At 40.2% G+C, this 72089-nt stretch overlaps 1 protein-coding gene and 2 long non-coding RNA genes across 3 annotated transcripts; all 3 read left to right on the top strand.

Annotated features, from left to right (window-relative positions):
- The first annotated feature begins 13765 nt into the window (after window positions 1-13765).
- Window positions 13766-19060, top strand: LOC104250179 (uncharacterized). The gene is made up of 4 exons (XM_009806750.2): window positions 13766-14437; window positions 16173-16322; window positions 16418-17104; window positions 17702-19060. The coding sequence occupies exons 1-4, from the start codon at window positions 14099-14101 to the stop codon at window positions 18797-18799; spliced, it is 2274 nt and encodes a 757-aa protein (XP_009805052.1). The 5' UTR covers window positions 13766-14098; the 3' UTR covers window positions 18800-19060.
- Window positions 19061-20712: 1652 nt separating this feature from the next.
- LOC138877052 (uncharacterized) lies at window positions 20713-29072 on the top strand. Its single transcript, XR_011402365.1, has 2 exons — window positions 20713-21462; window positions 27804-29072. It is a non-coding gene; the product is annotated as an uncharacterized lncRNA (long non-coding RNA).
- A 1084-nt stretch (window positions 29073-30156) lies between these two features.
- Window positions 30157-43996, top strand: LOC138877053 (uncharacterized). Its single transcript, XR_011402366.1, has 2 exons — window positions 30157-30885; window positions 43740-43996. It is a non-coding gene; the product is annotated as an uncharacterized lncRNA (long non-coding RNA).
- Window positions 43997-72089: the final 28093 nt, after the last annotated feature.

Genomic DNA, 72089 nt, shown 5'->3' with positions numbered 1-72089 from the left:
GTAATCACAGTAATATACTCAATGCACTCTCCCGAGGTACACTAGCTAGCTCTAATTAACACGGTTCACTTTAGATTGCACTCAAGGCTTCGTTATCCTTAATCCCGCCTTTAAACCCGCAGTTATAGATCCCTCTTATACTTTGGGAGTGGTGTTGTTCAACAATAACTTAAATATGCACTCTCTCCCGAGTTATGCACACTAAATAGGCACAGCTAATTGAGGATCCTGTCAATTAACTACAACATACACAAAGTTGAACAAATAAAGATTGAGACTAGCAATTTGTATTCACATAAACAAGAAGTTCATCCCCCAATAGGTTCCATCAAAACCTTAGACAAAGGATTTAGCTACTCATAACTATGGGTAAACAAACTAAAACAATATTCACCATAAAACTTGTAAGAAAAATAAAGAAAAGAAGAAAGATGTTTTGGGTGATCTCTCACAATTGTTCTTCTTGCCAAAATACTCTCCAAAACAATACATGTCTCTCTTGGGTGGAGTCTAGTGTTTAAAATAGGGTTTTGGGCTAAAATCCCGTGTTTTGCACTTTAATCCCTGAAGTTCTCCGCCTCTGCCGCGGTTCTGCCGCGGTCGGTCAAACCGCGGCCAAACATGCTCTCTGATTCTCAGTTTGTCTGCATCCATATTCTACCGCGGTTCTGCCGCGGTCGCGATGGAACCGCGGCAGTCCTCTTTCAGTTCTGACTTGAGCTGTTTCGAGTGGTTTACTTGACGGAATTTTTATGATCGGCCTCTTTTTCTCCATATTTGATCCCAAAAGTACTCCATAGCCTTCTCTGGTCATATAAAACTTGCAAAGCATGAAAAACACTACTAAGAGCATTTTGTTATCACTTTTATCATCCAAACTATACAAGAAGGTGGTTATTTAGGGCCTAATTATAGTTAAATTCACCTATTATCAACACCCCACACTAAACCTTTGCTCGTCCTCGAGCAAGTTAAACCACACTTCTAGGCCTGATCATTCGATGCATTACCCACTTTATGAAGGAATAACCTAAGCAGTGCAACAGTCACGCCTCAGATGAAGACTCTAACACCATGACACACTCATGCTCACTCTAGTTACTCTAACAGAGGTGAAAACTCACTTTTTCTTCCTAAGTCACATGCCCTCACATCATAATTCTGAGAGAAGTTCCACACACATAAAATTCAAGCAACAAGGAACCAAAGATAGGAAGAATTCACTCATTCTCAGCAAAGAGCATTCACATGCCACACAGACACACCATAGGCTTACCCCTAGTGTAGTACTCTACTAATCGAGCTATTCAGTCAAAGAACAAGAGGTCTTTATTTGGTTGTAATGTAGGCTAAGGGACGGGTAGGATATATTTGGATATAGTGACTAACCTCCCTAAGCACTTTTACTACACACTTCCTTTTATTTCAATTTCCACGCTCAGCCCACTCGTTCTTCCACATTTTAGTTCATAGGGACCCCCACTTTTCTTTAGGTGCAACTGTTTTTTTTTGTTTTTTTTGAGACTTTTACAAATCCATTGCACCATTCAAGTATTTCTTTCCTGATTTCCCTTTTTCCTACTTCCTTACCACCCCACACTTTGACTTTTGTATGTTCTTTAGTAATTCAAGTGCTTCTAGGAGGTACAGGTTCAAACAATCAAACTATTCAAACACAGGGATATAGGTCATTATAGGGTTATCAAAGAACAGGCTTCAGGCTCAAAGGGGTTAACTATGGCAATATATACAGGTGGATTCACAAATATACAGGCTACACAAAGAAATGCCTCAATCATCTCTAAAACCAAACAACTTCTATTTCGCTTTGCAAACACACAGGCCAAGTTCTAGGTATCACATGCAAGCACAGAATACAAGTAATAGCTCACACACACTTGGCATGTAACTCATTCCGAATCAGTTTATCAACACACTCATACGAGCGTTCAAGCAAGATAGGATGTGCAAAATTAAGGCATAGATTTACGAGTCTACAAACGAGCCTAGACGTCGCACCCTTATGTTCGCTTTTGTTATTCTCAGGTGTGTACATCAAGGGTTGCATTCTAGCCTTCACCCATTTTGGTCCTAAAACTACAAACGAAAAATCTACCTAACACGGTTCAAGAAAAGCCCTTGGAAAAGAACCGTGGTCAAAAGAAAAACAAAGGGAAAATTACTACACTACCTAAAAAGGAAAAAAGAAAATAAAATAAAGAAACTATATGGACTACTTCCCTCAAGAGTACTGTCCAAGTGGTCCGTCCTCAGGAAGAGTCCTCTATAATTTTTTATTTTCTTTATATATTTTTTTTTAAATCCGACTTTGACCCTCAAGAGACCTGTCGACAAGTGTCCGTCGTTGGGCCAAGTCAGTTACTTCTAATGTGAGTACAGTCAATTATACACAACAACACCAATCAAATACTACAACATACACCATGTCTATATACACTACAATACATTACCCGAGCAAGTCTCCCACCCCACACTTAAAAATTATGGCATGTCCCCATGTCATATCAAAAATAACGAGCAGAAGGGTAGGAAGACTTCCCTGATCCTCAATCAGAGTCGGAGACAATGCTGGGGTCCACATGGCAGGCTCTCCCCAAAGCACGGAACCAGGACATGAACCGACTCTCAGACCTGGCTTGTCGCTGAGACATGGCATCCATACGCGTGTGTAGGCCCTCCACCGAGGTGCAAAGATCCGCGACCTCATCCTCCATAGTACACAACATAGGCTGGGTGGACTGTGATCTGGATAAGCCTGCCCCAGCATGGGGGCGCCGAGAGGGTCCGACACTGTCATAGGATCTCCTAGATGGTGCCATGGGAACCGGGTCATCATCCTCATCATCGATCTGAATGGTGGTGCGGGTACTCCTGCCCACTCTGATGCCCGAAGCTCTGAAAGCTACTTTAGGGGGCAACTCTCCATCAGTAGGATGGGTGGGGACATTCTTCAGCAGGCACAATGTAGTCACCAGGGAGGGGAAGTAGAATCCCTTTGACCTCAGCCGGGACCGTATGATCATTTCATCACCAATAAGTCTTGTCGCATCAAAATCTTTCTTTGTGACGAAGTACCACATCAAGAGGGCTCTTTGGAAGTTCACGTCAGTCGTGTTGCCTGAGGGCAAGAACCGGCTGCAAATGACAGTGAGCCAACACTTAGCCAAATGGGTGAATGAATTGGAGTTCAGGGTGATATGGTCATGTATCCCGATTGGTTGCTCCCCTGTGCAGAGTGCATCAGTCATAATATCCCAAGTAACTCCTGGTGTGTCCTAGTAATAGTCGACGTCACCAGTAAACCGGGGCAGCCGCAGCACCTGTTGAATAGTGTCAACTGAGGCATCTACCAATTTACCCCGCACAGTCACCTCCCGCAATGTATGTGATGGGCAGTTCGCGTAGAACTCTCTTACAAGCATCCTGTTTACCGTTTTAGGTTCATCAAATAAGAACTCCATTTCCCTCCGCTGGATTTCCTCATACATCTCCTCCTTTTCTGCACGGAGGGCCGCCCTGTCAATCGGAATCTCAGGGATGAAGCTCTTTGAGGCTTTGGCATGAAAGTCGTCCTCTGCCAATTCTGATTCGAACCTTGAGGCATCATATGTAGGCTGTTGGGACGTGCCTGCCGATCTCTTTTGCTTCTTATGAGCCATATGACCTGCAAAGAATACAAGAGAACCATCAAAGATATCCTACATGGGCCATCCGGATGGTTACTCAGACTTCACCACCCGATGGAATCAAAAAATAACCCCCATTTATTCCATTCATACACTATGCCAAACCCCCAACTAATGAGGTGTTCCAGGTTACAACCTCCACAATGGCCCCACAATTTTCTTACAAATCCTGGCATACAACACCCCACACTTACTCCCTCAAGTGATTCACGTTAAATATAACACCACCATTCACCAAATACAACACCACCACAACCTAGGATAGGCACATAATGCCTCAAAATAGCACCACAAGCCCCAAATATTCGGCCAAAAAGGGCCCTCCACCAAACTACACCGCAAAAATTATTTCTAGGCCTCCAAATCATCTAAACAACCACCACAATCGAAGTATAAGAAAAATCCAACCATTTTAGCACCAAACAAATCCACAAGAAGCAAATACAACAATAACAATAGAGAAGAAGCAAAAATTGAAAGAAAATCTACACTATTCCTGCCTAGGGTTTAACTAAACTAGTTTAGACTATATTACACTAATTAGAAGAGGAAATAGAATCAAAAAGAAGAGAACACTTACTTGATGAAGGTTGGAAGGGGTGGGTGGTGGTGAGAGGGGGTGTGGAGAAGATAACAATGGATGTTTTTGGGGGTGAGGGAGGGATTTAAGAGAGAAAGAGAAGAGAGGATTTGGGTTTTATTTTGGGGAGGGGGGTCGTTTGGATTCTGAATAGGGAGGGGGCATAATTGTTTTGGGGTGGGTGAAGGATTAGGTGAATTAGAAAAAAGGGGGGTGAATTAAAAAAAAAATTCTGCATACCTGGGCCCGACGGGGTCTGCCACGATTCTGCCGCGGTCGCGGTTGAACCGTGGTAGACGAAGTTCAGAGAGGGGTTCCCACCGCGGTTTGATCACGGTCGCGGTGGAAATGCGGTGAACGAAGTTCAGAGGGGGTCTCTAACCGCGGTTTGACCGCGGTAGCGGTGGAACCGCGGTCTGGGCAGTTGTCTGATTTTTTTATTTTTTTATTTTTTTATATAATGTGTTACACTTACAACAATTTCGTGGGTTGCCTCCCACGCAGCGCCTGATTTAACGTCGCGGCACGACGCAGGATGAGCGCATTTAAGGCTCGCTCGACCTCTGTGGGTCAGTCAGGTGCAGCTCAGACACTTCCTTTTTCACGCTCATGCCCACATATGGCTTCAATCTCTAACCATTGAATCTGAATGTACGAGAGTCATTCTCTATGGCAATCTCAATAGCTCCTGAAGGGAAAACTTCAACTACTCGAAATAGTCCAGACCATCGTGACTTAAGTTTACCTGGGAACAGACGTAGTCTTGAGTTGTATAGCAATACCATGTCCCCGGGTTTGAAGTTTCTCTTAATAATGTTCTGGTCGTGCAGCCTCTTCATTCTCTCCTTGTACAATTTTGTGCTCTCAAAAGCAAGATATCTGAACTCCTCGAGCTCATGCAATTCAGTGACTCTTGACGTGCCCGCAGCTTCCATGTCTAAGTTCAGCTGTTTCAATGCCCACCACGCTTTATGTTCAAGTTCCACTGGCAGGTGGCAGGCCTTCCCAAATACCAACTTGTATGGTGACATACCAATTGGAGTTTTGAAGGCAGTTCTGTAAGCCCAGAGTGCATCATCTAGCTTCCTCGCCCAATCAGTTCTTGTGGCATTCACAGTTTTGGTTAACACACTCTTGATTTCTCTGTTGGACACTTCAACCTGTCCACTAATTTGCGGGTGGTAAGGAGTAGCCACCTTGTGGCGCACATCGTACTTAGCAAGCAACTTTTCAAAGGCCCTGTTGCAGAAATGAGTGCCTTCATCACTGATAATTGCTCGTGGTGTCCCAAAGCGGGTGAATATGTTCTTCTTTAGAAATCCCACCACCACTTTTGCATCATTGGTGGGTAGCGCCGCAGCTTCCACCCATTTGGACACATAGTCTACAGCAACAATAATGTACTTATTTCCATAGGAGCTGACAAAGGGACCCATGAAGTCAATCCCCTAGACGTCAAACACTTCCACCTCTTGAATTGGGTTCATGGGTATCTCATGGCGTCGGGAAATTTTCCCGGTCTGCTGACATTCATTGCAGCCCTTCACCCATAGGTGCGCATCTTTAAACACTGTCGGCCATAAGAATCCAGCCTCTAGCACCTTTGCTGTCCTAACCCCTCCAAAGTGTCCACCATACGCGGATGCGTGACAAGCCTGCAAAACAGAAAATTGCTCTATCTCGGGGACGCATCTCCGGATCATATTATCAAGGCATATTCTATACAGATAAGGTTCATCCCAGTAATACTGGCGGCTTTCACGAAAAAATCTTTTCCTTTGGACCGATGAAAGGTTGTGAGGAACTATACCACTGGCCAGGTAATTAGCAAAGTCTGCATACCATAGCGCTTCCTGATGAGTGGTGGCGAGCAGTTGCTCGTCTGGAAAAGTTTCCAGTATTTCCTTAACCTCGACTACATTTTCAGCTCCCTCAAGTCGTGATAGATGATCAGCGACTTGATTCTCAATGCCCTTACGGTCACGAATCTCAAGATCGAACTCTTGCAATAGCAACATCCAACGAATCAGGCATGGCTTAGATTCTTTCTTTTCTATTAAGTACCTGAGAGTTGCATGGTCAGTATATACAATTACCTTGGACCCTATCAGGTAGGATCGGAACTTGTCAAACACGAACACTACAGCCAACATCTCCTTTTCAGTCATAGTGTAGTTCAACTAGGCTCCACTCAGCGTTCTACTAGCATAGTAGATTGGGTGCATCAGTTTGTCTTTCCGCTGGCCCAGCACTGCTCCTACTGCATAGTCACTAGCATCACACATTAGTTCGAACGGTTGCTCCCAGTTGGGGGAAACAATGATGGGTGCTGTGACCAGTCTCTTTTTCAACTCCTCAAATGCTACCCTGCAATCATCAAAAAACAAAAATGGGTGATCTTTTTCTAACAACTTACAGAGGGGGTTGGCAATTTTGGAGAAGTCTTTTATGAACCTCCGGTAAAAACCGGCATGTCCAAGGAAGCTTCTGATGGTTTTGACTGAAGTTGGTGGAGGCAGCTTTGCTATTACATCAACTTTCGCGCGATCCACCTCTATTCCCTTGCTTGACACCCGGTGCCCCAAGACTATGCCTTCGTGTACCATGAAATGGCACTTCTCCCAGTTCAAAACCAAGTTAGTCTCGATGCACCGTTTCAACACACGCGTCAGATTTATCAGGCACTCATCAAATGAATTCCCCACCATTGAGAAGTCATCCATGAACACCTCCATTATGTCCTCAACCATATCAGTGAATATGGCCATCATGCACCGTTGGAATGTGGCAGGTGCATTGCATAGGCCAAAGGGCATCCGTCTAAAGGCATAAATGCCATACGGGCATGTGAAGGAGGTCTTCTCTCTGTCCTCTGGTGCAATGGAGATCTGATTGTATCCTGAGTACCCATCTAGAAAACAGAAGTGTGACCTCCCTGCCAATCTGTCCAACATCTGATCAATGAAGGGAAGTGGGAAGTGGTCTTTCCGAGTGGCTCGATTCAACTTTCAATAGTCCATACAAATTCTCTAGCCTGTGATGGTTCTTGTTAAGATCAATTCATTGTTGTCATTTGTCACAACCGTCATGCCACCCTTTTAGGAACACATTGCACTGGGCTCACCCAGCTGCTGTCAGAGATTGGGAAAATAATTCCCGCATCCAACCACTTTATCACCTCCTTCTTCACCACTTCCTTCATGTTGGGGTTCAGCCTCCTCTAATGTTCCCTGGAAGGTTTGTGCCCCTCTTCTAGTAGAATCTTGTGCATGCAGTAGGCGGGGCTGATCCCCCTGATGTCTGCCATGGTCCACCCTATGGCAGTTTTGCACTCCTTTAATACCTGTAAAAGTTTTTGAACCTGCACATCTAACAAACTAGATGAGATAATAACAGGTAATGTGGAGTCAGGTCCCAGAAATTCATACCTGAGGTGGGATGGCAATGGCTTTAACTCCAGCTTTGGTGGTTCTTCAATGGATGGCTTAGCTGGAGGAGTTTCTCTCTTTTCTAAGTGCAAGGGCTCAAACTCTAGATTTCTCTCCCAGAACTCTCTACCTTCCAATGCCAACACCCATTCCGCCAAATCCTCACCATTCACTTCATCCAAGTTCATCAAACATGCAGCAAGGGGGTCTTCAATTGTCAACACATCATCATCAGACTCTACAATTACATCCACGACATCAATAAGAGAGTAATTGGCGAACTCGCTTGGTCGCCATAGACTTCTGCACATTGAACGTTATTTCCTCATCATTGAGTCTCATTTTGAGCTCCCCAGTCTCACAGTCAATCAGAGCTCTCCCCGTGGACAAGAATGGTCTTCCTAAGATTATAGGAATCTCTTCATCCACTTTGCAATCCAAGATCACAAAATCTGCAGGGAATACAAATTTCCCCACCTGAATAAGCACATCATCAAGGATACCGAATGGACACTTCACAGTCTTGTCGGCCAACTACAACAACATGTAGGTGGGTCTAGCTCTCCTAATGCCCAACCTCTTATAGATAGCCAGGGGCATAAGATTAATGCTGGCCCCTAAATCACAGAGCTCCTTAGCAAAGGCAAAATTCCCAATAGTGCATGGAATTGTAAAGCTACCTGGATCAGACAGCTTTTCAGCAATAGGTCTCGTCACCACTGCACTACAGGTCTGAGTAAGTGTAACCGTAGCCAAGTCTTGAAAATCAAATTTCCGGGACATCAAGTCCTTCATCATTTTTGCGTACCCAGGCATCTCCTTTAAAGCTTCAATCAGTAGAATATTTACCTGGATTTGTTTGAGCATTTCAAAGAACTTTTTATACTGCTCCTCCTTTTGATGTTTGGCCAGCCTCTGTGGAAAGGGTGCAGGAGGTTTCTTCTTCCCAATCACTTGGGACTTCTCTTTATCAGATTCTATTTCAACTACTGGCTCTTCAACTGGCTCAGCTACTTTCTCGGTCTCCTGCTGAATGTTCTTTTCTTCCTGAGCAGGTTGGACTGTCACTTCTATCAGTATCGTAGACTCATCCAGCTCAATGGGCACTGGAATGAATGTCTCAGCCTGTATATTTTCTCGGGCTCTCTCTTGTTCTACATCTAGATCCCTGCCATTATGGAGACTCACTGCCATCAGCTGCTTTGGGCCCTGATCTTTTGGATTAATCTGGGTGTCTGCAGGTAATGTCCCCTGAGGATGATTGTTCAGAGACATTGAAATTTGGCCCAATTGCACTTCAATATTTTTGATTGCTGCGTCATGTGCATCTACTCTTTCATTTATTTTTGCATTGGACCAAATAACCTGCTGCATCATTGCTTCAAGTATCGTGAACCCACCTTCTTGCCTTCCACCATGCTGTTGTTGAGGTGGGGGATACCCTTGCTGTTGATTATTGTACCCCTGTGGCCTTGGATAAGGTGCCATATTGTTGGGAGGTCTCATACCTCCCATGTTTCCAGCGTTGTACTGTGGCTGAGGTGGTCTGTATGGCTGCTGAGTTTTCTGACCCCAGTTCTGATTGCCATGTCTCTGGCCTCCATAATTTGACACATAGTTCATGTCTTCAGGGTGCTGATGATGATGATCATGTTCTGCATTCCAAGGATTACCAACTGGCTGAATAATGCAAGATGTGCACAAGCCCCCATTGGTAGTATCTACAATGTGCACTTGCTGTTTCTGCCCTGATTCTTCCACCTTTTTGGTGAGTATGCTCATCTGTGTCAAAAGGGTCGCCACATTTTCAGCCATGGAATTTGATGGGTCAAAAGGCACTGAGTGTACCACTGGAGTGATAGGTGCATTCCTCGTCGTCCACCCCGAATTCTGAGCCATTTTGTCAAGCAGACTCTGACCTTCTCTCCAAGTTTTGCTCAAAAATGCCCCACCAGCTGAGGCATCTACAATGTTCTTCATGCTATCTGACAGTCCCATGTAAAACCGTTGTCCCAACATCTGATCTAGAATACCATGGTGTGGACATATAACCAACATTCCTTTAAACCGGCTCCATGTCTCATGCAGTGTCTCCATTGGTTTTTGTTTAAAGCTCACGATCTCATCAATTTGTTGAGCTGTTTTGTTGGGCGGGTGGAACTTGATGTGAAATTGCTTGACTAACTCATCCCAAGTTTCTATAGAGTTTATGGGGAGTGAGTTTAGCCAGACCTGAGCAGCTTCTGTCGCCGAGAATGGAAATAATAACAGTCTGATTGCTTCTAGAGTTACGTTGGGTTGCCTTTGAGTTTTGCAAATCGACAGGAAGTTCTTCAAGTGCTGCTGAGGATCTTCAGCTGGTGTCCCAGAAAATAGTCCATTGTTTTGCAGCAAGTGCAGCATGTTGTTCGTGATCTGGAACGATTCAGCTTGTATCGCGGGCACAACAATGGCAGTGGCCAGATTGTCAGCTGTGGGTTGTGCCCAGTCATATAGTGCAGCCTCAGACACATGAGGTGCCATATCTCTGACGTTTTCGTTGACGTTGTCTACGTCACCCATGTCAATTTCGAGTTTGTGTGTTTAATGAGGTTGTTGAAGTCTTTTGTTGGCACGGTCCAATATCCAGAATGTTTTCTCGGGGTCTGAGAGTCCTTCAAGTAATTCTCCAGTCCTCGTAGAGTTTCTAGGCATACACCTGTGCAACCACGTCAACAATCGTCAAAATTTTCAATCAAAACTTGGTGTAGAGAAAACTGACTACACTAAGAATTTTTGTATTTCTATCAATGGTAATTGATAATTACGTTAACTCCCCGGCAACGGCGCCAAAATTTGATCACGCCCAACTATGCCTTATAAAAAGGACAATGCGGACGTTGCAAATATAACCTGAGTATTCTGCCCAGAGTCGAATCCACAGAGAATTAACCTATCAATCACTATCTTTAGACCTACTAAACTCTTGAGAACCAATTTCCCCAAACGTTTGAATCATAATTGATGGTGTCTTCAATAACTAAAATTGCAATTAAATAAACAGCTGTAAACTAAGGATGCTAAGGTTGTAAACAATAATGAGAAAACGCTAAGGTAATGACTTCCCCTATTGATGGAATCCCTTCTGTTTATGCTTCATACAAATTGACCAACACCTCTCTATTAACCATGAACGTTCATCTTACCGTAAATCTCTCCCGAGTAATCACAGTAATATACTCAATGCACTCTCCCGAGGTACACTAGCTAGCTTTAATTAACACGGTTCACTTTAGATTGCACTCAAGGCTTCGTTATCCCTAATCCCGCCTTTAAACCCGCAGTTATAGATCCCTCTTATACTTTGGGAGTGGTGTTGTTCAACAATAACCTAAATATGCACTCTCTCCCGAGTTATGCACACTAAATAGGCACAGCTAATTGAGGATCCTGTCAATTAACTACAACATACACAAAGTTGAACAAATAAAGATTGAGACTAGCAATTTGTATTCACATAAACAAGAAGTTCATCCCCCAATAGGTTCCATCAAAACCTTAGACAAAGGATTTAGCTACTCATAACTATGGGTAAACAAACTAAAACAATATTCATCATAAAACTTGCAAGAAAAATAAAGAAAAGAAGAAAGATGTTTTGGGTGATCTCTCACAATTGTTCTTCTAGCCAAAATACTCTCTAAAACAATACATGCCTCTCTTGGGTGGAGTCTAGTGTTTAAAATAGGGTTTTGAGCTAAAAATCCCGTGTTTTGCACTTTAATCCCTGACGTTCTCCGCCTCCGCCGCGGTTCTGCCGCGGTCGCGGTCAAACCGCGGCCAAACATGCTCTCTGATTCTCACTTTGTCTGCAGCCATATTCTACCGCGGTTCTGCCACGGTCGCGGTGGAACCGCGACAGTCCTCTTTCAGTTCTGACTTGAGCTGTTTCGCGTGGTTTACTTGACGGAATTTTTACGATCGGCCTCTTTTTCTCCATATTTGATCCCAAAAGTACTCCATAGCCTTCTCTGGTCATATAAAACCTGCAAAGCATGAAAAACACTACTAAGAGCATTTTGTTATCACTTTTATCATCCAAACTATACAAGAAGGTGGTTATTTAGGGCTTAATTATAGTTAAATTCACCTATTATCAATAACCTATGCTACACTATGCTGTCATGTTCGACCGAGTAAACCTTTCTTTTGGTCGAACAATACATTATATATATATATAGACAAATCCCCTATATGTTTTCAAGATATATTTTTTATATAGAAATCTTATCAAATGATCTGAATTAATTGAAAACTCAATCTCTATTCACGTCTGGTATCGCTTTTCAGCAGTGTATATGTATTGAATAAGAATCGTACACGTCCAATGCATGCCAATGGTTTAATCAAGTATATTAGTATGTGTTTGTGTCTATCCTTCAGTTATTATAAATGAAATATTACCTGACGTATATTTTACGATCAAAGATAATTAAAGATTTACAAGTAGACTTTCCATGATAACGTGCAGATTCTCCTTTCAACAATTATTATAGTTTGATAAATTACTAATTAAAGGGTGTTGCATGCATTTCGCATGGTGACATACCAAATGCATGTTCATCTTTGAATTCGTCATCTTCATCTTAAATTTTATTTAAGCAAATTAAAAATGAGTAATAAGGAGCTAAATATAATAAGTGTAAAATATATGTGGTCTAGAAGCTAATTAACTTTTGAAGTAATTAGTTGTGATAATTATTATTTTGAAGTTTCAACCCTTCCATTTCGCAAAAATTAGCTTTTCAGAAGGACGTTGAAACTTTATAAATAATAACTCATTAATTATTATTTGTAGATATATAGAAAAATCTATTTACAAATACTAATAATAATAATAATAATAACAATAATATATATGTTTCAAAAAGTCATAGTGTTACTTTTAATCTATTTCCCCAATAGCCTAACAAATATTTATTTTATTTTATTATCTCAAATGACATTGATGAACATAAATTCACAACATTACTTTTTATATTTTGGAGAAACATAACATAATTGTTTATAACTAATTAAGCAACTTTACAACATGCCAACAATTACGGAAAATACTTACTCCCATGCGATATATACATGGATTAAATATGTAAGTAAGCGTTTTTCCCTACAACTATATTTTGCTATTTTCAAAAAATAAAACACTATGGTACGCAAGAAAATAGTTACTCTTTTGCATGTACCTAATGGCTAACGATCATCAAAAAGTAAGCATTAATTTTCTATTTAAACACTAAACGAGTAAATTGTTTTCCCTACAACTGTTAGTTTCTAAACAGTATCAAATTAACTAAATTTACACATTGATTTTTGCATACCATGTCAAACATAGTTATTTCTTTGCATGTACGTAACAAAGCTTAATGAGTAAGGCCTAATTTTTCTCTTTATGCACATTAACTTCTAGATTGCAAATTTGTCATTTGAACCACTTAATCAATATGCCACATTTAGTTACAAATTTGTGTTCACATAAGTTTTATCACCAAACAATATCACTTTGTCCTCTTATTTTCTGATATATGACCTAGAAACAATCATGGTAAATATCATCTTAATGCAGCAAAACTTATGAAGTAAGAAAATAATAAATTCATTATTTATGGTATGATGGATAAAATCTTTTTATATGTAATTAGAGAGTATTTTTTTAATAGGTCTTATATCACACAAATTTAAATTAATCAGAATCCCGGATGCCAAAAATTGAATAGGAAACCAAAAATGAAGTAGTGAATATTATAAAAAGAAACTTAAAAAATAAGAAAAGGAAATATGAGGCAAAGCACCAAGAATTTCCAAGTTTTGAACCAACCTAATCCTTGATCATCTTGACCATCAAAAAAGGTAGAATGCAAGTCAACTTGCTTGTTCCCACGCCGTTATATTCGGCAAATCACAATCAACACTTTCACCGACCCACTCACCCCCCCCCTTCTAACCACCCGCCCCCACGACCACATCCGGGGTTGTTGTTTTATCCTCACAACACAAGAACCCAAAACACAAATCACACACTTTGAAAACCTCGGTTTAACCTCCCCTAGTCTTTGCGCTCTCTCTCTCTCTCTCTCTCTTTCTCTCACACACACACACCAACAAAGACATATTTGTATATTTGTTGAGGTACCCTGAAAAACTTAACGGCATATTCTTCTCTCTATTTTCTAGGAAAATCCTCAGAGAAAATTTGAAAGAATTCAATCTTTTCCTCTCTAAAGCCAAACCCATTTTCATTTTTCCCCCAAAAAAGAAAACCCATGTAGTCCTCACGGATCTTTCAAAAAAATCCAAGAGTTTCTTGAAAAGGTTGTTGGAATAACCAAATCTTTTTGCCATTTGAAATGGTGGTGAAGATGATGAAGTGGCGTCCATGGCCGCCTCTTATATCCAAGAAATTTGAGGTGAAGCTTCTTGTAAGCAGGCTTGAAAATCTGGTGGCTTCCTCCGCCGTGGGCGGCGGCGGCGGCGTGGCGGTGGAGATCAGGTGGAAAGGGCCACCAAAGATAGCTGCTTTTAGAAAGACAGTGAAGAGGAACTGCACTAAAGAAGAAGAGGTGAAAGATGGAGAAGACGGTGCCGTTTTGGTGGAGTGGGATGAAGAGTTTGAGGGGCTCTGTAATCTTTCTGGCTACAAGGACAATGTGTTTCATCCCTGGGAAATCGCCTTCACTGTGCTCAATGTGAGACCCTCTCTCTTTCTTTTTTGTTCTTGCAATTATCATATTCAGTGTCTTGCCTTATGTATTAATTTCTTGAAAATGTTACTATTTACTTAGATTCTTTAATTAGTAAGTATTTCTTTTTCTTGTTCTCTTTATCTTTTGGATTATGACTGGTAGAATTTATGTTTGGAGTTGGTGTTTGGTGTTTTATATGTAATCAAAGGAGAAGAGGAAAATGATATGTTCTATTGCAAATGAGTTTTCGTTGTCATTTCTTGCCATATTGTTTATTATTTGTTTTTCAGTATTCATGGTTACAGATGGATTGACAACCCTGTAGAAATAAATGTCTATGTGATATAACCAATTTTGGACTAATTGTTTGTAGAAAACTGTGCCTATGTCTGATATTTTATTTTGAAATTGTTTCGAAGGCTCTACCACGCGATATCTTGATAATTTCTTGGGAAATATCTTATTCTGCATTTCACTTTGAATCGAGTTCAGTGGTTATTGTGTATGTTTTCTGTCAAAAAGATAGATCGTGGTGGTTATGTTTACATTACCTGAGATGGTAACCAGCAAGTTGAGGAATATTTCTATAGAATTTGTCGTTTATGAAGCCACCATGTATTGAGATTTATGGTGTTGTTTCCAATTAGGCAGTAGATGCTGCGGATCTCATTTTGGTCGTGTTTCACCCATTGCTTAAGCTAAATTTCCTTTTCCCTTCGGTTATCTTAATGATTCGTTTGGTGGATTTGTCACTTTGCATCTGTTGGTTGCCTTTTTTTTCCAGTGCTGAACATATCTGCCTCTTTTGGTTACCTTCTTATTGGGTGGGACTTGCATAGAGTAGATTTTGTTTGCTTGGATTCTGTAGTGCCTTCTTTTAAACATGATAGTAAGGTTATGTTGTAAGGCTGGAAACACGTTATGTAGTTCTTTCTGTCCTTTTTATTAGTCTAGTCTAATAGATAGCTTGTCTTCTATTAATGGTTAAAAGAAAATCTAAAAAACTTTGTCAGTGCATTTGTTTGGAGCGACGTTTGTTTTGTCAAGTAGATCTCCTAATGTGATCTATAGAACACTTGCAGAATTAAACAGTAATCCATTTAATGAAACTTGTGGGATTTTGGAGATTGAACTAAGATGAAGATAAAGGACAGCTTTTGTTTCTTCTGGATCGTTTGCTACTTATAAGTGAAAGTATGATACCAATATAGACACTAACCAGCAGTTATGTTTATTTATATTGAAATATATGGTGTCTCACATTGGATACTAGATGCATCTGGCATTATAAAAATATTGGAACTACCCCACCTAATGCGTTGGCTACGTTATTGTCCTAAGGATTTATGCAGATCTTGAACTACTGCACAGTGCACTTGCCCCCCCCCCCCAGAAAGGTTCTTTCATACTTCTAACAGAAGGGGTTTTTTCCGTTCGTTTCAATGAAAACGAGTTTTGACTCTTAAGGATATGGTTTGGATACTCAAACTTCTTTCAAATTTATGTAAGTATTTCATTTTCTTAATCCGTGAACTGATCTATGGTTCAATTTTTGGGGTTTAGTTTGTCGTAAGGTTCACATTCCTTATCATGTTCTTCAATTTATATTATTTGATTTTCACAGGTAGTTTTGCTGGTTAAAGATGGAGATTTTTTTGTGTACTTTAGATTCTTATGGCTAGCATAACCAACTTTTTCTTTAGTTATTCGCTGAGTGCTGATTCTTTATCTGCTCCAGGGTATGAATGCTAAGAATAAGGCACCTGTTCTAGGTACAGCTGTCTTAAATGTTGCTGAATTTGCTGCCAAGACAGAGGAGAAAGAATTTAAACTAAACATTCCTCTGGCAGTTCCAGGGGGTGCTTCTGAGACTCGGCCCACACTTTGTGTATGTTCCTCTGAGTTTTTAGCATGTTATTCTTACTGCTACCGTCCTCAAAGACCTATTGCCCATACTTGATTCGATCTCTACATATCATGCAGATATCACTTAGCTTGTTCGAACTAAGAGCTGCACAAGAGTTGACAGAGTTGGTTCAGAGGCCACTGGCTCCTGTTCAATCTCCAACACGGTCTGGTGAAAATCCACCGACAGAAAAAGATGAGCTTTCTGCACTTAAAGCTGGCCTCAGAAAGGTTAAAATATTTACAGAATATGTATCAACCCGGAGAGCAAAGAAAGCCTGTCGAGAAGAAGAGGGTAGTGAAGGGAGATGCTCAGCTAGGAGCGAAGAGGGGGAGTATGCTTATCCTTTTGATTCTGACTCCCATGATGAATATGAAGAAGGAGAGTCGGATGAGGGAAAGGAGGATCCTACTGTTAGGAAGTCATTTAGTTATGGTCCATTGGCTTATGCGAATTGTGCTGGAGTTTCTTTTCATTCTACTACAAGCGACAATACTGCGGGTGAGGATTGGGTTTACTTTAGCAACCGCAGATCAGATGTGGGCTGCTCGCAAATGGACGACCAGATCACTTGTGCTTCTGATCCTGTAGTTCTGCAGAATTCAAAGCGTAGTATCCTGCCTTGGAGGAAGAGGAAGCTGAGCTTTAGATCTCCTAAATCCAAGGGGGAACCGTTGTTGAAGAAGGATTATGGAGAAGAAGGTGGAGATGATATTGACTTTGATCGTCGGCAGCTCAGTTCTGACGAATCTTTGTCATTTGGGGTAAGATCCGTAGTCTCTTTTTCGCCAGATGCTCCACCTCGTAATTTTGTGCTGTACTTGGAACCCAAAAGCCTCATTTTGGATTCATATTATACTTTAATTGTGTTGCCCATACTACTTGGACTTTTGCATAAAGCATCCTTGCTTGATAATGACATGTAGAAAGGTAGGCATAATGCTTTTTTCTAGTAATATATCTAGTTAAAGTTGAAGCTGAAGCACTGATTCATGAAGAACACTTTAGTATATCTGGTCACCACAAGCTACATTGTTGTTTCAAATAAATTAGAGTATTTAGTGTTCATAACCTATTACTTAGACAGTAATTTTCTTACCTTATACATCTAATGAGTCAATGTTGATGCTCGACGCTGTCTCAAATTATCTAATGTATTGCTATTGGCCATTTCATTATTTTTTTGTAAGTACCAATTCGCCATTTTGTTATCTGCAAAATCTTTTTATGTGTCATTCATTATACAACAGTTATTCACTTGTTCATTGATGCCTGAAGCTTAATACTTTGACACACTGTTCATTCTTGTGACATCACTGTGATTATTCTGGAGATAGGTAAATTTTGATATTGTATTGCAGTGGCACAAGGCAGAGGAAGACTCGACTGCAAATCGATCTTCAGTATCTGAGTTTGGTGATGATAATTTTGCTGTTGGTTCTTGGGAACAGAGAGAGATAGTAAGTCGAGATGGACACATGAAGCTTCAAACTCAGGTATTCTTTGCATCCATTGACCAACGAAGTGAGCGAGCTGCTGGAGAAAGTGCATGCACAGCCCTTGTTGCTGTGCTTGCTGATTGGTTGCAGAACAACCGTGATCTCATGCCCATTAAGTCACAGTTTGATAGCTTAATTAGAGAAGGTTCATTAGAGTGGAGGAAACTTTGTGAGAATGAAACATACAGGGAGCGGTTCCCTGACAAGCACTTTGATCTGGAGACGGTCCTTCAAGCCAAAATTCGGTCAATATCTGTTGTGCCAGGGAAGTCATTTGTTGGATTTTTCCACCCTGATGGAATGGATGAGGGAGGATTTGATTTTTTGCATGGTGCTATGTCCTTTGACAATATTTGGGATGAAATTAGCCATGCTGGATTAGAGTATGCTTCTGTTGGTGAACCACAAATCTATATTGTCAGTTGGAACGACCATTTTTTTGTCCTGAAGGTTGAAGCAGAAGCTTATTACATCATTGACACCTTAGGTGAGAGACTCTATGAGGGCTGCGATCAAGCTTATATACTGAAGTTTGACAAGGATACAAACATATATAAACAGCCAAGCACTACTCATTCAACAGAAGAAAAGCCAGCTGCCGATCAGCAAATCATTGCTGCAACAGTGGAGCCAAAACCTTGCGATGCTCCTCATACAAACTCCAAAGCTGGTTCTCCAGACAGTGAAGCAGTGAACAAATCAGATGAAGCAGTGAAGGCTGGAAGTGCAGAAGAAATTCTCTGTCAAGGTAAAGAGTCATGCAAAGAATACATCAAGAGTTTTTTGGCTGCAATACCAATCAGGGAACTGCAGGCCGATATCAAGAAAGGTTTGATAACATCACCTCTTCATCATCGGCTTCAGATTGAACTTCACTTCACCCATTTACAACAACAAGCACCCATAGCTCTGGCAGACGACAACGGCTGCACAAGAGCTATCTGCAGTTGCAATGACTGAGATTTCGGCATAGAGACACTTAATTGTAAATTTAGGAAGTGTGATAATTCCTAACGAGTTTTTTTTTCTGTTAGTGATGGGATGGACGGCTTTAAGAAGCAAGCCGATGCCATCTCTTCAAGTGGTTTAAGAGGATCTTTGTGTTTCCCCTTGCCATATCTTTGTGTTGCATTACAGTAAGATAGGTTTAGTTTTCTTACTTTGTATGACACCTTGTCCCTTTGTTTCTATCCAAGCAAAAGTTTGTAAATCGCTTATCAATCTTCTGTCTTTGGAATTATAATAGATGGTATCTAACTTGTGATCTTTATACTATCAGTGGATACTCTATTTTGATTCTTGTAAAACATACTTGGCAAACATTAACTGCAGCTCCTGTTCTGAAGATGATTTTTAGTTGTATAGATTTTAAATAGAATGTTCAAAACTTGATTATGAGAAAACTTTTTCTTTTTATGAAATGTGGTGGCGAATTAAATGAAAATTTTCTGCATCTCGTGACTGGATTGAATATTGCCTGGTCTTTGATTAGCTGGGGTCAGAATCAGGAAAAGGCAAGTGTTTCAGTTTCTAGTTTTGCAATGATGCTTAATGCATGTGGTGTTCATGTTCCTTTGTTAGCTGTAAAGGTGATCTTTTCTTCTGAATTTGGTCCTCTTGCACATGAACAGATTCTTTCTTCCCTGTTCAATTTTTAAAGAATAAAAAAAGTCGTTCAACTTTGTCTAAGTATCACAGAGAATGTCTCATTCGTTTCCTTTTAGTGACTTTCTGTTCAGAGGCGGTGTTACGATTAACAGTTTATGAGTTCTGAATTGAAGTTTATGAGTTTTAATATGTACATATTCAGTGAATTTCTCAACAAATATATAAGGTTTGGTTAAAATTGCTGGGTTTTTCCGAACAAGTACTTCTTATGGGCGCTTTGCTCCTGTTTCTATTATATTTAGACAAAGTTGAGTCACTTTTTATTACAACAAGTAATTTAGTGACATTCATCCTTCATAGGTAAAGTTGATGGACATTTTCTTTACAAAAAAATTGTTAAGTGACTTTGGCACAATAAAAAAAATGAATGACCATCCATGAAAGGTTTCAACAATTTATTCCTATAAGAAAGGGAAAAATGAATTTTGCATTTATCGCCCAAATTTTCTTATGTTTTGCTATGAATGTGAATGGATATCACCTCTACTTTCAAGATTTGCTCAATCTTAGAAGATACAGTACGTTGACTTTTTCCTGGCCCTTCTCCAGCAAAATAGCAGAAGGGATCTTTCAGCTTCCTTGGGTCCGTGAAAAACCACATAGAAGTTCTAGGCATATAAATTTTATTGGAATTAAATCGGTAAAATAATTTGGATTATATTTTAAATTCAAGTGTAGACATGTGATTTTTGACTCTTTCCAAGATTTTCTATATTTTATCACGTAAATATTTAATTTAGGCTCAATATAGCTATTTCAACTCATTCTTACTCTTTTACTTTATTTTATTACAAAAAAAATTACAAAAGTATTTTTATTTTATGTACCTTTCATAAAGTAAAAAAAAATACAAAAATAGTACCTTAATTTTAACTTTATATAATCTTGAAAAATACAAAAAAAATATGTAATAGTTTCATGTTTTAATATAGTTTAGTTTAATTAATTAGAATTTATTTTTGCATCATATAGTATAGTTATCTTATATTAAGGGAATTTAACTATGGTTTTAAATAATAATTTTTGGAGTCTTCTTAGCCCAAAATTGAAATAAAAGACATGGTCCAACCCAATTACCCTTAGCACATTCTTCTTTGCCCATTTAAGTGCAAGATTTAATCCTAGCCATCTATTTTCCTTCTAATCTAATGGTCATCATCCATTTCTACCTCCCTATAAAATATCCAATTGTAGAAACATTACCCAAGTTTTCATCTCCAATACCTAGATTCTAAGCTAGCAACGACAAACCTCCCCTCCATCGATCAGATCTGAGGCATAGGAAGAGTTACCAAATATTCCATACAAAATCATAAGAGGGGATATATCTGGGGGGCACAAAAGAAAAGGAAAAATAGATCTAGAAAAGATCATCTTCTCTAAGAAGAAAAGAACGAAACAGAGGGATAAAGAGGGCCTGGGGATTAGCTTAATTTTAGCCGCAAAAATCAGCTCCTTTCTCCTCCAAAATACCTGTAAACCAGCCCCTCTTGCCCGTAAAACCAACTCCAAATAACCACCAAATTTCACCAATCTTCAGTAGCTTGTTCTCTATTGAAACCAACTTCAAAAAGCTCTTCAAACACTGCAGAAAACGCGTCAGCAGTTCTAGCAAAACGCAGCAGCGGTCGGCTTCTCAAATTCCATTTCCGAAATCAGTTTCGAAGTCTTGTAAATGCAGTTCCGCTAATTCACTGCCTTGCCGGCGTTTCGCCGGAGTTTCGCCATATCCGGCCAGTTTTCTTTCACTATAAATGCAGCAGCTCCATCCCCACTAACTGTTGTTGTTCTCTTAAGTTAAACTCAGTCCGTCAAGGTCGTCGAGGTAACCCGGTCCGAGGTTTCCGTTTGGTTGATGATTCGGGTAGTGTTCGAATTATATCGATACTCTCATCCTTGATGTATTCAGAGAGATTCAATATTAGCCAATTTTCCAAGCTTCTGTTCGTTTAAAGGTTAGCTTATGTTTGCTAGTGTTTTATTTACAGTACTATTGCATTGGTGTGGTAATCTCTTAGCTAATTTTTGTTGCTATCGATTTTGCATATCCATGTTTAGTTCATATAGACTATTTTATTATCTTTGATTTTCAATAAGTACATGTTTTCTTTCTTTTGAATTTAATATATAAAGTTTTTTTTAAAGAAAAATATATACGTATATAATTAAAATGGCTATGTGAACTGTTAGCCAAACATTGAAAAGCTTTGTTAATTGTTTAGCCATATCCATGTTTATTTCTTCACGTGAATTATTTGCGTGCTTCACTTAGTTGTCAAAATTAGTGTCTTACGGAAACTACATAGTGTAAATGACCCTTACGACTTCAAATAGCTAAAATCATATACTTATCCCACAAATATTTCCTAGTTTATGGCCTCACATTAATCTCAAATGTAGGAAATAATATTAAAAAGCCTAGTTTCTTTAGGCATGTAATTTAGATTTCTTTCCTAAACTTGGGTGTGCATTTATGTGACCCAAATCCAAATCTCAACAACGTTAGATAAAATGTGACGTGGACCGCAGGTGCATTTATGTGACGTGGTTCAAAACATATTTTAAATGATGTTGCAATTTTCTTTAAAAATGAATAAAAGCGGTTAAAGGTTTAAAATTGCACCATAGGTTAAAACATGTTTAAAATTAGATAATAGGCCAATTATAACAGTTGAGCGACCGTGCTAGAACCACGAAACTCGGGAATGCCTAATACCTTCTCCCGGGTTAACAGAATTCCTTACCCGGATTTCTGTATTCGCGGACTGTAATACATAGTCAATCTTTTCCTCGATTCGGGATTTGAACCGGTGACGTGGGACACCATAAATTATCCCAAGTGGCGACTCTGAATTTTACATAAAAATAATCCTGTTTCTATTGTCACTTTAAGTTGGGAAAACTCCCTTATACTCCCCTTCCGGGGGTGTAGGTGAAAAAGGAGGTGTGACAGCTCTGGCGACTCTGCTGGGGATTAAAACCCAGAATCTCTGGTTCAGGGTTCAGAATTCAAGCTTAGATGAATTGTTGTATTTGGCTTTGTCTGTTATATGATTTTATTACATGCTTGGGCCTAATGTGTTAAATGAGGCTTTTACTGCTTTGATATTATCAGAACTGTATATAAACTGCTACGAAACCCTTCTCTTCTCATCTTCGGGTATGTGCTCGCTGGTCGAGACTCCCTATTCTGTTAGTGTCATACCTTGAAATAAGAAAGAGGCTCGGACAAGTTACTAAGCTGGATGGCCTTTTGGTTCCCGGTACGTAGCCCCCTCCTCGGCTCAAGTTGTCCGCTCGGGTACACGGTCTAGAACACATACCCAGATTTTAAACCAAGAATAACTCAGCCTCATGCCAGATCCCTAATAGGAACGTTTGTTTGCATCATGTGCATTTGACTTTAGAGACTCAACACAAGGGTCGGGTCTGTCTAGGACAGGTGTACCCGAAATAAAAAGACCATCCTGATGCATCTTACGTGCTACTTGCGTATCTGTCTATTTCGGCTTGCATGCTGGCTTCTAGAATAGGGAAAGAAAATGAAAATAAAAAAAAAGAAAAAAAAGAGAAAAGAAAAGAGAGTGAGAGGTAAGTATTTGAATTACCCTGAAATTCTGTTGAAAGTTTGAAGAAAAAGAGGAAAGTCATTTCAAAATAAGTCATATTTTCTTTTGTTCTGTCAAAACGACGAACTACGCGGGTCTGATTCTCACCGGATGTGAGATAAGTAGGCAAACCTCATCGGTTCCGGCCCATAATTTTCAAAAAAATCAAAAAGTATTTTCCTTTACTTCCTCTCTAGAAAAGTTTTTTTTAGACCCGAATTTTCAAAAAATTCAAAAATATTTTCCATTATTTGCTTCTTTAGAAAGCCTTTCTTTTAGACCCTAATTATTTTTTTTTTTAAATATACAAAAATATTTTCTTTTAATTACTTCCAAAAATCCAAAAATATTTTCATTCTTCTTTCAAAATTGAAAAGAAAATTCAAAATTCAAAAATATTTTCTTTCCTTTTTAGAAGCATTTCTTTCATAAATTCAAAATAAAAATTCAAAAATATTTTCTTTTTTCTTTAGAAGTTTTACTTTTGAAATTCGAAAAAAAAACAACAAATCGAAATCCCAAAAATATTTTCTTTCTTCTTTATAAGTCTTTCTTTGGAAATAAAAAAAAAAGAGTTAGTTTATTTACTTTATTCTTAATCTTCCCGAACTACGCAAGATCTGATTCATGTTCCCACATGATACGTAGACAACCCACATCAGGTTCGATCAACCATTGAAAAGAAAAATAAAAAAAAATGAAAAACATAATGAAAAATATTGATAATAATAAGGACCGACTGAGTCCATTCTAACATGTTTTGTTTTGAATTGTGAAGAAAGCTGAGGTGGTCGGTTTGTGGTAAGCTGGAAATACAAGATCCAAGGAAAAATGATAACTGACATCGAAGCTGTTACAAGTGCTCAAGAGACTCAGGGTTAGAGAGTTCAACAAGAGTCTACGGTGTTTGAGAAAAATAGAATACTGAAACAGCAAATGACCGAAATGTGTCAAGCATGGGCCAGTGGTCAAGGACAGTCTCATCATGAGTCACAATTTGCTACACAGCAAGAGCAGTACCACTCTCCTGAGTATCACTCGTACTCGTTTGATCTTCCTGCAAATATTGAGAAGCCTGCCCGAAAGATGGTACAGGAAGAAATGACCCAAAGAGTGAAAAGCTTAGAACAACGGTTGAAAAACATGCAAGGGTTGGCCGGTCAAAAGAGTGTTACCTTCAAAGAATAGGTATGTTCCCCGATGTCCACTTGCCGTCTGGTTTCAAGACTCCCAAATTTGAAAAGTATGATGGACATGGAGATCCCATAGCCCACCTGAAAAGGTATTGCAATCAACTGAGAGGTGCGGGAAGAAACGAAGAATTGCTGATGGATTCTTTTGGGGAAAGCCTTACGGGAGTAGCCTCCGAATGGTTTATGGATCAAGACACATCTCGCTGGTATGTCTGGGATAACATGGCACAGGCCTTTGTCAAACAGTTCCAATACAACATCGACATTGCCCCAGACCGCATTTCCCTTTCAAACCTGAAGAAGAAACCAAGTGAAAGTTTCAGGGAATATGCCATTAAATGGAGAGAGCAAGCAGCTCGAGTTAAGCCACCCATGGATGACCACGAGCTAATCACTGTCTTCCTTCAAGCGCAAGAGCCAGATTACTTTCAAAACATGATGTCCCCAGTTGGTAAATCCTTCTCGGAAGCAATCAAAATGGGAGAAATGGTAGATAATGGTCTTAAGACAGGCAAAATTATAAGTCAAGCAGTTTTTAAAGCCGCAACTCAGGTTGTCCGGGTTGAATCTGATAATTTTAGCGACACAAATGAGAAGGTTGAAGAAATCATGATGACATCAGGGTCGAGAAGAGGTCCCAGGAGAACATCTCGAAGGTATAAGCAGCCTCCTCAAGTTTCCCATGACTCCCCTGAGCAGTATTATCTACCTCAGAACCCTCAATACTCTGTCGCTCCACCTCGGTATGTTGTCCAACCACTAAAACACCCTAGAAGGCGAGCACGAGCATCACAAAATCTCTATCAGCTTTCACAAAATTTTCAGGTACCCTATAACCCACATCCAGGCCAGAGGTATAGAGTGGAACAAAGGTTGAAAGATAATTTTACACCAATAGGAGAGTCCAATGCAAGCTTATTTGAGAAATTAAAGCATTATGACATGATTACACCTATTCCTCCAAACCATGTGGACCCACGTGCAAGAAGCTTTGACTTTTCTAAAAGGTGTGAATACCATTCCAATGCCTAGGGGAACAATGTTGAAAGCTATTGGGATTTGAAAAGAGAAATAGAAAGGATGATCCAGGAAAATCTGATTGTGATCCAAGACAGTGACACCCAGAATATCGCGCGGAATCCTTTACCTGCACATCATGATGCACACTTTGTGGGGATGATGCCTGGTGACATGGAGTTTGAGAATCCTCTTGGGAGCTTGCTAACTAAAGTTAATGATGTTGAAATTGGAGAAGGTTCAACTAATTCTGATGAGCAAATTTGTGGCTAAATGTCAAGCCTAGCAATTGAAAAGTCATTCCCTCTTCACTAGGAAGGAATCTTGGTAGCTTGTTTTGATGTTTTTCTATTATTTGGGTTATTTCAGGGTTGTGATCCAGATTTTATTTGCTTTATTGAGTCAAACCCTTCTATCTCTCCATTCTGTTTGTGTGAGTCTTGTCTATCTGTTCTGTTGCTATTTTCATTATTCGTGTTATTTTAGGGTTGTAACTCGTATTTTAGGTTGCTTGTTTTGTTGTAAAACCCTTTCATCCTTTACTCAATAAAATACAGTTTGTCATTTTGTGCCATTCTATTACTAGTTCTTTTCTCGCTAGTTCTAATGACATGACATGCATGCGGAAATTTTGGCTAGATCTTAGGAACTGATTTAATCTGGAATTCGATAACTAAAAAAAATACTTTTGAGGATGAATAAAGAGTTGGAATACTTTGGAACTAAGGTCGAGTAAAATTCACCTTCAAATCATTGTGAAGATCGGGCCTGAGGATGTTTAATCAATTGATGTTTGTTGGAAAGTTTGTCACTAAGGGATGAAAAAATGTCTTGTGACCACGACACACCAAGAAGACAGACATGTTCGTCAATGTTGTGATCGCGAAAAGATACCATGTTTGACATTCTTGAGGTTGGGAGGCCCTTTTTCTGTTACCCAAATGCTTTATATCCTTTGCTACCCCTTTTGAGTCTGTGTTATTTTTCTTTGACTACCCTCTTTTGAAATCAAATTTAGAGTAAAAAAAAAGGTCCATGCCCCAAGAGTACAAACTGGGGCAGCTTTTAGAAAGTTCAACTGAAAAAAAAAGAATTGTCAAAGGTCCATGCCCTCAAAAATAGAAGCTGGGGCAAACAAAAAAAAAGAAAAAAAAGGAAAAGAAAAAAAAAACAGAAAGAAAGATGAAAACCAGTTTAGGCCAGATGTTTGAACTACGTTTGACCTGATTCCTTAAAAAATAAGGATACGTAGGCAGCCTCACGATTTGGTCCAACCAAATAAGAATTTAGAAGGAAAAGAGAAAAATAGAAAAATCCAAAAATCCCCAGCATCTGAAACTGGGGCAAAGATTTTATTTTATTTTTGAAAGAGTTGATTCCAAGAGTTGTAAGTCTACAACCCCTCATTTTTGAGCCTTCATGCCGACCTTTCTTTCCAACCCTATCCAAAAATCTCCCAAATAAAGACCTCCCAATATGCCTTCAAGAATGCCAAGAGAAGCATGCAATGAGCAACGGTTGTCACACGACATATAACATTGTCAAGTTACTCACAAAAAGTAAGAAAAAGAAAAAGAAAAAGAAAAATGAGAGAGTCTTACTGGTGAAAACTCTCACGGGCACAGTAAGGCGACGGTAAGTAGAGATGAATAAATGAGAGAGTCTTACTGGTGAAAACTCTCACGGGCACAGTAAGGTGATGGTAAGTAGAGATGAATAAATGAGAGAGGCTTGTTGGTGAAAACTCCTCGGGGCACCACTAGTCGAAAGTGAGTCATGAAGCTGATGCGAAGAATTGGCATAAACAAGCCCGACTTCAAAGATCATAAGAATGGTAAAAGGGAAGATTGGATTAGTTTGGTAGATCGGCCGTTAAGTCCAAAATGCATGTCATGATCATTAAGGCTAGTTATTGAAAAAGAAAAAAGAAAAAAAGAAAAAAAAAGAACTAGAACTCTTCCTTCTGTCCTTCCGACAGAGACATTTCTTGTTAATATTATTTCTTTGCATCATTTGTGTCCTTCACTCTGAGTCAGTCCTTGTCAAAACAAGCAAGAAAAGATTTCAAAATCTGCTACCAGCTTTTCAGTTGCACAAAGTAAATTTGGCCAGCAAACTCAGTTGTTAATATCAACATGCCTTGAGGATTCATACAAAGGCTCCCCCAAAAAACTCTTGTCAGCTTGCTAGGCGCAAACAAGATAACTTGTGATTCTCTCTGACAGACAAATTGCTCAAAGCAGGAAGTCATTCAAGATATCAGAAAAGATCATCTAAGAAAAGATCTCCAGTTGGAATAATGCTGATTGAGTCAGAAATACAAATGGTACCGGGTGTGAAACAGTCAGAGTTGGCGCAGAACAAAAGTTTCTTGAGACTGACTCAAGATGATCGAGCAAAAGCCAATCTGCTCAAGACTCAAGGCCACAAACCGAACACCATTTTCAAAACTGACAATTTTTTTTTTGTATGAAACAGGAACAAAACGGTGCAAGGAAAGTGATTCAAAAAGAGAAGAAAAATGAAAAATAAAGAAGAAAAAGAAAAGACGAGAAGAGCCGACAAAGGAAAGTTTCTCAAATCTTTGCCTTTATTCGTCTTGATATTGTGCATAAATCTTGCCATTGATCTTCACATTTTTCCTCTTAGGATAAAAAGTCCTAGTCTGATAGATTTTCCTCCCAATATAAATCTTAGTCTGATGAATTTTTCTCCTAAGATAGAAGACCTAGTCTGATGAATTTTCTCCTAGGATCAAAATCTTAGTCTGATGAATTTTTCTCCTAAGATACCAAAAAAAAAAGACCTAGTCTGATGAATTTTCTCCTAGGATCAAAATCTTAGTCTGATGAATCTTTCTCCTAAGATAGAAGACCTAGTCTGATGAACTTTCTCCTAGGATAGAAATCTTAGTCCGATGAGCCTTTCTCCTAAGATACCAAAAAAAGAAGTATAAAAGAGACCTAGTCAATTTTCTATAGGATCAAAATCATAGTCTGATGAATCTTTCTCCTAAGATAGAAAACCTAGTCCGATGAATTTTCTCCTAGGATAATAATTTAATAAAAAAAAAGTCTGAATTTGAAAAAAGGGGAGTCATTTTTTTAGTTTTCTTAAGATTATCAATGTTTAGTTTTCCTGAAATCAGGGGCCCGCCTGGAGAATAGGGTCAGTTTTTACTTTAGTCAAGCTTAATTTATAGTTTTCCGCAAGCTCAATCACGTTTAGGAGACGCACATCCTAGTCGAGTCATTAATTTTACTGTCATCGTTGCATCCTTCATCAGTCGCGCAGGTGATTTATAGTTTTGTTAACACTCACAGATGTTCCCAATATCAAACTGGGGCAGGAAAATTTCTTTTGTTTTGTTTGTTTTGTTATAATCAGGCGCTCACTTGGAGAACAAGGGAAGACAACTCAAGTTTCAAGGGAAAGCAGTTTCGAAGGAAGACAACTCAAGTTTCAAGGGAAAGCAGTTTCGAAGGAAGACAGTTCAAGTTTCAACGGAAAATGGTTCAAGGTGCAAGGGAAAACAGTGTCAAGTAACAAGAGAAGACGGTTCAAGTTCAGCAATCAGGTGCCCGCCTGGAAAATAAGAGAATTCAATTCAGAATGCAATTCAGGTCAGCAATAAGAAAAGCTCGCATCAAGAAAGTGAGTCAGCAGTCCGAGATGATCAACAGAAGTGAGTCACAATCCAAAATAAAAAGAAAAAAAAACAAACGATAGACAAGAAGTGAATCCAAATGCAGAAGTTAATGAAAGATGTGAGCTGCTCAAGACATGACTGAGGTCACAAGCTCTGCATGTCCCGTCTTGATTTGAAAAAGCTGAAGAAGATTGAACCAATACCTGCAGCTAACAAGCATCAAGATTGAGATCAGAGTCCGCATAAAGAACCAACCAAGACTCAAGATCAAGCTTCAGAAGACTCGTAGATAGGAATCTTGTAACTCGTAGCTGATAGGCTTAGTTAGTCTTTTTCATTTTGGATTTTGATGTAATAACGGGACCGCGGACCGAAACCTCGACAACACCTCAATCGGCTCTCCACATCGGCATACTCCATCACCTTATTCACTTCTGAACTACATGTGACCTGATTCCTTTATAGCCAAGGATATGTAGGCAGCCCAGATACCAGGGCTCGGTTACGTTCCCCCTTTCTCTTAGTTTTGGTCGTCTTAAATAAGGGTCGGGTCAAAAATACCTGTCTAGTCGTTCTTTGTCCGAAAACTCTTCGCGTTTCCAGTCAAAGAGGGGCAGCTGTAGACATGTGATTTTTTACCCTCCCCAAGATTTTCTATATTTTATCACGTAAATATTTAATTTAGGCTCAATATAGCTATTTCAACTCATTCTTACTCTTTTACTTTATTTTATTACAAGAAAATAAAAATTACAAAAATATTTTTATTTTATGTACCTTTCATAAAGTAAAAAAAATACAAAAATAGTACCTTAATTTTATCTTAATATAATCTTGAAAAACACAAAAAAATATGTAATAGTTTCATGTTTTAATATAGTTTAGTTTAATTAATTAGAATTTATTTTTGCATCATGTAGTATAGTTATCTTATATTAAGGGAATTTAGCTATGATTTTAAATAATATTTTTTGGAGTCCTCTTAGCCCAAAATTGAAATAAAAGACATGGTCCAACCCAATTACCCTTAGCCCATTCTTCCCAACCTATTAGCCCATTTAAGAGCAAGATTTAATCCTAACCATCTATTTTCCTTCTAATCTAATGATCATCATCCCTTTCTACCTCCCTATCAAATACCCAATTATAGAAACCCTACCCAAGTTTTCATCTCCAATACCTAGACTCTAAGCTAGCAACGGCAAACCTCCCCTCCATCGATCAGATCTAAAGCATAGGAAAAGTAACCAAAAATTCCATATAAAATCATAAGAGGGGACATATCTGGGGGGCACAAAAGAAAATGAAAAATAGATCTAGAAAAGATCATCTTCTCTAAGAAGAAAAGAACGAAACAGAGGGATAAAGAGGGCCTGGGGATTAACTTAATTTTAGGCGCAAAAATCAGCTCTTTTCTCCTCCAAAATACCTGTAAACCAGCCCCTCTTGCTCGTAAAACCAACTCCAAATAACCACCAAATTTAACCAACCTTCAGTAGCTTGTTCTCCATTGAAACCAGCTTCAAAAAAATCTTCAAACACTGCAGAAAACGCGTCAGCAGTTCTAGCAAAACGCAACAGCGGTCGGCTTCTCAAATTCCATTTCCGAAATCAGTTTCGAAGTCTTGTAAATGCAGTTCCGCTAATTCACTGCCTTGCCGGCATTTCGCCGGAGTTTCGCCATATCCGGCCAGTTTTCTTTCACTATAAATGTAGCAGCTCCATCCCCACTAACCGTTGTTGTTCTCTTAAGTTGAACTCAGTCCGTCAAGGTCGTCGAGGTAACCCGGTCCGAGGTTTCCGTTTGGTTGATGATTCGGGTAGTGTTCGAATTATATCGATACTCTCCTCCTTGATGTATTCAGAGAGATTCAATATTAGCCAATTTTCCAAACTTCTGTTCGTTTAAAGGTTAGCTTATGTTTGCTAGTGTTTTATTTACAGTACTATTGCATTGGTGTGGTAATCTCTTAAGCTAATTTTTGTTGCTATCGATTTTGCATATTCATGTTTAGTTCACATAGACTATTTTATTATCTTTGATTTTCAATAAGTACATGTTTTCTTTCTTTTGAATTTAAATTATAAAGTTTTTTTTAAAGAAAAATATATACGTATATAATTAAAATGGCTATGTGAACTGTTAGCCAAAAATTGAAAAGCTTTGTTAATTGTTTAGACATATCCATGTTTATTTCTTCACGTGAATTATTTATGTGCTTCACTTAGTTGTCAAAATTAGTGTCTTTATTAGCTAGTTTGACAGTTAACCTTTAAGGTGCAAACGGAAACTACATAGTGTAAATGACTCTTACGACTTCAAATAGCTAAAATCATATACTTATCCCACAAATAATTCCTAGTTTATGTCCTCACATTAATCTCAAATGTAGGAAATAATATTAAAAAACATAGTTTCTTTAGGCACGTAATTTAGATTTCTTTCTTAAACTCGGGTGTGCATTTATGTGACCCAAATCCAAATCTCAACAACGTTAGATAAAATGTGTCATGGACCGTGGGTGCATTTATGTGACGTAGTTCAAAACATATTTTAAATGACGTTGCAATTTTCTTTAAAAATGAATAAAAGCGGTTAAAGGTTTAAAATTGCACCATAGGTTAAAACATGTTTAAAATCAGATAATAGGCCAATTATAACAGTTGAGCGACCCTGCTAGAACCACGGAACTCGGGAATGCCTAATACCTTCTCCCCGGTTAACAGACTTCCTTATCCGAATTTCTGTGTTCGCGGACTGTAATACAGAGTTAATCTTTTCCTCGATTCGGGATTTGAACCGGTGACTTGGGATACCATAAATTATCTCAAGTGACAACTCTGAATTTTACATAAAAATAATCCTGTTTCGATAGTCACTTTAAGTTGGAAAAAACTCCCTTATACTCCCCTTCCGAGGGTGTAGGTGAAAAAGGAGGTGTGACACAAGATATATTAGTTCAAATAAATTTATTGAGCTAATATAATGGGGCATTTGCATCTATACCCGCTTTTTGTGTGACATTTTAACTTGTGCCCACTTTGCAAAAAAAATTGCAAGCATACTCGCTTTTCGCATAACTTCAGCATACGGGGCTGAAGTAGCAAAGGCAATCACGCAAAACTTCAGCATTCTAGTAGCCGGGCCTGAAGTTCAGCTCTAGAGCTGAAGTTTTTGTTTTGTAACTATCGAACTTCAGCTCTAGAGCTGAAGTTTTTGTTTGTAAGCTTCAGCTCTAGAGCTGAAGTTTTTGTATTGTAACTGGGAAACTTTAGCTCTAGAGCTGAAGTTTTTGTATTGTAACTGGGAAACTTCAGCTCTAGAGCTGAAGTCTGAGGCAATCACTACTGTTTTGGTGTTTCGCGGTTGATCAATTAGAAAAAAAGAGAACTAAATAACTTCAGCTCTAGAGCTGAAGTTTTTGTTTTGTAACTGTCAAAATTTAGCTCTAGAGCTGAAATTATTTAGTTCTCTTTTCTTTCTAGTGCTTGTGTGTTCCAGTTCTTTTCTTTCTTCTTCAGCTTCTACTTTTATGTCTTTCGTTTTGTAATTTTAAACTCCAGTTATTTCTTGCTTACTGAATTATTAACACTCTTGAATTCAAATTTTATTTTAAACAAGTTCTCTTCTAAACCTACCTGATAAAGATAAAGAACTATCAATATACAAGCGTATTCAGAATAAATTCTTATTATGAGTAGAACAACAACTTCAAAGGTATTATATTACAGAATACAGATGTACATTTAAAGCAAACATAAATTGTTTCAATGTGTGCTGAGCACCAAAAATAAATACGTACTACATAAAAGGTAAAAGTTAGAAGGAGGAGGAGAAAGGGGAAGGAGGAGGAGAAAGGGGGCTAAAATTATTTAAAAAGTGGGTACAAGTTAAAAGTTTTTTAAAAAATGGGTATACGTTAAATGGGGGCGACCAAATAGGGCGCTCCGTGCAATTTTTACTAATATAATTGGATTAGTTATATAAGTCCAACATATGTGGATTAAATAAATAAGTCTTAATCCATTGGGCTAGCCTATTTAATTGGGCTAAAGTGACGAGTCCACTTCATAAAACCCAAGATATCATCTTCTTAGAGGCCCAGTTTGGTGCCACACGTGAAATGATGTGTCACGCCAAATCAAGAGGAAGAGCCAATAGGATCGTGACACGTGTCAAAATGATAAGGCATGCCAAGTCAAATTAAAGGGCCAATGAAACCGCGCCACGTGTGCAAGTGACATGTTCTAGCCAATCAAATGCGGCCTTATCACACTTCAATTTGATTGGTCGGAAAGAGTTTGTTCTTGTCATAACTCTTCCCTCCCACAACTATAAATAGGGGTCTTCATAACTCAGAAAAAACACCAGAATTATAACAAGAAGCAAGAAAGAGCTTGTGGATCGAACGGTGCAAATTACTCCACAAGTTTCAAGCTTCAAGCAATCAAACTCAAGTGCAAGAAATCAAGTTCAAGCTCAAGAACGTAGAACAAATCAAGTTCAAGCTCAAGAACGAAGAACAAATCAAGGTTCAAGGAGTACGAGTTCAAATCAATTTTCGTGCTAGTTAAATTCAAGATCATCGTCCGTGGCAACGAATGCAGATTCAAGATCAAGCTCAAAAGCCCTTGAATTTATTTACTATTGAAAAGAAAAATCAGAGGATTCATAGAGATTAACACTCAAATATTTAAAATAAAATACTACAATTATTATAATATTTTCGGTCTTGATTTTATTTTCTCGTCCCAAATTTATTTTCTACGGAAGTATTTGATGGCAAAGTTCCAACTTAGTGATGCCCTAAAGTGTACCAATGATCACAAGAAGTTGAACGTATTCATTGGCAAATCAGCGCCTCTGAAATATTCCCATCATTAGGGTCTATTAGAATATACCTAACTTTAGGAAATATGCTTTACTACCCATGTAATTTTAAATTAAGAAATCAGAAAAGAAGAGTAGATATTGTATTTAAAGTGATTGAAAAGGATTAATTTTTCTTTTTGGAGCATGCAAAGAATACTCTAGAAAATATCATCTTTACTGGGATAATAAATTAATTCCCTGTTTGGACTTGGATTTTGAAAACCCTTCACTTCTTTATCAAGGGCGAAGCAAGCCTTATGCTCACGGGTTCATTCGAACCCAATAGCTTTTGTGCAGACTTTATATTTGTCTTGTGAAATTCATGAAATATGTACAAATTATTATTATAGAACTCAATAATTTAAAAGAACTAGAATCTCGAACCCATAAACTTCAAATCCTGGCTCTGCCTCTGAGTTCTTTTATCAAAAGATAAGTGACTGTTCGACTCATCATACAGAGCTACTCATGCCATCAAACAACCGAGCGAAGTGCAAATGCTCAAAATGACCGATCGGGTCGTTACATTCTCCCCCGCTTAAACATACATTCGTCCTCGAACGTGCCAAGAGTCGTTTCAAGACCATCAAACCGCTGTGTAACCTTACCATGCACATACCTGGGGGTGATCCCACATCACCCTAATCCATATAAGCCTGACAATACAACATAACTTAAGATCATTACTCCAACCTTAGACCGTAAACCTTAGAATCTAATTTCCACGTCCAGAATTCCTTACATTGCCCGAATCTCGCACCTACACACTATATAAGTCTAAACAAGCTGTATCGAGTTATAACTATAACCCAAGATGTAATCACATGATGTACCACATAAATCAGATACTTACAGCAATAACTTTGTATCACAATAGTTGCTCAAAACACACCCAATACCGGTAATGAACCTCATATCAAACAAAACCTCGTTCGAAAACCGTCATACACCGTCGATGATGAAAGAAACACGCAGAAACTCATAACCACTCATCTGATAAAAATTCATAGAGCTCTCTCTGCTTCGACTAGAACTATTGCCAACTTCTAAGCTGTCTTCCGATATTGTTCATCCATACATGTTGCAATCAAATTTGATAGTATCAACTCTAGATCCAATGACCGCATCTCATCCAACACAACTGCTCTAGTGACATGCCACATCAATACAATCTAAAGCCACAACTCGTGCAATACGTGCACCACTAAGCAATAATCCAAATGTACTCAATTATGGAAAATGACTCAAACGAGAGAACCGTCGCGCAAGCTCAACAAATACCACTACAACGAAATGCTATGAACCCATCATACATAGTAGAACCAAGACATACGAATATACCACAAGGATAATATCCCGACATAACCCAGATGCAATGCGTGACCCCATCCAAACACTGGTCAACATGAAATACCTCAAGTTACAGTGCCCAAAATCAACAACCACACACAATTTAGCATCTAGTACCCAAAGTGTATGACCATAACCACAGAGAAGCAAACAACACAATATATCGCAACCTGAAAAGTTTGTAACCAAGGCACAATCAACCATTCAACACCCCAATCACCAACTCACACGAAGTCCACTATAAGGTCCAATCAAAATCGCACCATGTGTGCATATAACCAACAAATCACAATCCCTTGGAGTATAGAAGTGTATTACATAGAACATACCAGATACGAATGAGATTAATTCTAACCGAATAGCACATCCCTCAATAATAACGATACGGAGTCAACCAATCCGACCTAGTATAGAATACACATCTTCATTAGACCTACCAATGAGCCCCTAAATCAACCATGGTCCTCTACAGATAGATAGATAAATAAACCTCTGAAAATCCATAATGACTGAACCATAGCACATACTACTATCTGGCTAACTTTGGCCACATCTTCACCATCCACAACCATGGAACAATCTGCTTCTCAAAACTCCCAGTCTCCAAATTCATAAAATACCTATATCACCATAAACGATCACAACTCCCGCACTCGAATATCTAACAAATCTCTCATGAACAATCAACCACGAGAAATACTTCTATAATTATTTCATCCCACACAACAAAATATGGATATCAACAATCGATCAAACAATCGAGCACCATAATACATATGAAGCATCCGTAAGTCAAAACACAGTGTGCCTTCTGAAATGCGCACCCTTCTCAGGAAATACCAAGTAGTAATAACATTCATCTAGACATCTGAAACCCTCGATGTTGTCTAAGAATTCATGACCTTCCCTTCAAAACTGAACAGTGACCTTGCACATGCAAATCTCAATCCTACACAACACACTGCATCTTTCATGCCATCATATTAAAAGTACGGGAATCTCATGATAAACTCTGATTCGCCAGCAGAATACATATTCGATCAGTCAGAAACCTTCTATTTGATCCTATTCAGGAGAAAATCACTAAGGCCTCTAACGTATTGTACAAAATGAACCTCTGTCTACAAAGCCTTTAAGATTATTCGGCATCAAATGGGATAGGGCACCGGCCTACCATAAGTCTGTAGCAAAACTCTGACACGAAGGCTTATAGACTCGACTGCACTCCGAATGAGGTAGAGTCTTACCGATCCTTTGCTGAATGCTAACCTCGTCTATTATGAGGGCTCGTCAAACTGATTATCTATACCTACAGGCATGAATGCAGTGTCCCCAACAAAAGAACGTCAGTTGAATAATTTGTTGAGTATGTAAGACGGAACTGAAATATAACAATAAGTGGACATTAACTAAAGACATATAAGAATCAACCTGAATCTCTGAAGTGCCACGGTATATGCATACTTATTATACTTATATATGTATAATGATTTTCTTCGAGATTATTATCCATATCTTATGATGTATGACTGCCCAACTGATCAGTGGTAACTGCCCGACTGGCCGTAACTCGGTGGTAAATACATAACTGCCCAACCGGTGATAAATAATAGTACATAACTGCCCAACTGGTGGTAACTGCCTAACCGATCGTAGCCCGGTGGTAAATGTGTAACTGCCCAACCGGCCGTAGCTCGGTGGTAAATGTGTAGCTGCCCAACCAGCCATTGCTCGGTGATAAATGCATGACTGCCCGACCGGCCGTAGCTCGATGGTAAATACATAACTGTCCAACCGGTGGTAAATAATAGTACATAACTGCCCAATTGATGGTAACTGCCCGACCGTCCGTAGCCCGGTGGTAAATATGTAACTGCCTAACCGACCGTAGTTCGATGGTTAATGTGTAACTTCCCAACAGGCCGTAGTTCGGTGGTAAATTCATGTCTTCCCGACCGGTCGTAGCTCAGCAATAAATGTGTAACTGCCCAGCCGGCCGTAGCACGGTGGTAAATGTGTAGCTGCCCAACCGGCCGTAGCTCGATGGTAAATGCATGACTGTCTGACCGATCATAACTCAGTGGTAAATGTGTAACTTCCCAACCGGCCATAGCTCAGTGGTAAATGCATGACTGCCCGTTTACACGGCCGTAGCTCGGTGATAAATGTGTAACTGCTCAGCCGACTGTAGCATGGCGGTAAATGCATGAAGATGCATGTATCACTCTATTATACATATTTACATCTTTATCAAATACCTCAATAGAGACTTAGGAACATACTTAGACATTTGAATATCACATTACAGGAATGAATAACATAAACATCCTTAACTGCTAAGAGTAAAAACACTTATAGAATAGCATTACGTTTAAGTATCGTTACTTGGATCATGCCAAAAGAAAAGAAGGGAAAGCCTTAACATACCTGAACCAATTTTCTTGACAATCCCTCTAACATACTCCCTCCGTTTCAATTTATGTGAACCCATTTAACTGCGCACGAAGTTTAAGAAAAGAGAGAAGACTTTTGATCTTGTGGTGTAAAATGAGGCACATATATTTTGTGTGGCTATAAATCATTGTATAAAGGTAAATTGTTTCCAAATAAGGAAAGGGGTCATTCTTTTTGGCACAGACTAAAAAGGAAATAGGTTCACATAAATTGAAACGGAGGGAGTATGTCTTTTGCAAAAATACGTAACAGTGGATCGAAGTAGGAAAAAATCCATATGATATTTTTGAGAAAGATTGCACCTTACTCCCTTAAAATTGTAAAATCTCACGTTGCTAAAATACTAAGAATTCTCGTTTGAATTTTGTTTCAAGAGGATCACGTTATTACCATATGAATTCTCATATGAATTTGCTAAAGCCTTCCTTTCCACCTATTGTAAAGATATCCATCTCCTTAAGTGATTTAGAGACATTTTTATTATAGGGGTGAACCACACTTTGCAAGATGACTAAGCCACTAACTCTCCAATTTTTTGCCACCTTGAAATGTGACTTAAGAATCACTAATTTGGAAATGATGGGCTGCCATGTTGGGCCTTTTAGGATTTATCCAAGATCTTGATTTATTATTCACTAATTTATTAATTAACTAATTAATCTCCCATTAATCAATTACACACATAATTAAGAACTATCTCAAATTACTTAAAGTACTACTCACTTTTAACACACTTTATGTACCCTACTATCATGGTTATTGGGTACCTTGTGTGAGCACGTGATTTTTGCGCTATATGAGAATTACTCCCAAAAATTCAAAATAAAATAATTTTCCTTTTGTGTGCAATTTTGAGAATTTCGTGGCATTTTTGGATAATTATTTGTAATTGTCCGTGCATATTTATTTGTTAAATTAATAAAAAATACAAAAATATATCGCACTTGCATTTAGGATTTAATTCTACAATTGGGAGCAATTAAGTTTGTTTTAAAAAAAGAACAAAAAATCATAAAAATAATTTGTTGCATTTTTAGCATTTAATGTCCAAATTGTGTGATTTTATCGTAATTGTTATTTAATTGTGTGTTAATTATTATTGAGAGTTAATTTGCACTTTTACAAATTAATTTAGTTCTATAGGATAATTTAGGATTTTTAGAATTTAGTTTAGTTTAAGAAAAAATAAAAGAAGAAAAAAAGAAGCAATAAAAGAAGAAGAAAATCGGATTGGGCCACATTTTAATTTAAATCAACCATGACCCAAACCAAATAACCCCACCGGGTCGACCCGACCCAGTCCGCCCCATAACCCAAACAAATCCCAACCCCCCTTCTTCCATTTTTCATTTTTCATTTTTTAGAAACCCTAACCTAAAGCCACCCCCCTCTCTTCTTCTTCTCCAAACCAACCCCCCCAGCTCCAACGACCCCTACCATGGCTGCCCCTTCCCCCTGCTGCGTCATCTTCTTCGCAACACCAGCCATGAACACCACCCAAACCACCATGGCCGCTGCTTCATCTGCTTCGTCTTCACCAGTCCGTCAACCTCCCATGGCTGCTGCTCTTTCTTCTTCTTCGTCGTCAACCCTCCAAAATAACCACCAAAGCAGCAACATATCTGCTCCTCACGCCCAGCAGCAGTCCGGCGAACTCAGGATCTCTTCCGTCTAGTTCGTGGTCGTTCTTCGTCATCCAGTTCGTGGTCGTCTTCGTCGTTCATCTTCCATGCAACCAACGAACATCCCAAACGACCTCGCCATCCGAGCTGCCCTCCTCGTCGTCCCTGCTCCTCCCCATTCCTCGACGTGATTTGCTGCTCACGTCCAAACACATAGCTGCTACTGCTTCATCTCCTCTTTCGTCAAACATCTGCTCAACACACGCACACACACGGAGGAAAAATTAGGCAGTCCGGTTAAAGTCCGGCGAAGTTCTGTCAAGGTTTCGTTTGGTTTTGTTTGAGTCCGTTGTTGTTCGTCGTTCGGTGAGGTCCAGTTGGAGTTCCTCAAGGTTAAAAGAGAAGGTGGGTTTTCATTGAAGTCGAGATCCGTTAGGTCGTTGGCAGTCTTGGTTCGAGTTTGCCATTTCTGTTCGAGTTCGTCGTTGTTCATTTTCGGTTAGTTGGTTTAAGTTTCATTTCTGTCCGCATTTTGTTTGATATTCTCGGATTTAAAAGCAGTATATGTTTGATTCTTTTCTTGTTCGTTGTTATCATTTCTTGATTATTTCTTCAGTTTGTTTTATGTTCTTGTTTAGTTTTAATATAGAAGTGTTTAGTTTAATCATGTTGTTAGATTTAATTTAAAATTCAATTGATTATTGAGTTTAGTGATTTGAATCTACTTGTTTGTTATGTTCAATTTGTTACTGTTATTGAATCTGAAAGTATGTTTGTTGTTAAAAATATTGTCCAGTCAAAAATATTGAGTTTCTAGCCTAAATTTGTTCATGAAATTTGATTAGGAATTGGTTATAGCTGTTGTATGTTGGTTAGAATTAATTAGGTGAATTGGTTATAGTTGATGGGGGTAGAATGGTAAATTGCAGTATTTTTAGGGGTAAAATGGTAATTTCAGTAATTTCAGAGGGGCATTTTTGGAATTAAAAATTTGAACAATTATTTAATCCGAGTGTTCTGTCCACTAAGCGCTAATATATTAAAATAATGCATAAAATAATACGTAGTGGGGGACAAAACATAATGGTGGGGAATTAATATAGTTGTTTAATATAGTGGGGGACAAGACATATGATAGTGGGGAATAATGCATTTGTTTAATCAATAATGGGGAACAAGACATAGTGGGATTACGGGGCTCAAGAAAAGTTGATTAAATAAAATAACAATTGCATTTTTTATGTAGTAGTGAGTTTGGTAAGAGAAAGGGGATGGTTTTATTATTTGTTAAGGGGTCTGTTATGAGGCATAAATAAAGCAGACTTGGACATAATTAAGAAGGGGAATTTGATCGTCATAAATTCAGAGCTTAAGTTGAGAAGAAAACTGATTTGTCAGAACTTAAAAAATTCAGTCTTTGAGAATTAAAAACTGAAAGAAAAGCCTTTCTTTACTACTGAGAATTAGAATATTGTTACTGCTTCTGTGGTTTGCATTTGGTACTACTGATTTTCAGATTGGTCTTCTTGGGTTTTCTTTTGGTTCTGGAGTGCTGCTTCATTGAATTCTTGGGTTTCAGCTTGGGTTTCTGGTATTGTTTATTGTTGGGTTATTCTTGAATCTGTTACTGGTTGTGGAATCATCTCCGTTGGTTTTAAGATCTGTCCCTGGGTGTTTAATTTGCTACTGCTGTTGCTGTTGTTATATGCTACTGCATTTCTGCTGATCTTCCTCTTCTTTTAGTTGTGTATATATATTATTTAGTTTCCTCTAATCAGAATCATGTAGTTGCTTAATATATAATGGAACATCTGACAGTAACTTAGTGGACGAACTGTCTATTGTAAGCACGTGATTTTTTCCCTATGAAAGAATTACTCCCAAAAAATTTAAAATAAAACGATTTTTCCTTTGGGTACAATTTTTGAGAATTTGCGTGATATTTTGGTAATTATTTTTGTCCGTAAATATTTACCCTTGTTATAGTTAATTGAAAAATATAAAAATGCATGGTGCATGCATATTTAGGATTTAATCATGCATTTAGGAATTAATTAAACCATCATTTCGCCCTAAAAAGGAAAAATCAGAAATACATAAATATATATACCTTTTTATTCTATTTGTTGTCTTTGAGTGATTTTGTTTTTAAGGTTTTAACTTGTGTATTAATTATTGTAAGTGTTAATTAACATTTGTGTAGTTTTATTTTTAATTTTAGGAATTGTGTTTAAATTAAATTAAAAGAAGAAAAGAGAAAAAAAAAAGAAGGGAAAACTCGGATTGGGCCCAAAAATCAGGCCCAAAACTAAGACACAGACCCAGTCCAAACGCCTGGTGCCCGGTCCATTCCCATAATCACTGGAACGACGTCGTTCTGTGGCAATCGATCCCAGCCATCGACCTTACATGATCCAACGGCCCAGAATCCGTCCCCCTTACCCGTTCCCTGAACCCGACCCGTTGCCCGGTTCGAACCGACCCCCCTACTTAAACCAAACGACGCCGTGTTGGTTAAACCCTCTAATCCTGGCCTTTGATCTTGATTGATCCAGCGGCCAGGATTGAACCACCCACCCCGTATAAGAGCCCCAATCCCTCACCCCACGCACCCAAACCAAACCCCCCCTCACCTACTATTCATCCTCGTCCCCAGAGACGACCCTCACAAACCCTAGCCGCCTTAGGATTCCCCCACCGTAAACCCGGCAACCACGACGCCGATGACCACCATACTAACACCCCTGAATCACCATGACCCCCTCTCTCCAAATCCACACTCAGTTTACTTCAAATCTTCCCCGAACGTCTCGAATCTTCGTTCGAAGGTTCAAGCAAAAACCAGATCTACGCCCACCGACCCCAAATTCATACCATAACACCTCCTGACCTCCCTCACACCCTAAACGCCGTTGGTTTCGTTCGAATCTGACCGGAGCTGAACGAATCCCAAATCGAACCACAAAGAACCCTAAAAAGACCAAAAGTTGAGGTCTGTCCAAATTAAAAGACGATGTGTGGTCTAATCGACCTTAGTCGAAGTGTTCTCAGTTGAGAACACTCGATTAAGGTCCATTCGACCCCAAAAATGGTCGAGTCCGAGTTCGAGCCTGGGTCAGTTTTGATTTCGAATCCCTGAAGTAATTTTTCCCTTTCTTTTGTTCTCCTATGAATTTTATCTATTTTTCATGTTTAGTTTGGTTTGTTTTTGATTTTTCTGTCAAGTCTGTGAATCCTAAGGTAATGTTTAGTTTGTTTTGTGTGTTTTATTGATTGTTTGTTGTCTATTATAGCTTGTATAGTCGTTTAAATAAGTGTCGTCAATTAATCTGTTTAAAATTAGAGGAAACAGGATAGTAGTTCATTAATGTCTTCCATGTATGTTTGCCAGCCCTACATCTGTATGCTAACTTGTAATGAACCTGTGGAATATGTTCAGTTCTGTCTTTGAACTAGACTGCTCATTCATTCAGTAACCCCATGATCTTCATAGTTTGCCATGGAAGCCTGTTCATTACTGCTTTGATCTTAGCCTGTTGGCTGTTGCCTGTTGGCTGTTGCCTGTTTGCATTTTGACTCTGAGTTGGTCAGGTTTGGCGCCCAATATGACCAACTCATTTGGTTTGATTCCCTTTATGATCTGATTTTGAGTTGAACTTAGGCTAGGAATTGGATATAGCTGTAGAAATCTAGGAGATAAATCTGAAATCAGTGTTAAGTTCAAGCTTATATAGTTGGTAAGTTCAGACAAGTAAAGCTTAGGGTAATACAGTAATATGCTAGAGTTAAGGGGTAATTTTGGGAGTTTAGTAGGATTTTAACAGGTTGTAAAGCTAAGGTCTGCCTAGGGGTCATTTGTTAAACTTAGTTTAATTGTCAGTGGGTACATAACATGAGGGCATGGGTTTATGTGAATACTATAACCCTTCCCATGACTCTTGATTAAAACAAATAGGACAAGCATAGGGAACAATATAGTGGGCATCAAGAAAACACATTTAGGCATGGGGAATTAAGGGGTATGGGCAGAATAAAAGGCTGAAGGCATCAAGGCAGCTGGGCTGGCCTGCTTTGCTTATAAATAGGCTCATTTAGAACAAAAAAGGGGGGTGGACATTCAGTTTTCAGAGAGTGAAAAGAAAAAGAAAAAGAAAAAGCAAAAAACAAGGCTGGTCTTTCAACCTTTAGTAGGTCAGTCTATCTTCAAAGTGATATAGAGTGAGATTGTGCTGGAAGTTGAATATAATTTCCAGAGGCTACTGCTTGCTTGCATCTGGTTCCTTCTCTGCTTTGCCTGTACTTGTTTTGGTATTGCTGGGCTGCAAACTGAATTTCTTGCTTGGGTTTTAAAAATCTGTTGATGGGTTTTGTTGCTGTTGATTGCTGGTTTCTGTTGTTGCTGTTTGCTGTGAATGCTACTGCTCAACTGATCCTTCCTTTTCTTCTTCTGGCTTTCCTAATACCAGGTACACCACTGATACACTGTCAATGTAAGCTGAAAGTTGAAACATGGATATAAAAATGAAGAGTTGAAGTTGCTTTTTTTTTCGAATTTGTTTCAGTTTGTATATTGAACATTAGGTTGTATATCAGTGGGTTAATATCTTCTATTAGGATAATGAAAGTAGTCATCATGTATAACTAGACATCACATATGGCAACTTAATGGCTCATTATCTATGTATGCTGGTAGCTAGAAAAGAAGTGATGGTGTAGTAAGCAATATCCTGATTCTTCAGTAATGTCTGTGGTTAGCATGTCTTCCAAATGTACGTTAAGTATTAAACTATCCGTTGCTAGATAATCTCACCTCATTTAGTAGGCTACCTCGTTATAGCTTGCAACAATACTGTTAGAGTAGATAGCACAAGTTTACATTTCAGCCTTATAAATGTCGAGCCCGAGTCGCATGAACTAACCAGGTCCAGTCAATACTGTGTGCGTTGGGCCTGGGCCCATAATATACAAACGACTGCCCATATACGCGTTCATGTTTCGGGTTTTGCGAATCATATTCGGAACCCAACTATAACTAATTCGTAAGCATGTAAATAAAGCTGGACCCTTTTTCTTATTTCATTGTTAGAGACAAACTTAATAGAGAACATAGCCACTATAGGACGACCTTTTAAAAAAAAAAAAATGAGGCGCGCCTCGCCAAATAAATTACACATCGCTGGGGCCCTCAATAAATATATAACCGTTGGTTAGACTTTGGAGTTGGCCGTTTAGTGAATTTCCACGGCCTTTCTTATAAAATAACAATACGTTAGTTTCTTTAGGACGCGTCTTAATTAATCTTACCTTCTTAAATACGGGTGTGTATTTATGTGACCCAAATCCAAATCTCAACGGAGTCGGAATGTGTCTCTAATCACGGGTACATTGATTGTGACGTGGTTCGAGATGCGTGTCCATGACGTTGCAAATTCCTTTTAAAAAATAAGAATGAGATGAGCCTCGCCGAATAAAAATACAAAATTGCGGGGCCCTCAGTAAAAATTTGCTTTAAAGTTGCTTAGATTTCGGGATGGACCGTTTAGCAAAATTTCACGGCCCTACCAAAAGTAAAGGATACGATAGTCGCTTTAGGTGCGCCTTTAATAATTTAATTTTCTTAAACTCGGGTGCACATTTATGTGACCCAAATCCAAATCTCAACGGAGTTGAAATGTGCCAACAACCACGGGTGCATTGATGTGACGTGGTTCGAGATGTATTTCCACGATGTTGCAATTCTCGATAAAAATAATAATAATGATAAAAGCGGTTAAAAGTTAAAATTCGCACATAGGTTCAACATGTATTAAATCAGATAATCAAGTCGAATATGACAGTTGAGCGACCGCGCTAGAACTACGGAACTCGGGAATGCCTAACACCTTCTGCCGGGTTAACAGAATTCCTTATCCGGATTTCTGGTTCGCGGACTGTTAAATAGAGTCATTCTTTTCCTTGATTCGGGATTAAATCGGTGACTTGGGACACCCTAAATCTCCCAAGTGGCGACTCTGAAATAAATAAACAAATCCCGTTTCGATTGTCCTTTAATTGGAAAAAACTCTTTTACCCCTCGTGGGGGCGGAAAAAAGAGGTGTGACAGCTCTGGCGACTCTGCTAGGGAAGAAACAACCTAGAACCACTGGTTCAAGGTTAGAAATTCGAGCTTAGAATAATTGTTTTATTTGGCTTTGTTTATTATCTGATATTGTCATGAGATATGTGCTTCATATGAAAATGATGTGTGTTACCGCTTTGATAATATTTGACTGTATATATAAACTGTGCCGAACCCTTCTTTTCTTACCTACGGGGATGTTGCTCATTGGTTTGAGACTCCCTATTCTGTTAGTGTCACACCCAAGTAGAAAGAGGCTCGGATAAGCTACGAAGCTGGACGATCTCGCAGGTCCCCGGTAAGTTGCCCCCTCCTCGACTCGAGTTGTCCGCTCGGGTAAGCCAGGTCTAGAACAAAACCCAGTTTTGAAACTTAGTAAAACATGACTTCATACCGGATCCCTAGTAGGAAACGTTTATTTGCATCACGTTGCATTTGACTTAGGGGGCTCAACACAGGGGTGGGGCCCGTTTAGAAAAAGCAACCTGAAAAAAGACCATCCTGCTGCATCTTGTTTGTTGGCGCATTTAATTTGCTTCGAACTTGCATGTTGACCGGTGGGTGAAAACGGGAATTTTGAAAAATTGAGAGATGCTTATTTAAGAAAAAAACCAATGTCCAAATAATGTGAGAACTCTGCCAAAATTTTGATTTTTGAAGAAAGAAAATTGGATTCGTGATTTAATTGATTTTTCTTACCCGAACTACGTCGGTTTGATTCTCACCGGATGTGAGATACGTAGGCAACCCTTATCGGGTCCAACTTCCCATTTTTGCAAAAAACGATCAGGAAAAATGACAAAATATTGCTACTTTCATAAAAGAGTCAGGCGATGCCATTTTGCAAAAAATAACCGAATGTTCCCTAAAGGGACGCCGGAAGGCTGTCTTTGCATAAACAGCCGCCTTTGGCCATTCATCTTATCTTTTGGCCGGTTAAATCCCCACAGCCTTAAAATCTTCATCCCTGAAGAGCTGAAAGGCCGTATTTGGAAAATCAGTCTTTCTTTTCTCAAAATTAGGGAAAATGGGAAAATTAGTTTTTGAGTCAAATAAAGATTTTGCTTTTGTCTAAATCACCTTAATAAATGTGCAGAATGAGCACGAGTAGGAATTCATCTAGGGCCATTATAAACAGGATCCCTTTGGGCTTACGCATGTGGTGGAACGACTTGGAAGAATCAGGGCGAGATACAGTTAAGATATACTTAGGAAACTTGGTTGGATTACTGGACATTGATCCGCAAGGGGACATTATAAGGGCGTTAATTTAATTTTGGGACCCAGCACACAATGTATTTCATTTCTCAGACTTTGAGCTCACACCGACACTAGAGGAACTGGCAGGGTACATCGGATGTCCTAAAATCCCTATGAGAGAGCAGTATCTTATTGCACCAAGGACCGTGACCATACACAGGTTCTTAGGCACCGTGAAGATCCGCAGAATTATACACAACCCAGAATTATCAGAGGGTTTTTGTAGTTTGGCATTCCTATACGACAGGTACGGTCATCTTGGAGGGTTCAATAATCTCGAGGGTAAGATCTGCAGCGGGGAAAGCCAGCTGAAATGGGAAAGACATAGGTGTATTGCTTTTATGGTAGCCTTTCTAGGTTTTCTGGTATTCCTTAGAAAGGATGGGAAAATTAACATACAAGTCGCTGGGGTCGTCAGCACTTTGCTCAAACAAGACAACAACACTCTGGCACCGATGATAATAGCAGACATCTTCCGCGCTCTCACTGTTTGCAAAATCGGAGGAGGTTTCTTTGAGGGTTGCAATATACTACTGCAAATGTGGATGATAGAACATCTATGTCATCGCCCTCAGTTTCTGAAATATGGGTCATCACAAAAGACTTGTATAGAAGAGTTTTCCACAAGGATCGACGGGTTCAGCCTGCCAGAAGGGGTCGCTGAATGGGTCACTCTGTTGCGTTCCGTCTCAGCAAACCAGATAGAATGGGCATTTGGGTGGCTACCCATAGATGAGATCATACACATGTCAACCGCCGAATCTCATTTGTTGTTGATGGGTCTCCAAAGTATCCATCCCTATGTGCCATACAGAGTATTGAGGTAGTTGGGGCGATACCAAATAGTCCCAAAGGAAGAGGATCTCAGTAGCCAGATGGTCGAAATTGGGCATGGTGGGCAGTTCCCTGAAGCAGTCGTTCGGAGAATCTGGAATGAATGTCAAACCCTGAAAGTAGATACTTGTGTACAAGACCGGGCCAAAGGCGAAGTGTCGCCAAAATACCTCACATGGTACAGAAGAGAGCTTGAGCACCAGAGACCAACTAAGAGAGCTTACGTCTAAGACTTTGTAGAATCATCGCAAGTACAATGGGGTTGACTAGCAAAAGAAAAAGAATATCGTGTCGAGATTGGCAAACTAAAACAGCGAATTGAGGGGCTAAAATACCAAAGCAGCTTGCAAATTGATGCTGATACAGGAGAGAAAAGCAAGTTGACTCAAGAAAACAAGGCCCTGAGAGCCCGAATCCGCCAAGACAGAAAGGATGTCGGTGACCAACAGAAAAGTCAGTCCAACGAGAGGTTGATAGCAGAGTTGAGGAGTCAGGTCAGCAAAAGCCGAGAGGACTTGGAGAGATCCGAGGCTTGCATAGCGAGAATGCGGGTCAGATGGGCAAAAGGTACAATGGCCTGGAGAAAGCATCTACAACAAGTCATAAGGGATTCTGAAATAAGCATCAGACTATTAAGAGAAACAAACTCCACTCTTCAGGAGCGGGTCTTTAAACAAGCCCGAGATGCCCGAGCAGACAGAAGGCACTTTTATGATTTGATGGCCGGAATGGAGGAACAAATGGAGAGGTTCCAGGATCGACTCGCCGACAATGCTCAAGCACTAGGACTAAAGAACCGGCAAATAGAGCAACTATTCAGGGAAAGGGATAACATCCGAGGTAGGATTGATGAGATTGGACACTACATCTGCATGAGATGCTTAGCATGTGAGCAAATACCTCTTGATACCCTACTTGCCTCCGTCATGGGCTACGTCCACCGGATCATGAATGAGTTGAAAAGCTTACAAAGGGGTCTTACACCAAAGCCCGCGGAAAGGCCGAACGATGCCTCGCGGGCACCTAGATTGAAAGCTTTAATGTATTCATAGTTCAAGTCTTGTTTGTTGACTTTATGGGTCTGTTATTCTCCCATATGATTTTTTTTCGTCGAGTCAGGTTAAGTATTTTGCTGTTCTTTGTTTAAAACAAGTAGCTTGTAATAGCAAATTTTGGTGATAAATTGAATGATTCCAAAAGGATTTTTGTGTCTTTATTTTACGGCAGAACTACGCCCGGTCTGATTCACGCGGGAACGTGATACGTAGGAAATCCACATAAGATTCGACCACCACTAAAAAAGAAAGAAAAAGAAAAAAAAGAAAGAAAGAAAAGAAAAAAAAAGAAAGAAAGAAAAGAAAAAAAAAGAAAGGAAAGAAGAAAAGAAAATAATAGAGAGAAAAGCGGAGGGTTCCCAAAACACTTTAAAGGCACGAATAAAGCAAGCCGGAATGACGCATGCGGTTGAAGCAAAAACAAGTTAGAAATGGTTAACTGCTTAGGAACATTGCATCCCCAACGTGCAATTACCAAATATGTTAAACTCTAACGCTAACAAGTTTGTTGTTTTCCCAAAAATACCAGTCAGTTAGTTGTTAAAGCGTTTTGGCATCACATCATTATCAAACCAGATCCAAGGGACCTATACCAATAATCATGACTACTTCAGAAAATAGTGTCGAGGAAGAAAGGCCAGTAAGCCAGTTGTTAAAAGAGGCGATGGAGAAGATAGAGAGGATCGGATTGGAAATGAACGCAATGCAGTTAGCCTTGGCTAAAGTACAAAAGAGTCCTGAACCGCCCGTTACTCCTACACTAGGGAATATGCTGGAATGCCCTCACCCTGGCCCTTCAACAAGCCTCCCGAATCACCACTATTATCAGGGGAGAAGCCCCTATGATTCCCAAGCTCCACCACCCCATCAATATTTTCCACCACCAAATGTTCCCGCTTTTATGGGACCCACACCAGCCACGCTGCAAAGATCAACTAGTGAGCCGTTGTTTCAGGCTCACGATTCTCAATACTATCCCCCTGAACCCACATTCAATGCACCCGAACCCCATACCTATAATCCACACTTGAAAGTCCCGGCAGAGATTGAAAAGCCGGCTAAGGTTCCAGAACAGGATGAGGTAATGAGGAAGTTCAAAAGCCTGGAGCAATCCTTCAGGAGCATACACGGATTGGGCAACCAGGTCAGCGTGGCCTACAAGGATCTATGCCCTTTCCCGGACGTCCAACTCCCGACAGGGTTCAAGATGCCCAAGTTTGACTTATACGAAGGGCACGGTGATCCTATGGCACATTTACGGGGCTTTTGTAGCAAAATGAGAGGAGCAGGCGGCAAAGATGAGCTACTGATAGCTTAATTTGGTCAAAGCTTAAGTGGATCGGCATTGGAATGGTATACCAGACAAGATCCCAGCAGGTGGTACACTTGGGATGATCTAGCACAGGCTTTCGCAGGTCACTTCCAATACAATCTCGAGATAGTCCCTGACCGTATCACGTTACTGAGGACCGGAAAGAAGCCTGGGGAGAGATTTCGTGAGTTCGGTTTCCGCTGGAGAGAACAGGCAGCTAGGGTTGATCCTCCCATGAGAGAGGGGGAAATGGTGGACTACTTCCTACAAACGCTGGATCCAACTTACTTTGGTCACTTGGTGACGACGGTTGGAAAATCCTTCAATGAAGTAGTAAAGATAGGGGTTATGATAGAGGAGGGGCTGAGGTCCGATAAAATCCTGAATTACTCAGCGCTTAAGGCAACAACTCAGGCTATTCAGAGAGGCACGGGAGGTGCGCTGGGGAGGAAAAAGAAAGAAGAAGTTGCCACGGTTGAGGCAGGCAGTTGGCCCAGGTCCGGAAAACCATACTACAACCAACCCAGACCCCACAGTCCAAATTATCCATACAGCCCGCCATAACACTATTATCCACCTCAAGAACCACACTTCTCTGTGCACCAAGCCCAAACATACACTCATCCTCCGGTTCGCCCGCAATGGCGCGCTCTGGCTCCCCAAAATGCATATGCACCTCCACAGAACACATACCCTCTACCCCAAAATGCCTATCCTCCACCAAGGGCGTACAGGAACCCTCCAGGGGCAGGCTTTCGAGGAAATCAAGCTTCTAGAAATGAAAGGCTACAGAGACAAAGAGCCTTTACTGAGTTGGGAGAGACCTATACCGCCTTGTTCCACAAATTGAGGCAGTTAGGTTTGTTGAGTCCTGTCGAGCCTAGGGGGCCAAAACCCCCACCCCAAAATTTGGACCAATCAATAAGCTGTGAGTACTGCTCAGGAATGCTAGGGCATGATACCGAAAAATGTTGGAGGTTGAAGCATGCAATATAAGATCTTATTGATGCCAACAAGATCGAGGTCCAGACACCGGACGCACCCAACATCAACCAGAACCCATTGCCAGTGCACCACGAAGCTCACATGATCGAGCTGGTGCACAAAGGAGGGGAGCCCAAGAAACCCTCACAGACAGTGATGATGATCCGTGCCACTCCGAGAGAAAAATCGACCAGTGAGGAAGCAGGGGTAGAGTTGAAGGGGGAGGATGTCAAGCCAGTGGTGGTATTAGGGAAGAATCCATCCACCGCAACAAAGAAACCAGAGCCAGCCAAATTGGTAGTATCTGGAGCATCATCTGGACCCGTAGTTGTTGTGAAAGGGGTCTGCAGGGAACCGGTCGTCATAAAGCCGGTAGTCCAATTGCCAGTGATTGATAGCAAGGCCGTGCTTTGGAAGTATGAAAAGGCAGTGGTAATGTACAAGGGAAATCAAGTGGAGGATGATAGTTGTGAGGCGTAGGGACTGACTCGATCGGGACGGTGTTTTACTCCCGTAGAGTTGAGAAGGTCCAACCCAGCAGTAACAAACAAACCCGTGTCAGAATAAGAGGCGGAGGAATTCTTGAAAAAGATGAAAGTGCAGGATTACTCCGTGGTCGAACAATTGAAGAAAACACCGGCCTAGATCTCGTTGTTATCACTATTGATCCATTCGGACGAGCATCGCCGGGCCCTGATGAAGATACTAAATGAAGCTCATGTGCCCAATAAAATTTCAGTGAACCACCTTGAAACGATTGCCAACAAAATTTTTGAGGTAAACAGGGTAACGTTCTCTGATGACGATTTGCCAGTGGAAGGCACGGAACATAATAAAGCTCTCTACTTGACGGTCAAATGTGAAGATTCGGTAGTTCCTCGGGCGTTGGTGGATAATGGTTCAAGTGCCAATATTTGTCCATTATCCATACTGAACCAGTTGAAGATTGACCATGATAGAATCCACAAGAACAACGTTTGCGTCAGAGGATTTGATGGAAGTGGAACAGACATTGTGGGGGATATTATACTCGAGTTGACCATCACCCGGTCAAGTTTACTATGGAGTTCTAGGTATTGGATGCCGCAGTATCTAATAACCTGTTGTTGGGGCGACTGTGGATCCACGCGGTCAAAGCAGTACCATCCACATTGCATCAAATGGTCAAGTTTGAATGGGACAGACAAGGTGCCGTGCTGCATGGGGAAGACACTACGTGCACCATGGGAGGTGCCATTGTACCATTCATAGAAACCAACGGTGACAAAGGTCCCTGGGTTTATCAAATTTTTGATGCAGTATCAGCAAACAAGATCCCCGAGGGTAAAAGCATTCCACACCCCAGGGTAGCTTCCGCAACCGTCATGATGGTTTCAGAGATGCTAGGTAATGGGTTTGTGCCAGGAAAATGCCTGGGGGCTGAGCTTCAGGGGATTGTTCAACCCGTCGCCCTATCCAAGAATTTAGAGACCTTTAGACTGGGATTCAAACCTACTGCGGCAGATGTAAAGCGAGCACGGAAAATGAAGAAGAAAGTGTGGGTTCTTCCCAAACCAATTCCGCGTCTCTACAGATCCTTTGTTGGAGCAAGTGCCAAGGGGTCACCGGTCCCGAAAATTCTTGGACCATTGATTGGGATGGACAGGGATTTGAATCAGAGCTTCGAAAGGCTGTTCGCTGATGTCAATGTGATAGAAGTTGGAGAGAGTTCCAGCAGAGCAGACATACAGTATGTGGGGCCTAAGGCCAATACCAACAATTGGACGGTTACTCCTCTTCCTACCCGGGGGGAGTCCTGGTAGTAGGCTTTGATTTTTCTTTCTTGTTTTTCGGATTATTCCAGGGTGTAATCCAAATCTCATTTTATTTTGTAAAGTGTGAACCCTGTTATCCCGCATTTTTAATAAAATTCTCTCTTATTGTCTTGTTTTAATTTTGTTTTATTCTTTTCTCTTTCTGAACAGTTCTCTTTTTACTGGTTCTAATGACATGGCATGCACAACGGATCTTCGACCTAGTCTAAAAAATCCATCTGACTCCGACTTAATTGTACAAGAGATCGGTTATGATGATGAGTCCGAATACGACGAGGATGAAGCCTTCGAAGAAATAAACAGAGAATTGTGCCAGTTCGAAGAGAAGCCCAAGCCTAATCTGAATGATACCGAAGCTGTCAATCTAGGGGATACAGACGATGTCAGGGAAACCAAAATCAGCATCCACATTGAAACAAAAAATCAGGGAGGAATTAATCAAAGCCCTTCTTGAGTTCAAAGATGTTTTTGCATGGTCATATGATGATATTCCGGGATTAAGCACCGATCTAGTGGTTCACAAATTGCCCACTGACCCGGCATACCCTCCGGTCAAGTAAAAATTGAGGAAGTTTAAGATGGATATGAGTGTGAAGATCAAAGAAGAAGTGACCAAGCAGCTGCAGGCAAAAGTTATTCGGGTCACTCGATATCCCGATTGGTTGGCCAACGTGGTACCAGTGCCGAAGAAGGACGGGAAAATCAGGGTATGTGTCGACTACCGCAATCTCAACAAGGCAAGTCCTAAATATAATTTTCCATTGCCCAACATCCATATCTTGATCGATAATTGCGCGGGGCGCGAGATCGGATCCTTTGTGGACTGCTATGCAGGGTATCATCAGATCTTAATGGACGAAGAAGATGCAGAGAAGACGGCTTTCATTACGCCATGGGGAACTTACTGCTACCGGGTAATGTCATTCGGATTGAAGAATGCTGGGGAAACATACATGAGGGTAATGACTACTGTGTTTCATGACATGATACAAAAAGAAATTGAAGTGTACGTAGATGATGTGATCATAAAGTCCTGGCGTCAGGAAGACCATGTAACAGACCTAAGGAAGTTCTTTTAAAGACTTTGAATGTATGATATTAAGCTCAACCCGGCCAAATGTGCCTTTGGGGTTCCATCAGGAAAGCTGTTAGGATTCATCGTCAGTCGACGGGGTATTGAGTTGGACCCGTCCAAGATCAAATCCATCCAGGATTTACCACCGCCAAAGAACAAAACGGAGGTGATGAGTCTGTTAGGAAGACTAAATTATATCAGCAGGTTCATCGCTCAACTCACGGTGACTTGTGAACCCATATTTCGGCTGCTGAAGAAAGATGTTGCGGTAGAATGGACAGCGGAGTGTCAAGAAGCATTCGACCAAATCAAGGGGTATCTGTCAAATCCACCGGTGTTGGTCCCACCTGAGCCGGGGAGACCATTAATTCTTTATCTGATGGTCCTGGTGAATTCGTTTGGCTGCGTGTTGGGGCAACACGACATTATAGGAAGGAAGGAGCAAGCCATCTATTATCTTAGCAAGAAGTTTACAGTATATGAGGTCAAGTACACTCAGCTCGAAAGGACATGCTGCACCCTAACTTGGGTGGCTCAGAAATTGAAGCACTATTTGTCCTCGTATACTACTTATCTCATTTCCCGTTTGGATCCATTAAAGTACATTTTCCAGAAACCTATGCCTACAGGGAGGTTAGCAAAATGGCAAATTTTACTCATAGAGTTTGATATCATCTATGTGATGAGGACGGCCATGAAAGCCCAAGCGCTGGCCGACCACTTGGCTGAGAATCCTGTTGATGAAGAATACGAGCCATTGAGGACGTATTTTCCGGACGAGGAAGTAATACATGTAGGTGAGCTGGAATTACCCAAGGAACCAGGTTGGAAGCTTTTCTTTGATGGAGCCGCAAACGCGAAGGGAGTTGGAATAGGAGCAGTACTTATTTCTGAAACAGGACGTCATTATCCTGTTACAGCTCAGCTGCGTTTCTATTGTACCAACAACATGGTTGAGTATGAGGCATGCATTTTGGGTTTGCGACTAGCTGCAGACATGGATGTCCAGGACATTTTGGTCTTGGAGGACTCGGACCTCCTGATGCATCAGATTCAGGGTGAATGGGAAACACGGGATTTGAAACTCATACCATATCGACAATGTTTGCACGGTCTGAGCAAGCGATTTCGATCAGTGGAATTCAGACACATCCTAAGAGTTCATAATGAGGTTGCCGATGCATTGGCCCCCTTGGCATCAATGTTACACCACCCAGACAAAATTCATGTTGACCCATTGCATATTTAGGTTCGTGATCAACATGCTTATTGCAACATGGTAGAGGAGGAAATGGATGGCCAGCCATGGTTTCATGATGTAAAGGAGTACCTCAGGATGGGGATATACCCGGAGCAGGCCACCGGAGACCAAAAAAGAGCCATTCGACCATTGTCAAATGGGTTCTTCCTTAGTGGAGGAGTGTTGTACAGAAGAACCCCAGATTTGGGATTGTTGAGATGCGTAGACGCCGGTCAAGCCACGACAGTTATGGCAGAGGTGCACGCTGGAGTCTGTGGGCCACATATGAGCGGATATTTATTGGCAAAGAAGATCCTTCGAGCAGGGTATTACTGGCTCACTATGGAGCGTGATTGTATCAATTTCGTGCGGAAATGCCATCAATGTCAGATACACGGAGATTTGATTCATTCTCTGCCAACAGAATTGCATACAATGTCAGCGCCATGGCCATTTGTTGCATGGGGCATGGATGTCATTGGGCCTATTGAGCCGGCAGCGACCAACGACCATAGGTTCATTCTCGTGACCATCGACTACTTCACTAAGTGGGTTGAAGCTAAAACTTTCAAGTCGGTAACCAAGAAAGCAGTGGTGGATTTTGTTCACTCCCATATCATCTGTAGATTTGGGGCCCCAAAAGTGATCATCACGGATAATGGTGCGAATCTTAACAGCAATTTGATGAGAGAGGTATGTCAACAGTTTAAGATTACACACCACAATTCCACCCCATATCGTCCCAAGGCGAATGGAGCAGTTGACGCAGCCAATAAGAACATCAAGAAGATACTGAGAAAGATGGTAGAAGGATCTAGACAATGGAATGAGAAATTACCATTCGCCTTGTTGGGTTATCGCACTACAGTTCGGACTTCGGTAGGTGCAACTCCTTATCTATTGGTATACGGAACTGAAGCAGTGATACCAGCAGAGGTCGAAATTCCGTCCCTCCGGATTGTCGCTGAAGCTGGGATTGACGACGATGAATGGGTCAAAGCTCGACTGGAGCAGTTGAAATTAATAGAAGAAAAAAAGATTGGCAGCAGTGTGTCATGGCCAGTTATATCAGAAGAGAATGGCAAGAGCATACAATAGGAAGGTGCGCCCCAGAAAATTTGAAGTAGGGCAGCAAGTATTGAAACGGATCCTCCCACACCAGATCGAAGCAAAAGGCAAGTTCGCCCCAAATTGGCAAGGGCCTTATGTTGTGACCAGAGTGTTATCCAACGACGCTTTATGTCTGACAGATATCGAAGGAAGATGCGTCGACATGGCTATCAATTCTGATACAGTCAAAAGATATTATGTGTAATTTCTTTGATTATGATAGTTATTTGTTCGTTTGTTTGTACTTGTACTTATTGGATAATGAAATGATGGAGGAAATTCTTTCTTCTATCCAAACACTTTTAGCCTTTGCTGCCCCTTTGAGCCTTATTTATTCTTTCATACCCCTCTCTTGGAGTCACTAATGAAAAATAAATAAAACGAGAAAAGTCACAAGAAAAACAAAGGAATGGTGGGAACTACGTTTGACCTGATTCCTCAAAGAAGGATACGTAGGCGCCTCACGGCTCGGTCATAGTGTAACAAAAAAATACAAATCCCCCAGGCAAAGAAAACTGGGGCAGAAGTTATGTTTTAAAGTTTCAAAAGAGGTTTGATTCCAAGAGTTGTAATGTTTCACCCATCAAAGTTATTTTTTTTTGAATTTTTGATAGATTTTCTTTTAACCCCACACAAAACCAATATCGATGTCCAAAAAAGACCTCCCGATCAGTATCCGAGAAGTGCCAAGTCATGCAAACGGAAGTCGGGGACAACACTCTGATCCCCAGCAAAAAAAGAGGATCATAAACTGAAAATGAATTGATAGCCGAAAAGAATCCTCAGCAGAGAGAGTCATGTCGGCAACACTCCAATCCCCAGCTGAAAAATAAAATAAAATGAGAGAGTCTTGTCGGTGAAAACCTTCACAAGCTCCATAAGGCGACGAAAGATGAGAGAAATAAAAAGAGAGAGTCTTATCGGTGAAAACCTTCACAGGCACCATAAGGCAACGGGAGCTGAGAGAAAGGAGAGAGTCTTATTAGTGAAAACCCCTCGAAGGGCACTATGAGGCGACAAGATGAGGTCGGCGGAAAGAATCCGCATATGGTAAAAGTTAGGCGTCGGGTTATTCCCGACAAATGAGGCCATCAGGAAGATTGATTGATACAAATAGACTGGGTCAATTAATCCGGAATGCACGACATGATCGTTGGGACCAGTCACACCGTCCAGATAAGTTCTTTCCTTTTCTTCTCTCCCAGTATTTGTTCAGAAATTTTTTTCTCTTTTTCTATCTTTTCATTTCTTTGTCTAAAAAGACCTTTTTCAGAAATTTGTTTGAGAAGGATTTTTCAGAGTTTACTACCAGTGGCCAAAATGGTACAAAGCAAAATGCGAAGGGGACAGGCCAAAGACAAGGCAATAAGACAAAAGGCGTTTGTTGCAAGACCAAATGACAAACTGGTCTAGAAAGTTAAGGGGAACATGGAGAAAAGCGGAAAACAACGGTTGAGGAACTTATGGACCAAGTTCCAAGAAGATCCCCAGCAGAACTTCGATAGATCACTGACCAAGTTCCAACGTGGTCAGACAACACAAAAAGGGGGAAGGAGGAAGAGAGAATTAATCCGCAACAAAATAACCCCAACAGTCCTATCCTCAATAACGTTATCCCCAGAGGATAACATTTTATCCCCTGCAGTACTGAGGGAAAATAAAACTTTTAAGGGAGTAGTTTTGGAGTCGAAGAAGACTCCCCCAGTATGTTTTGAAACAAAAGAGCAGGGAAGGGATAAATGGAAAACCATCCCCAGCAGAAATATCATCCCCAGCAAGTAATGTTATCCCCAACCAGTTTTGGGAGCGCAGAGCAAGGGAGAGGGAATGGAAAAAAAATCATCCCCAGCAGGAGTGACACGATCACTCACCGTGTTTAAAACTAACAAGATTTTCTTTGATTTCTATAGGAAAATAAAGGTTGATGATGGCAGAAAGACACGCCACAAGGAAGATCACCAAAACTGGGGCAGAAAATTTTCTGCCATTGTCAAAATTTTCTCGGAGGAACGAGGAAACAAACTCAAATACTTTCATGTTTTAGATAAATAGGCGCCCACCTGTATAACGAGAGGAATACTTTTATGTTTTTAGATAGATAGGCGCCCACTTGTATAATTAGAGGAATACTTTTCATGTTTTAGATACATAGGCGCCCACCTGTATAACGAGAGGAATACTTTTCATGTCTTAGATAGATAGGCGCCCACCAGTATAACTAGAGGAATACTTTTCATGTCTTAGATAAATAGGCGCCCACCTGTATAACGAGAGGAATACTTTCATGTCTTAGATAGATAGGCACCCACCTGTATAATGAGAGGAATACTTTTATGTTTTTAGATAAATAGGTGCCCACCTGTATAACTAGAGGAATAATTTCATGTCTTTGATAGATAGGCGCCCACCTGTATAACTAGAGGAATACTTTCATGTTTTAGATAAATAGGCGCCCACCTGTATAACTAGAGGAATACTTTCACATCTTAGATAGATAGGCGCCCACCTGTATAACTAGAGGAATACTTTTCATGTCTTAGATAAATAGGCGCCTACCTGTATAACGAGAGGAATACTTTCATGTCTTAGATGGATAGGCGCCCACCTGTATAATGAGAGGAATACTTTTATGTTTTTAGATAAATAGGCACCCACCTGTATAACTAGAGGAATACTTTCATGTCTTAGATAGATAGGCGCCCACCTGTATAACTAGAGGAATACTTTTCATGTTTTAGATACATAGGCGCCCACCTGTATAACGAGAGGAATACTTTTCATGTTTTTAGATAAATAGGCGCCCACCTGTATAACGAGAGGAATACTTTCATGTCTTAGATATATAGGCGCCCACCTGTATAACTAGAGGAATACTTTTCATGTTTTTTTAGATAAATAGGCGCCCACCTATATAACTAGAGGAATACTTTTCAGTTTTTAGATAAATAGGCGCCCACCTGTATAACGAGAGGAATACTTTCATGTTTTTAGATAAATAGGCACCCACCTGTATAACGAGCGGAATATTTTTCAGTCCTTACATTTCAGGTCTTGAAACCAGCAACTCACCGGAAAGTAGAAGGTTGCAACTAGAGATCCCTGCGCAAATTCAAGCGCATGAACCAAAAAGAAGATAAGACAAATCGCGAGAGAAACGGCCTTTGAACATCAAATTATGCCCAGCATAACAAATCTGATGAAGAAAGCCGTATCCCCAGAGGAACCACCAAAAAGCTTAATGAAGGAAGCCATATCCCCAGCGGACCAAACCCGACAGTGAGAACTGGCATTCAGAAAAGCAAAAGGCCAGCGCCATCCCCAAGTTTATGAAAAGGAAAAGCGACGGAAGATGCACAAGCCGACAAAGAAGCAAAGCAGCAAAAACAAGTTGAAGATAGATAAGACCTTATGATTCATAGTCTAGCCTAACTTCTTGTTTTCTTTTAACACGGTGTAACAAGGAGATCGGTAAAGCAGTGGTAACAACACACAACGGCAGTAACAGCAGAACCACAGTTCCACGGTAGCCCCAGCTACCAAAACTTCCCGAACTACATTAATCTGATTCCCTTCTAGCCAGGGATATGTAGGAAACCTTTGAAGCAAAGGTTCGGTTAAACCTTTTTTCAAAAAATGCTTCACACGGAGTATTCGTATGGGCAAAAATCGCTCACTTTATCTTTGCACGAAAATCTTTTGTGTCTCCGGGCAAAGAGGGGCGGCTGTAAGCACGTGATTTTTGCCCTATGAAAGAATTACTCCCAAAAAATTCAAAATAAAATGATTTTTTCTTTGGGTACAATTTTTGAGAATTTGTGTGACATTTTGGTAATTATTTTTGTCCATAAATGTTTACCCTTGTTATAGTTAATTGAAAAATATAAAAATACATGGTGCATGCATATTTAGGATTTAATCATGCATTTAGGAATTGATTAAACCATCATTTCGCCCTAAAAAGGAAAAATCAGAAATACATAAATATATATACCTTTTTATTCTATTTGTTGTCTTTGAGTGATTTTGTTTTTAAGGTTTTAACTTGTGTATTAATTATTGTAAGTGTTAATTAACATTTGTGTAGTTTTATTTTTAATTTTAGGAATTGTGTTTAAATTAAATTAAAAGAAGAAAACAGAAGAAAAAAAAAGGGAAAACTCGGATTGGGCCCAAAAATCAAGCCCAAAACCAAGACACAGACTCAGTCCAAACGTCTGGTGCCCGGTCCATTCCCATAATCACTGGAACAACGTCGTTCTATGGCAATCGATCCCAGCCGTCGACCTTACATGATCCAACAGCTCAGAATCCGTCCCCCTTACCCGTTCCGTGAACCCGACCCGTTGCCCGGTTCGAACCGACCCCCCTACTTAAACCAAACGACGCCGTGTTGGTTAAACCCTCTAATCCTGGCCTTTGATCTTGATTGATCTAGCGGCCAGGATTGAACCACCCACCCCGTATAAGAGCCCCAATCCCTCACCCCACGCACCCAAACCAAACCCTCCCACCTACTGTTCATCCTCGTCCCCAGAGACGACCCTCACAAACCCTAGCCGTCTTAGGATTCCCCCACCGTAAACCCGGCAACCACGACGCCGATGACCACCAGACTAACACCCCTGAATCACCATGACCCCCTCTCTCCAAATCCACACTCAGTTTACTTCAAATCTTCCCCGAACGTCTCGAATCTTCGTTCGAAGGTTCAAGCAAAAACCAGATCTACGCCCACCGACCCCAAATTCATACCATAACACCTCCTGACCTCCCTCACACCCTAAACGCCGTTGGTTCTGTTCGAATCTGACCGGAGCTAAACGAATCCCAAATCGAACCACAAAGAACCCTAAAAAGACCAAAAGTTGAGGTCTGTCCAAATTAAAAGACAATGTGGGGTCTAATCGACCTTAGTCGAAGTGTTCTCAGTTGAGAACACTCGATTAAGGTCCATTCGACCCCAAAAATAGTCGAGTTCGAGTTTGAGCCTGGGTCAGTTTTGATTTCGAATCCCTGAGGTAAATTTTCCCTTTCTTTTGTTCTCCTATGAATTTTATCTATTTTTCATGTTTAGTTTGGTTTGTTTTTTATTTTTCTGTCAAGTCTGTGAATCCTGAGGTAATGTTTAGTTTGTTTTGTGTGTTTTATTGATTGTTTGATGTCTATTATAGCTTGTATAGTCGTTTAAATAAGTGTCGTCAATTAATCTGTTTAAAATTAGAGGAAACAGGATAATAGTTCATTAATGTCCTCCATGTATGTTTGCCTGCCCTACATCTATATGCTAACTTGTAATGAACCTGTGGAATATGTTCAGTTCTGTCTTTGAACTAGACTGCTCATTCATTCAGTAACCCTATGATCTTCATAGTTTGCCATGGAAGCCTGTTCATTACTGCTTTGATCTTAGCCTGTTGGCTGTTGCCTGTTTGCATTTTGACTCTGAGTTGGTCAGGTTTGGCTCCCAATATGACCAACTCATTTGGTTTGATTGACACCCCTTTATGATCTGATTTTGAGTTGAACTTAGGCTAGGAATTGGATATAGCTGTAGAAATCTAGGAGATCAAATCAGAAATCAGTGTTAAGTTCAAACTTATATAGTTGGTAAGTTCAGACAAGTAAGGCTTAGGGTAATACAGTAATATGCTAGAATTAAGGGGTAATTTTGGGAGTTTAGTAGGATTTTAACAGGATGTAAAGCTAAGGTCTGCCTAGGGGTCATTTGTTAAACTTAGTTTAATTTTCAGTAGGGTACATAACATGAGGGCATGGGTTTATGTGAATACTATAACCCCTCCCATGACTCTTGATTAAAACAAATAGGACAAGCATGGGGAACAATATAGTGGGCATCAAGAAAACACATTTAGGCATGGGGAATTAAGGGGTATGGGCAGAATAAAAGGCTGAAGGCATCAAGGCAGCTGGGCTGGCCTGCTTTGCTTATAAATAGGCTCATTTAGAACAAAAAAGGGGGGTGGACATTCAGTTTTCAGAGAGTGAAAAGAAAAAGAAAAAGCAAAAAACAAGGCTGGTCTTTCAACCTTTAGTAGGTCAGCCTATCTTCAGAGTGATATAGAGTGAGATTGTGCTGGAAGTTGAATATAATTTCCAGAGGCTACTGCTTGCTTGCATCTGGTTCCTTCTCTGCTTTGCCTGTACTTGTTTTGGTATTGCTGGGCTGCAAACTGAATTTCTTGCTTGGGTTTTAAAAATCTGTTGCTGGGTTTTGTTGCTGTTGATTGCTGGTTTCTGTTGTTGCTGTTTGCTGTGAATGCTACTGCTCAACTGATCCTTCCTTTTCTTCTTCTGGCTTTCCTAATACCAGGTACACCACTGATACACTGTCAATGTAAGCTGAAAGTTGAAACATGGATATAAAAATGAAGAGTTGAAGTTGCTTTTTTTTCGAATTTGTTTCAGTTTGTATATTGAACATTAGGTTGTATATCAGTGGGTTAATATCTTCTATTAGGATAATGAAGGTAGTCATCATGTATAACTAGACATCACATATGGCAACTTAATGGCTCATTATCTATGTATGCTGGTAGCTAGAAAAGAAGTGATGGTGTAGTAAGCAATATCCTGATTCTTCAGTTATGTCTGTGGTTAGCATGTCTTCCAAAATGTACGTTAAGTATTAAACTATCCGTTGCTAGATAATCTCACCTCATTTAGTAGGCTGCCTCGTTATAGCTTGCAACAATACTGTTAGAGTAGATAGCACAAGTTTACATTTCAGCCTTATAAGTCGAGCCCGAGTCGCATGAACTAACCAAGTCCAGTCAATACTGTGTGCGCTGGGCCTGGGCCCATAATATCCAAACGACTGCCCATATACGCGTTCATGTTTCGGGTTTTGCAAATCATATTCGGAACCCAACTATAACTAATTCGTAAGCATGTAAATAAAGCTGGACCCTTTTTCTTCTTTCATTGTTAGAGACAAACTTAATAGAGAACATAGCCACTATAGGACGACCTTTTAAAAAAGAAATGAGGCGCACCTCACCAAATAAATTACACATCGCTGGGGCCCTCAATAAATATATAACCGTTGGTTAGACTTTGGAGTTGGCCGTTTAGTGAATTTCCACGGCCTTTCTTCTAAAATAACAATACGTTAGTTTCTTTAGGACGCGTCTTAATTAATATTACCTTCTTAAATATGGGTGTGCATTTATGTGACCAAAATCCAAATCTCAACGGAGTCGGAATGTGTCTCTAATCACGGGTACATTGATTGTGACGTGGTTCGAGATGCGTGTCCATGACGTTGCAAATTCCTTTTGAAAAATAAGAATGAGATGAGCCTCGCCGAATAAAAATACAAAATTGCGGGGCCCTTAGTAAAAATTTGCTTTAAAGTTGCTTAGATTTCGGGATGGACCGTTTAGCAAAATTTCACGGCCCTACCCAAAGTAAAGGATACGATAGTCGCTTTAGGCGCGCCTTTAATAATTTAATTTTCTTAAACTCGGGTGCACATTTATGTGACCCAAATCCAAATCTCAACGGAGTTGAAATGTGCCAACAACCACGGGTGCATTGATGTGACGTGGTTCGAGATGTATTTCCACGATGTTTCAATTCTCGATAAAAATAATAATAATGATAAAAGCGGTTAAAAGTTATAATTCGCACATACGTTCAACATGTATTAAATCAGATAATCAAGCCGAATATGACAGTTGAGCGACCGCGCTAGAACCACGGAACTCGGGAATGCCTAACACCTTCTCCCGGGTTAACAGAATTCCTTATCCGGATTTCTGGTTCGCGGACTGTTAAACAGAGTCATTCTTTTCCTCGATTCGGGATTAAACCGGTGACTTGGGACACCCTAAATCTCCCAAGTGGCGACTCTGAAATAAATAAACAAATCCCGTTTCGATTGTCCTTTAATTGGAAAAAACTCTTTTACCCCTCGCGGGGGCGGAAAAAAGAGGTGTGACATCTATGTATTTCTAAAAAGAAATGGTGTAGTAACTTTGTTCAGATAGTTCGTTATTGTTTGATGATTATCATATCTCAAAAAGCATGTTAGCTGATTTAGACTATTCTTAAACATTCAACAGTTAGCTCATTAAACGAATAGACCGCTTCGGAACTTGTAGGAATATTGTTTAGCTAGATACTATTGGTTAATTTCAACATGTAAATGGTTGAGGATTAAAATTAGATTGCCAAGTTTTTCTTTCATTTAACAAACTATGAGCATGCCTAGTATAATGTAACTAGGTAGTAACATGTGAATGAGATGGCCCAGGTCCAGTTTTGTGCCATACACGTTGGGCCTGGGTCCATGTTGGCCAACGAGCTGTCCATATTGTGCTTACATTCTGATTTAACAAATTGCGTTCGGAACCCGACTATAACAACTCGTAAGCATGTAAATAAATTAAGACCTTTTCTCTTTCATTTTTAAAGACAAATTTAATAGAAAAAATGTTGGCACTTTAGGATTATCCTTTTAAAATAAATGAGATGAGCCTCACCCAATAAAACGCACAAGTTGCGGGGCCCTCAATAAATGGTTAATAATTGTATAGACTTCGGGATCGGTCGTTTAGCAAATTTCACGGCCTTACCCAAAATAATGATACGCTAGTCGCTTTAGGCGCGCCTTTAACAATTTATTTTCTTAAACTCGGGTGCACATTTATGTGACCCAAATCCAAATCTCAACAGAGTCGAAATATGTCGATAACCACGGGTACATTGATGTGACGTGGTTCGAGATATATTTTCACGATGTTGCAATTCTCTGTTAAAATAATAATAATGATAAAAGCGGTTAAAAGTTAAAATTCGCACATATGTTCAACATGTATTATATCAGATAATCAAGCCGAATATGATAGTTGAGCGACCGTGATAGAACCACGGAACTTAGGAATGCCTAACACCTTCTCCCGGGTTAACTGAATTCCTTATCCGGATTTCTGGCGCGCAGATTGTTAAACAGAGTCAATATTTTCCTCAATTCGGGATTCAACCGGTGACTTGGGACACCATAAATCTCCCAAGTGACGACTCTGAAATAAATAAATGAATCCCGTTTCGATTGTCCTTTAATTGGAAAAAACTCCCTTCCGCGCCCTTTTGAGGCGGCGCGGGCATAAAAGGAGGTGTGACAGCTCTGGCGACTCTGCTGGGGAGTTAACTTAGAATCACTGGTTCAGGGTTAGAAATTCGAGCTTAGATAAATTGTTATATTTGGAGTTATCTGATTTTGTTACATGTTTGGGCCCAATATGCTAAATGCTTCTTTTACCGCTTTGATATTATCTGAATTGTATATAAACTGTGTCGAAACCCTTCTCTTCTTACCTCCGGGGATGTGCTTACTGGTTGAGACTCCCTATTCTGTTAGTGTCATACCCTGAAATAAAAGAGGCTCGGAAAGTTTCTAAGCCGGCTGGCCATTTGGTTACCGAAAAGGAGCTCCTTCCTCAACTCAAGTTGTCCGCTCGGGTACACTGTCTAGAACATATACCCAGGTTGAACCTAGAATAACTTGACTTCATGCCGGATCCCTAGTAAGAACGTTTATTTGCATCATGTTGCATTTGACTTAGGGGACTGAATATCTACTGGGGAGGTAACCCAGAATCTCTGGTTCAGGGTTCAAAAATTCGAGCTTAGAATAATTGTTATTATTTGGCTTCATTTATTATCTGATTTTATTACATGTTTTAGCCTAAATGTGCAAAATGTTACTCTTACCGCTTTGACATTATCTGAACTGTATATATAAACTGCTACGAAATCCCTCTCTTCTCTCTCTTGAGGAGTGCACGCTGGTCGTGACTTCTTTCTGTTAGTGTCCTATTCCAAAATAGAACGAGGATTCGGAGGAGTTGCAAAATTGGATGATCTTTTGGTTACCGGTACGCAGTTCCCATCCTCGGCTCGAGTTGTCCGCTCGGGTAAGCCAGGTCTAGAACAAACACTCAGGATAAACCTAGTATAACAAAACCTCATGACCGGATCCCTAGTAGGAACGTTTATTTGCATCATGTTGCATTTGACTTAGGGGACTCAACACAGGGGTTGGGTCCGTCTAGGACAAGCAACCTGAAATGAAAAAGACCATCCTGCTGCATCCTGTTTGTTTTGCACATTTATTTGCTTCAGATCCGCATGCTGACCGGCTTCTGAAATCGGGAATTTTTGAAAAAAAAAGAAAAAGAAAAATAGCAGTGTAGGGAGATAACTACTTATTTTTAGAAAAATAAAACCAATGTCCAAGTAGTGTCAAAACCCTGCCAAAATTTTGAAAAAAATGAAAAAAAAAATTGTCTTTTTTAGTTTGATTTATTTGAAAAACAAAAGAAAGGAGTCTTGTTTACAAGTTTAGTTTATGTTGTCCGAACTACGCCGGTTTGATTCTCACAGGATGTGAGATACGTAGGCAGCCATCATCGGGTCCAACCTCCCCTTTTGCAAAAATAGCAACAAAAAAAAACATGTCAAAATTTTAATTTTTGTCATAAATAAGTCGGGTGATGTCCAACCTCTCCTTTGCAAAAATAGCCAAAAAAATGTCGAATTTTTGTCATAAATAAGTCGGGTAATGCCGCTCATGTCAAATATAGCCAAGTGTCTCCAAAAGGGACGCCGGAAGGCTGACTTTGCATAAACGACCACATTTGGTCATTCTTTTAGAATTTTGACCGGTTATCCACACAGCCTTAAATTCTTCGTCCCCGAGGCGCTAAAAAATGTTGTTTTACCGGATCTTTCATTTTGATTTGAAAAACAGAAAAAAAGAGTCATAAATACGTCGGGTGACGCCGTTTTTTGTCAAAATTAGCCAAATGTTCCCAAACGGGACGCCGGAAGGCTAATTTTGCATAAACAGCCACCTTTGGTTATGTTTTTTTACCCTCACAGCCTTAAAATCTTCGTCCCTGAGGCGCTGAAAGGCCGTGTTTGCAATACCGGGTCTTTTATTCTAATTTGAAAAAAAAACAAGAAAAGAGTCATAAATAAGTTGGGTCACGCCGTTTTGTCAAAAATAGCCGAATGTTCTCGAAAGGGACGCCAGAAGGCTGACTTTGCATAAACGACCATCTTTGGTCATTCTTTTGGGTTGTGACCAGTTATCCCGCACAGCCTTAAAATCTTCGTCTCCGAAGTGCTGAAAGGTCGTGTTTGCAAAACCAGGTCTTTTATTATTTGAAAAACAAGAAAATAGTCAGTGGTCAAGTGAATACTGTTTGGTTTTTAGTTAAAATAAGTCGGCCCGGCTTCGGTGATGTCTTAAACCGTTCTTGCCGAGATAGCCTTAGAGTATCTTTCAGTTGTCGAAGGGCTATTTTCGTAAAAGAACAAACAAATTTGTGAAAGGTCGTAAAATAATCCTTCCCGGCCTTAAAATTCATGTGAAATTGAGAAGGGGCCCCGTCTGAAAAACAACCATTTGGTTAAAATTGGCATATAGGGGAAGGAATCTGGCTGTTTGTTTTTGAGTTTGTAATTCTCTGATTAGAGTATGCGGGTTATTTGATTTTCGAGACCGTTTGTTGTCTTTTGTCAAAGTCTGTTAGTATGGTCAGTTTTTAAACTTTTGTAATCAAGTTTGTTTTATTATGAAAATTGAAAATTCCAAAAAAATGTTTTATTATTATTTATCTTTTATTGGTCCGAACTACGCAAGGTCTGATTCATGCGGGGACATGATACATAGGCAATCTACATAAGGTTCGACCACCGCTAAAAAAGAAAAAAAGAAAGTGAATAATAGAAAAGAAAAAAGAGAGAGAGAGAAAAAGAAAAAAGAAAAAAGAGGGAATGGAGGGTTTCCGAAACACTTGAAAAAGGCACAAATAAAACAAGCCGGGAGGATGCATGCGGTAGGAGCAAAAACATGTTAGAAATGGTTAAATGCCTAAGAACATTGCATCCCCCAACGTGCAATTGCAATATCTGTTAAAACTCTAACGCTAACAAGTTTGTTGTTTGTCCAATTCCAAACAGTTAGTTGTTAAAGCGTACTAGCACCATACCATTATCAAACAAGATCAAAAGGGCCTATACCAGAAAGCATGACTGGCTCAGAAAATAGTGTTGAGTCAGAAAAGACGGCACATCATATGCTGAAGGAGGCGATGGCCAATATGGAAAAAATGAGATTGGAAATGAACGAAATGCAGCTAGCCATGGCTAAGGTGCAAAAGGGTCCCGAACCACCTGTCACTCCTACTCCCCCACCGGGACACACGCCGTAATACCCTTCCCCCGGCCCTTCAACAAGCTTCCCAAGCTACCACTACTATCAGGGGAGAGATGCCCATGATCCCCAAGCTCCGCCACCCAATCAGAACCCTCCACCACCAAATGTTCATGTCTTTGTGGCACCTCCCCCAGCCACATTACAAAGATCGTCTAGTGAACCACTGTTCCAAGTTTACGACACCCAATATTTTCCTCCTGAACCTACTTTTAAAGCTCCTGAGCCATACACATATACACCCCAATTTGGGATCCCAGAGGAAGCTGAGAAACCGGTTAAGAACACAGAACATGAGGAGGTGATTCGAAAGGTCAAAAGCCTGGAGCAATCCTTCAGGAACATGCACGGGTTAGGCCACCAGGTCAGCGTGGCCTACAAGGATCTATGCCCTTTCCCTGACGTCCAATTGCCAGCAGGGTTCAAGATGCCCAAGTTCGATTTATACGAAGGGCATGGCGATCTTGTGGCACATCTACGGGGTTTTGTAGAAAGATGAGAGGAGCTGGTGGCAAAGACGAGCTGCTGATAGCTTACTTTGTCCAAAGCCTAAGTGGGTCAACACTAGAATGGTATACAAGACAAGATACGAGCAGGTGGTACACCTGGGACGATCTAGCACAGGCTTTCGCAGGTCACTTCCAGTACAACCTTGAGATAGTCCCTGACCGTCTCACATTGCTAAAGTTTGAGAAGAAGCCCGGGGAGAGCTTCCGGGAATTTGGGTTCCGGTGGAGAGAACAGGCAGCCAGAGTTGATCCTCCAATGAGGGAAAACGAAATGGTGGACTATTTTCTACAAACTCTAGAGCCAACGTACTTTGGTCACCTGGTGACGTCAGTTGGCAAATCCTTCAATGAAGTAGTGAAAATGGGAGTTATGATAGAAGAGGAACTTAAGTCCAATAAGATTCTGAGTTACTCGGCAATCAAGGCAACAACTCAGGCCATTCAGAGCGGCACGGGAGGTGCGCTTGGAAAGAAAAAGAGAGAAGAGGTCGCGACAATAGAGGCAGGCAACTGGTCCAGATCGAGAGGTCCTTCCCCTCACTACCAACCCAGACCCCTTCACCCAAACTACCCTCACACTCCAAATTACCCTCCACAATCCTACTACCCGCCACAAGAACCACACTTCTCCATACACCAAGCCCAGACATACACTCAGCCTCTGGCTCGCCCGTAATGGCGCGCGCCGGCTCCCTAAAACACATATCTACCTCCACAAAACACCTATCCACCGCCAAGGGCATACAGGAACCCTCCAGGGGCAGGTTTCCGGGGAAATTAGGCTTTCAAAAATGAAAGAATACAGAGAACATTCACTGAGTTGGGAGAAACCTATACTGCCGTGTTCCACAAATTAAGGCAGTTAGGCTTGTTGAGTCTTGTTGAGCCCAGATTGCCAAATCCCCTTCCCAAAAATATGGACCACTCGGTAAGATGTGAGTATTGTTCGAGGGCTCCCAGACATGATACCGAGAAGTGTTGGAAGTTGAAACATGCAGTGCAAAATCTTATTGACACCAACAAGATTGAGGTTCAGACACCAGAGGCACCCAACATCAATCAGAACCCGTTGCCAGCACACCATGAAACCCACATGATCGAGCTAGTGCACGAAGGAGGGGAGCTAAAGAAACCCTCACAAACAGTGATGATGATCCGTGCCGGTTCAAAAGAAAAGTCGACCAGTGGAAAAGCGGTGGTATAGTTGGAAAAGGTAGATGACAAGCCAGTTATGGTGTTGGGAAAAGGGTCTAGTGGGGCAGATGTACAGTTTGTGGGGCTGAAAGCAAAAATCAACAATTGAATGGCTACTCCTCTTCCTATACGAAGGGAGTCTTGGTAGTGGGCTCTGATTTTCTTTCTTGTTGTCTGGATTATTCCAGGGTTGTAATCCAGATTACTTTTTGTGCTCGCCAAAGTGTGAAACTTTGTTATCCCGTATTTTAATAAAGTGAAAGTTTTTTTTTTCTCCATTCCTTATTTTTTTTTAATTTTTCTTCTTCTTTTTCTCTTCTGAATAGTTCTCTTTATACTGGTTCTAATGACATGGCATGCACGATGGATCTTCAACCTAGTCTAAAAAAATCAATCTGATTTCGAACTTATAGTGCAAGATTGTGATGATGAGTCGGAATACGATGAGGATGAAGCCTTCGAAGAAATTAACAGAGAGTTGAGCCAATTTGAAAAAAGAAAAAAAGCCCAACTCAAATGACATGGAAGCCGTCAATCTAGGGGATGCGGATGATATCAGGGAAGCTAAGATAAGCGTCCACATTGAACCAAACATCAGGGAAGAACTAATAAAAACACTTATTGAATTCAAAAATGTTTTGCATGGTCATATGACGACATGCTGGGTTTAAGAACCAATCTAGTGGTTCACAAATTGCCCACTGACCCGGCATTTCCTCCCGTCAAGCAGAATTGAGGAAGTTCAAAACTGACATGAGTGTGAAGATTAAGGAAGAAGTAACCAAACAGCTGAATGCTAAGGTTATTCGGGTCGCTCGATATCCTGATTGGTTGGCTAATGTGGTGCCAGTGCCAAAAAAAAGAGATGGAAAAATCCGGGTGTGTGTTGATTATCGCAATCTAAACAGAGCAAGCCCAATGACGCTTTATGTTTAACAGATATCGAAGGGAAATGCGTCGACATGGCTATCAATTCTGACGCAGTTAAGAGATATTATGTATGATTTCTTGTAATTGTAATTGTTGTTTGTTTGTACTTAGCATTTATCGGAGAATGAAATGACGGAGGCAATTCTTTCTTCTATCCAAACACTTTAACCTTTGCTTCCCCTTTTGAGCCTTATTTATTCTTTCATACCCCTCTTTTTGGAATCAGTAATGAAAATGAAAGAAAAAGAGAAGAAAAACAATAATAAAAAATAATGATAATAAAGACAAAAGAAAAGTCACAAGAAAAAAAACAAAGGAATTGGGAACTATGTTTGACCTGATTCCTCAAAGAAGGATACGTAGGCGCCTTACGGCTCGGTCATAGTGTAACAAAAAAATAAAAATCTCCAAGCAAGAAAAACTGGGGCACAAGTTGTGTTTGTAATTTTGGAAAGAAAGTTTGATTCCAAGAGTTGTACTATTTTACCCATCAAAATTATTTTGAACTTTTGATACCCCTTTTCCTTTTGGCCATACACAAAAACCCATATTGATGTCCAAAAAAGACCTCCCAATCAGTATCCGAGAAGTGCCAAGTCATGCATAACACTCTGATCCCCAGCAGAGAAGAGGATCATAAACTGGAAATGAATTGATAACCGAAAAGAATCCCCAGCAGAGAGAGTCATATCGGTAGCACTCCAATCCCCAGCAGAAAAATAAAATAAAATGAGAGAGTCTTATCGGTGAAAACCTTCACAGGCACCATAAGGTGACGAAAGATGAGAGAAATAAAATGAGAGAGTCTTATCGGTGAAAAACTTCACAGGCACCATAAGACGACGGGAGTTGAGAGAAACGAGAGAGTCTTATTAGTGAAAACCCATCGAAGGGCACTATGAGGCGACAAGACAAGATTGGCGGAAAGGATTCGCATTTGGCAAAGAGTTGAGTGTCTGTTTATCCCCAGCAACATGAGGTCGTCCGAAGGGTTGATTAATACAAATAGACTGGGTTGATTAATCCGGAATGCGCGACATGATCATTGGGATCGGTTATATCATTCAGATAAGTTCTTTTCTTTCCTTTTCCCCAGCATTTGTTCAGAAAGACTTCTTCTTTTTCTATTTTTTGAGA

The sequence above is a fragment of the Nicotiana sylvestris genome, chromosome 9 (genome assembly GCF_000393655.2).
Source record: "Nicotiana sylvestris chromosome 9, ASM39365v2, whole genome shotgun sequence".
Taxonomy (NCBI): Eukaryota; Viridiplantae; Streptophyta; class Magnoliopsida; order Solanales; family Solanaceae; genus Nicotiana; species Nicotiana sylvestris.
This window is presented reverse-complemented; position numbering and strand designations above follow the sequence as displayed.

What these genes read in the sequence shown, in the direction of transcription:
- LOC104250179 (XM_009806750.2), top strand. Translation starts at nt 14,099, where the DNA reads ATGGTGGTGAAGATGATGAAGTGGCGTCCATGGCCGCCTCTTATATCC. An exon ending in AGACTCGGCCCACACTTTGT is followed by an intron (nt 16,323 to 16,417) that starts GTATGTTCCTCT and finishes CATATCATGCAG; the next exon opens with ATATCACTTAGCTTGTTCGA. An exon ending in ACGAATCTTTGTCATTTGGG is followed by an intron (nt 17,105 to 17,701) that starts GTAAGATCCGTA and finishes ATTGTATTGCAG; the next exon opens with TGGCACAAGGCAGAGGAAGA.